Source organism: Camellia sinensis, chromosome 10 (assembly GCF_055761805.1).
Source record: "Camellia sinensis isolate YWXY chromosome 10, ASM5576180v1, whole genome shotgun sequence".
NCBI classification, from domain to species: domain Eukaryota; kingdom Viridiplantae; phylum Streptophyta; class Magnoliopsida; order Ericales; family Theaceae; genus Camellia; species Camellia sinensis.
The window spans coordinates 116,787,710-116,859,798 of record NC_138970.1 but is presented as its reverse complement, the minus strand read 5'-3'; the positions used below and the strand labels follow the sequence as shown (position 1 = coordinate 116,859,798).

Sequence of the window (72,089 nt, the reverse complement as noted above, 5' to 3'; positions counted from 1 at the left end):
CGCATGATTAGTTAGTGTGCATTCATTTTAATTAATTAGTTTGCTAATTAGTTTAGTGTTGTAATAATTAGTAATTTGTTTGCTAGTTATTCATTTGATTTATAATAATTGGTTTAATTAGATTAATTAGATTAGTTTAATTAGCTTAGCTTATTCATTTGGACCCTCCTTCGCGAGGGCATAATGTTGTAATAAGTGTGCATGCGTGTGTGTGTGTTTTCCAACCCTGCGTCTTTCTCCCTTTTATTTAATCACTTTCGCTGGTTAGATTAGGGATCATTTTCAATTAGCATACCTTATGCTCGTATGTTTGCATCCATTCATTTGTCTTGCATGCACCAAGGCCCGGTGCATCATTCAAACTGCATTGTCATTTCAATACTTCTTTGAATACGTGTTTCAAAGCATGCTATCAAAGTGTTGCAAATGCCATGATTAAGTAGCCGAGCCTATTTAATTACATATTGCATGTGTTGCATTAGTCATTTAGCATAGTTAGAAATCATGCATTTTTTCTAACTTTGTTTTGTTCCCTAGCTTGGAGTACTAGGTGAGTATTACGCTTTAGCATACTCGCATGCGTGTTGATGTTGCCATGATTTAACATGCTTGCCATGAGGCTATGTGCTTATTTGCTAAACTGCATGAATGCCTGTGGATGAAGGCTTGTTGTTTGAATTGGAATGATTCAACGATTGTAAGTTTTAAGCCCACTTTGTTGTGGCAAAAATCATGTTTTAAGCCCACTATGTTTGGTGGCAAATCCGCATCTTTAAGCCCACTTGAGGGTGGCAAATTCAAACCATTTTCGTAAACAAACATGACTTGAAATGTTCCAATTCTTGCAATTTTAGTCTATACTTGCTTGTGCGCGTCACATAGTAATGTTAGCTAATAATCGGAATAAAAACACATAATGTTTATAAAAATAACATATCATGATTAGTAAAGACCGATCTTTGATCGGGCAAGCGGGGGTGCTCAATTCATGACCTTTCCCCCTCGTACCCAAGTTCCCGAGCCGAGACAACTTTGGTGATGACGGACACATGGCCTTTGGCACGAGTCAGGGTTTTCTAAATTTTCCCAAAAATAAAATATTTAGCCGGCAACTCTGTATTTGGTAAAGCAGTCCAATTTTGGTATTATTTGATTTAAAATCGATTTTTCAAAAAGGTTTGCCAGATTTGGACTCTTTGGTGATTATCAGTTTCATATTGCACTTTGTGAGACTAGATTCAGAACCGTGAGAGTCCGAACTGTGAGGCCTTCATTTCAAACCCTTTCCGAAAGACGGGGCGCAGAAAAAGGCAAGTCCACACTAATCCAATAAAACAAATTTGTAGAATGCACCGAACTGTGTACCCTGATCGGGAATGATTTTGATCCACATCGATGTTTTGTTTTCATTTGCATCCTATTATTCACATTAGCTAGTGATTGTTCCTACACAATTGAAACACCAATGAAAACAAGAAAAGATAACATTAGTAAAAAGAAACTTAATTTTTGACAATTAACATATATAAAACATTTTACCTTGAATTTTTTACTATTCCACTTGTCAATTAGAGATGTCCACTAATTAAGAGGAACTCTTGCTGGTGGGTGGCTTCTCGCGTAATCCTCCCCTCTTGCATCCTTAAGTTGCTTGTATTGTTTGTGCAACTTATAGGTGAAACCACTCAATCGCCGACCAAACTATGTGTCTAAAGCCTTTGCTACATCAGTCTGATTTCCTTGTAGATCAAACTGATCCTGCAAAATAAAAATAAAAAAGAACCAGAGCCTAAACATGAAAACTATAACTAATTAAAGTATAAATCAAAACAATAGTCCAAAACAATATGTTCAAAATAAAGTATAAATCAAGAAATGAACAGTCATATCCTTTTATTTGAAGCCTTATCACAAACAATGCTACAACTTCAAAGACAAGAGTTTGTTAATAATTATCGCTAAGCGTTGGATCATCGGCTCCTTATCAGCAGCATTCACCTTCTTTCACCTACGAATGCTCAGGTCTGGCAATTGCGTTCGAACCTCTATACCAATCTTGGAGACCCGCTTAGAGGCGTTATCTCATACTGGTGCACAAAACTATTCAGGTATAGGAACTAACATCTTCTCATCCTTATCGACAATGCAATGGGCCTGTATGCCGCGTGTCGGGCCACGATCATGTATGTCATATGATACTGTAAGGACATAATATTAATTGAGTTAGTTAGTAAACAAATGCAAGTTAAACTTTAAAAACAACTTTGCAAACTTACCAACGCTGCTAGATGCAGTCACCTTGTGCTCAGGTTGCACATTATGAGGTCGTAAGGGTTGGGTACTGACCTCCTGACTTGGGAGATCCATCATTTCCTCTGGGGTGGGAGTTAATGGCCTTGAATGAGATTGTAAACGGAGTCCTGGTGCCATCTCTTGTTCCTGAAATAACATAATCAAATAGTAAAAACGATATTTAACATAATTAAAATATATTTTAAAAAAGACATGACGTGTAAGATATGTGAAGAAGAAATGTAAATAGTAAAAGACATGTTCACACACAAATATAAAATAATGTGTATAATACCTCACGGTCAAAGGAACCCAATGACTTATCATCATTGTCATCCTCACTCTCTGAAGGGTTATACTAAACTTCATTATCTACCCCAACCCTAATTCCTTTTTCCCTTGCATTTGCACATTTGGGTTGAACCGCACTCACTAAAGAATTTGTAATATTCTTCACTCCAAGATTGTTCATTATCTCACAGTTCTCCTTGATTCGCTTATTTCTTTGTTTCTCATATTCTGTTAGCTTCTTAGTTCTCAAATCACCTGGTTTCAACCATTATTTTTTGCCACTGACCATTTTCTACAACTACATAACATAATTCAACTTTAATTGAAAAATATAGACAACGTCATCATGCACCATTAAATAAAAGAAGAAAAAGAAAGTAACATAAGCATATAAAATAAAAATTACATTAATTAATAACATCTGTTCAAAAATAAAGTATAAAATAAAAATTACATATCATAATCTATATCAGGATCCATATCAGGAATGTTATGTTCTTCATCTCCTTCATCATCTATATTCTCTTCCATTATCTCATTTAATGACCCTACTTCCGAAATAACATTGAATTCAACATCATCCCTACAGTATCGAACAATTGGGTCAATGTCAATTGGAACAACATCAATAATGTTTTCTTGTTAGAACACATCATTATTTTCTGAAGGATCCAATAATTCTCCATCACTGGCGTCTAGAACATCAAAGACACCTCTATGTTGCACCCTTTGTAGGACATTCCAAGGTTCACCCAATTTGGTATCATTCAAATAAAAGACTTGTTTAGCTTGACTAGGTAGGATAAATGGGTCAGATTGGTACCACCGACTTTTCACATCAAAATGCTTGTGCAATATGTATCAAATCGTATTGTTTTGTTTCTACCAGTGTTACCGGTGTTGTACCATTCACACTGGAACAAAACAACCTTTTTATCACATATGTAGTCAAATTCCAAAACCTTGCACAAGTGACCGTAAAAGTCATGCAATTTTCCTTCATGATCCCCTTATGTAAGCACACCACTATTCTGACTCGTACGACAGTTGTCTAGATCTCGAGTATAGAACCGACTGTTATTGATTATGCAACCTAAGTACTGTTTCACTAGCAAATTAAGACCATTTGCTAATGACCACAATTCATCAATTGCCTCTGATCACTCTTCCACTCTCAATCTATTTATCTACAATTACATGTAACAAACAATAAGTAAATAATTTATAAATGACGACATTTTATAAAACTTTAATTTTGTTTAAGTTGTAAATGTCGAAAAATTATAAATGTTTTACCCTCTCTTTGAACCACTTGGGAAATTCTTGTCGTTGTATGTGGGTTATGTCATGTCCAGCTTGAGTTTGTAATAGATTTTTGTGTTCCCTACTCCAAAAAAAAAAAAAAAAAAGTGATTACTACGTAGTTCCGAAAATAAAAAAGCTAAACATAAACATAATACAATGAAACACATACTCCAAATACTTCTCTATCTCTGGGCTATTGTACAACACAAACCAATGAGCAATATCACGAATTTCTTGAGACATTTCAGCATCCCGTGTGATTAGGCCAATTGGACGTGCAGTTTCTGTGAATACTGTCAACCCTTGTTGACGTTCACCACAATCTTCATTCCGTTATGGTCGATTATGCACGGTTTCAATCCCATCAACATACATTGTACAAAAAGTAATGCACTCTTTGACAATGTAAGCCTCGACAATTGAACCTTCTGGTCGAGCTCGGTTGGTCACATATTTTTTAATGCATTATTATTGGTAATGAGGAAGACTTGGAGTCATGGAAATGAGATTATTTCATTAATTTTTACTTGTTGAATTCTTATGCAATTAAATGGAACCCTTAGGCAAATTAGAATATTTGCAAACTCATGCATTGCATTCTCATGGCTTTGGTCTAAGTGTCGAGTGATTTAAAGGGGTGTGTGTGTGTGTGTTTGTGTGTTTTGGAAACACATTGCGTGTGTTGAGGTGCCCGATTGCCCTTCCGCGCTCAGAGGCTAGAACATGTGGGAATGTTATCGGTATATTGTTAAGGTGTCCAACTGCCCTTTCGTACTAAAAGCTAGTAAATATGGGAGATATGGTTAAATAGATTGTTGGTGTCCAATTGTCCCTTTGTGCTCAGTGGCCGATAAATGTGGAGATGTTTTCAAAATGAAATGGGTGTCCAATTCATGCTCGATGGTTGGTAAATGTAAGGATATTTTAAAAATGTAATTGGGTGTCCAATTGCCCCTCCGTGCATAATGGCAGTGGAAATGGTTTCTCGAAAATGTGTTAGGTGCCTACTTGCCATTCCGTACTCGGTGACTGGTAAATGTGGCAGGAGATTAAAATATGTGTTATGGATTTTTAATACCAAATGAGAATTTCTCGGGTGTGATAATGGTTAAAGAGTTTGGGTCAAGCATGGGTTTTAAATGACACATTGAGCATTAGAGTTTCAAACCAAAGTCAAAGTATTAGGCATGGCATAGCATCACATGAACATAATCATATCAAACATTTATACATTGTGCTTAGTTTATTTCCTACTGGGCGTAAAAGATCACTCGCTTTTATGGGCTGGATATCCAAAGTTCCAGGTGATGAAGATGTGCCTCCAACCCATTGCCAAGCAAATGGAGTTCTAGATGGAGCACTGAAACTCCTTTTGATATTACTTTGTTTACATCTATTGAGCTTACTTGCCAGGATAGGACTTTATTTTGTTATAAACCCTTATGCCAATTTGATGTATATTCTATATTTCTGTGTATTGTAAACTAATGTAAGTACCTTAATGAAGAATTTGTTTGATGAGTTTTGGCTCATAAGATTGTTGTCTTTTATTTCTTGTTCACATTAATGTTATGGAATTGGGTAATAGTAACGGTTTGGTAATCTATAAAATGGTATACAAATATCGGGGCGTGACACTCCAGCTCATCTACCATCTCACCATCGCAACTACTATCTCACCATCGCAACCCGCAACCCACATCCCACCTCCTTTCTCCTCTTCTTCCTCCTACCAAACACATAGCCAACGCCACCTTCATGAGCCCCCTTTTCTCTCGTAATCTCGATCTTGATTTCGTCACCAACACCCAACCACCATTGTCAATCGTTGTGCCATAGCCGTCCAACTACTACCGCCGCAAGACTCTTCTCTCTCGATCCACTTTGCACAAGCAAACCCTAGATCTGCAACCACCGTCACTCCTCGATTGAAAGAAGAGGAAGAGGAATTGTGGAGGTGGAAAATAGAGAGGAGAGAGTGGTGGAGGAGAGTCGGAGAGGGGCGGTGACGAAGGTCATGGTGACTGCTGGCATTGGGAAGTGACAGGGAGGGGTGGGTAGCGATGGAGGTATGAAAATAAGGGCTGAGAGTGGTGAAAGGAAGTCAGAGAGGGGCAGTTGGAGGTGGGAAAAGGGGGATGGTGACAATCGGAGGTGGTAGTGACTGCCCAAGGTGATAAGGATGAGATTAGGATTAGGGTAAGGGTTAAGGTTTAGGAAATTAGGGTTTGAAGATTAAGGATAAGATTAAAAATGGAATTTCATGTTGGGACAAAATTGGAATTGAAAAAAAAAAATATAAGAGGTGGGGGGTTTCTAAGAAAAACGGTATGGATAAATAACAGACCTCTTACTAAATTAATCATAAGTGCCAAAATAAGTCGTTTACCCGTTATGCTCAAAATTACTATTTAAACCCCAACAAAAAAAAAGGAACTTATTTTAATATATTAAACATAATTTTAAGCATTTAGGGCATGAAATCTGATCAAAATACATCAAATTAGCCATAGTAAGTAAAACTAGTTTCAAATATCTATAGAAAATCAATAATACTTCAAAATCATGTCATCTTTTAAATATTATCATAAGTGACCATAATCTATCCAAAATCCTATTTTCCATTTTTCCTACACTATTTCAAATACTAATTTTTGAAGTTGACCAAAAATTACAACAACGATATCAAAATGATAAATATGCTTTAAAAATTACTCTTTTTAGGGTTTTAAGTCTATACATACATTTTCTAACATGAGCCATAAGTAACCAAATTACACTAAGCCTTTGGTCCTAATCAATGCGTTTGGATCCTCTAGAGTGATTGTGTGAAGTGATCCTCCAGAGTGATTGTTCATGGCGTGACACCTGTCTTACTTATGGAACCAAGGGCTGAGATGACTCCCTTATCAAAACGATGTCGTTTTGATGAGAGAGAACAAAAGATAAATAAATATTTTGAGTTTCGGTTGATTGAGAAGGATGAGAGAGAAAGATAAAGGAAAAAGAGATAAGGGGCTGAAGAAGGAAAAGCTCACTGCGTCGCCATCGTCGCCGCCAATGAATCATTCTCTCTATGAAATTCATAAATGGGAACTCAGAGAATCGTAGAATTTCCTCACAAAAACATGGATAAACGTGCCAGCTTATGTTCTTCCACCTTCCAAAGTCATACATATATGTATACATTTATGTGTATATCTTTACCGTTTTGCTTGAATTTGTTATACATGATTGAAATATGCTTAATTGTTTCTCTTAATTTACATCTCTATCTCTGTCTCTGTGTGTGTCTCTCTTGAATTTTGTGGAAATTTAACTCAGATTTGGCTGCAGTTTTGTGTATTTTTTGAAATGTGGATCTCTTCGTTTTGCAATTTGTTTTTATTTTTTCAAGCATGGTTTTTTAACCAATATTTTTCATTATTTTCCCCAGGTTGATCTCGTAAATCTTTGTAGAGGATGAGCTAAAGAAGGAGAAGCTCGGGTCATTGCTACCCCGTTGACACCGTCGCTCTCCTTTATCTTTTTCTCCCACTTTCTCTCAATCGACTGAAACTCTTTTTTTTTTTCTTTTCCCCACATCAAAACGAAATGTTTTGATGAGGAAGTCACCTCAGCCCTTGGTTCCATAAGTGGGATAGGTGTTGTGCCAACAACAATTACTTTAGAGGATCATTTCACACAATCACTCTAGAGGATCCAAATGCCCAATCAAGGGGAGAAATATTTTGAGAAAAGAAATCCTAATATATTCTCTGTAGGAATTTCAAGCCAAAAAAACGAGAGATTATGGATAAGATGAAAAATAATAACTTACTAATGAAATAGGCATGGATTCATCTACTATAGGCAAAAAATCCTAGTATAATCAAAAGGACATCCTAGCATGCTCTTATATACAAGTGAGTAGAAAGAATCCTTGCCAAGGAGAAGAAAAACCAAAGGATGAAGATCCTAGGAAGATGATTCACTCCAAGCTCCAACATTCCCAAGTAGCTCCACCAAGCACACTCAATCTCTTTTAATTACTCTAAGAAACTCCTTAACACTCTCACTGTAGACACCCTATTTTTGACCGCCCTTAAGACTTGGGTGCTACTGATCGCTTACTTGGTGATGAAAGGTGTGCAGTGTAAATGTTCGATTTCTTTGGCAAGGAGAGCGTCAAATCCCAACCTCACACCCCATTTTTGGACCAAAAAGATTTTTAGACCTTAAAACCCTCTCTTTCAAAATATTTTTGAAACAAAGAGTTCCTACGATGTTCCGAGGCTCGCATTTCGTTAAATGTTGCATTTTTCGGTAAACCAAGCAAGGACAAAGTGGAAAAGAATGAAAGAGAGGTGAAATCTTTAGAAAATATTTCAAAACACCTTATTTAGGGGTTTGGAGTTGAATAAAATGGGAGAGGAGAGAAGAAAACTAGTTTGGGAGAAGTTCGGTATGAATCCGGGTAGGATCGAAACTGAGCAGTCTTCACTCAAAGGAGCATAACTTTTTGCACAATTGGAATTTTGATGTGAGACTTCCACCATTGGAAATAAGTCTTCCAGGGCTTCAATTTAGGCTCAAGAATGACCTGCAAAGGAGTCCATATGAACGAGTTATGTCCGATTGAATTTGGGCCCAAAAAGTAGATTTTTCTGGCCAACCAAAGGTGGAGGATGCTGGCCATAAATGGGCTTTTTTGGCCATGTGCCGGCCATGAATGGCCTATGCCGACCCCCTGCCATCCAAGAGTGCCCCTTTCCGGCCATGGATGATGTAGTGCTGCCATCAATGATGGCATGCCGGCCGTTAATGCAGAAAGGCAGTTTTTGGCAGATATTTGTTCTCCAGCTGTTACAGCTGTCCCTTTTGGGATATTTTTGACCTGGAGCCTCATTCTTCTATATATAGAGAGGCTTCTCTATGGTTTTCAAGGTTAGAACATTTGAGGAAGATAATTTTGGGAGCCTCTCTCTCTACATTTCTCTCTCTCTTGAACCTTTGTGCATAAGTTTATACAAGTGTAGATACACTCCTCCTTTGCCTATACATCCTTGACCAAACTTGGTTATCTTTGAGCTGAGGTTCTACAAGGTCTTCTTGGAGCTCCTTAAGGTGGTTTTGACTTGGTTTTGTGGCCTAAAGTTGTGTTGTGCTTCAAGAGGTATAACTATCACCCTTTAAGCTTGTTTTCATACTTGTTTTTGCCATCTTTTTGTGCTCTTTTTTGGGGTGGTTTTGAACTGAAAAAATCTCTATTTTTCAGTCCTACAAATGGTGGTTTGAACCTATTTTGTATTAGGGGGTTGTCTCTCCCTTTTGTTCCTAGCTTGTATAGCTTTTTGTGCCATCTTTCAAGCCTTTCAAATCAAAATTTTTTGGCCCTTTTTACCACTGAAATCCAAGGGATTTTCAGTGACAAAAACCATGCTTTGAGGTCCAAAATAGGAGGGGTTGGCCTGCCCTCCTTCTGTCTTGTTTGCATATGTAGATAGCATTACAAAGTAGCATGCATTTCTACCTTTTTGTAGCTTAATTCAAGCATGCTTTTGGCCTTATTTTGACATGTTTCAACTCTGTTTTTGGCTGGTTGGGTCACTTCTTGTTTGCTTCTTACACTTATAGTGTAATTTTGCTCACTAGCCTAGCATGCCTAATGAGTTAGCCTATCATTCTAACTTGTGTTAGCTCAACTCCAGCACATTTTCACTACTGATTTAGCATCCTTTAACTCTATTTTGGATGGTCTTGATCATATGACTCATGCTTTGTATAGCTATAGTGCAAATGGTCTTCACTAGCTTTGAGTTTCAAGGCCTCTAGCATGCTTTGCTTGTGATGTTTACATGATATAGCATCATTTTGCATGTGATTTCAGAGCATATATTACTGTCACACTCTCACATATCCCACCCTTTCATTGCTTTTGAGAGTTGTGCTTTGTGTCTTGTTTGTGAGCTAACATGCGAGCATGTTTTTCTTGCCTTTTGTGCCTAAGTTTCAGCATGTTTAGGCCACTGATTTGGCATGATTAAGCTCTGTTTTGAGCTGGTTTGATCACTTGAGCTTTGCTTTATATGCTTGTAGTGCAATTGTGCTAAATTGTCTAGCATGTGCTATTGTTTTGGCCTCTTAATATAGCTATTCTTAGCTTATTTCAAGCATGTTTTAGAACTCTATTTAGGGTGTTTTAGGACTGTTGGTCCCTTTTGAGCATTGCCTTGCATGCCTCTAGTGTTGTGTCCTTCACTAGTTTCAATGCTTTTGGCCTTTAACATGTTGTACATGAGTTGTTTGCATGTTATAGTCTTGTGTTTCATGCCATTTCAGCACTGAAATTCTATAACCTCCCTCATTTCTTCATTTTTTTATTTGTTTTGAGGGTTGGTTAGTCTTAAAGTTGTGTTTAAGCTTGAGATTGAGGCTTGTGCTTAAATGGCTTTAACCCTCTTTTGAGGGTTCCTCCTAGTCAAAGGCATGGTTTCTCTCATGTCTTAAGTCATCTTTTGATTGACCTCCCTCTCATTAGAGGAATTTCACTTGGGACAAATTGGTTAATGAATGGCTTGGTAATCTTAAAATGTGTAAACAAGAATTAGACAAGTAAAACATGGCCAAGATAAGCATTGTTGTGTTGCATTGCATTGTGTTCAATCGAATGTTATATTGAACACAAGGTAGATTGGCCCATTTCATACTCAAAGTGATGAAAATAAGCCAATCCCCTTTGTCTCCATTGCCTTTGATCATCCATGATAAGGTAGTGGTCTAGAGTCTTGTATTTGTGCATTTATTGAATGTGTACAAGTTGGATCTTTGGCCATCATGCATTAAAATGCTTGATTGATGGTTTTGGATCCAATAGTGCAACTCTTTTGATGTTTTGAGATGATAAGGAGTGGCACAGTATAAACATACCCTTGGGAGCCCCTCAATTTTTCCTCTATCTGTGCTTTGTTGTAGTGTGGTGTTTTAGCACACCAGTGGCCGGCAGTGCTTCATCAGTGGCCGGCACTGCTTCATCCTTGGCTGGCAGTGCCTCTCTTTGGTCGGCAGGTGGCCGGCAGGCCACTGGTGCATTCCCCAGCATGGAATTGGTAAGGTGGAGCAAAAGTTCTTGGAGCAACCCTGCAAATAGAGCCTCTCAAAAGCAAACCGGAGGGCGTTTCGGGGCGACAACCGAGAGCATGCATCCTTTATTACCTAAGGCAGAGCAGAGGCAGTCTAGTTTACATTACATATCTTGCATGTTTTAGTTAGTATACATTGCTTTTGTAATTTAATTAATTAGTTTGCTAATTAGTTGAAATGTTGTAATAATTAGTCTAATTAGTTTAATTAGATTAGTTTGCGTAGCTTAGCTTAGATTAGCTTAGCTTATTCATTCGGACCCTCATTCGCGATGGCGCAATGTTGTAATAAGGGTGCGTGTGTGTGTGCATGTCTTTCAACCCCACGTCTTTCTCCCCCACGTCTTTCTCTCTTTTATTTACCCGCTTTCAATGGTTAGATTAGGGTCATATTTTGATTAGCATACCTTATGCTTGCATGTTTGCATCATTCATTTGTATTGCATGCACCGGGCTCGGCGCATCATTCAAACTGCATTGTATTTCAATACACTTATTTGAATACATGTTATCAAATTATTGCATTCATAGGCCATCTTAGATAGCCGAGCCTATTTAGTTGCATTATTGCATGTGTTACATTAGGCATCTAACATAGTTAGGATCATGCATATTTCTAACTAGCTTTTGTTTTAGCTTGGAGTACACTGTAAGTTTTACGCTTTAGCATATTTGCATCAGTGTGAGTGTTGCCATGTTTTCGCATGCTTACCATGAGGCTATTTGCTTAATTGTTAAACTGCATGAATACCTGTTAATGAAGGCTTTATTACTTGAATTGGGACAATTCGATAAATGTGAGTTTTAAACCCGCTTTGTGAAGTGGCAAAATCATGTTTTAAAGCCCACTTGAGAGTGGCAAATCCGCACTTTAGCCCACTTGCGAGTGGCACTTTCAAACCATTTTCGAAAACAAACATGAGTTATTTTGCTTCAATTCTTGCGATTTAGTCTATACTTGTATGCTGTGTGCATCACGTAGTAAAGTTAGCTAATAACCGGATAAAGACACATGAGGTTTATAAAACTACATATCATGTTAGTAAAGGCTGATCTTTTGATCGGGCGAGCGGGGGTGCTCATTGCATGACCTTTCCCTCTCGTACCCAAGTTCCTGAGCCAAGGCAACTTTGGTGATGACAGACACGTGACTTTTGGCACGAGTCAGGGTTTTTTAAATTTTCCAAAATAAAATATTTAGGTGGCGACTCTGTAATCTGGCAAAGCAGTCCAGTTTTGGCACTATTTGATTTAAAATCGATTTTTCAAAATGATTTGCCGGATTGAACTCTTTGGTGTTTATCAGTCTCGCATTGCACTTTGTGAGATTAGATTCAGAACCATGACAGGAGTCCGAACTGTAAGAGACCAATTCACGCCTCTCTGAAAGGGGGGCGGGCGAAGAAAGTCGAGTCTACACTCACACACAAAGAAATAACCAAGGATCTATGGGGAAGATCCAAGTCAAACCTTGAAGCTCCAAAAATGGAGGAATAAAGAGTAAAAGATTTGAAAGATAAGTGAGGAAATGCCACAGGTTGGGAAGGAAATGGGCATATACATATTTTTTATTGGTCTTCCAAATGTAGACTTCAAGATTTTAAAAGTCTTGATTCTTAAGATTTAAACAAGTTTCAATCCAATGGTCCAAAATGATCAAGACAAACTCCAAGTGATCACAATCATTCACATATGTCATATTTTATATAAACATCATTACTACACTCATTAGTGCATATCTTACACAATTAGTGTCATGGTCCAAATGCCTAGTAAATGTGTAAGAAAGATTAATAGTTTGTAGCCACAAAAATGGCAAAGAGAGACATGTGATGAGAAGAGAGAGGAGAACTTAAGGGAGCGTAGGTGGGCCTTTTGTCTTATTGCATAATGGCCTCAAAATTCAAATATTCAAAATATCTCAAACCTTTCATGCAATTGTGCAACCTTATAGTCCCTGATGTGCAATTAATTATTCTAAACCCTAGTTAACAACAAAATGATATTATTATCATTGAGAAAGTTGTCTATTGGTTTTAGAGTGTATATCCCTGTAATCTTAAGCTATAACAAAAAGCCATTCATGTGTATCGATTACGTAACTTGTATAATTAAATTAATCAAGAATGAGATTAAATAAGAGGTTTGGGTCTTAATTATAATTAATTAAAGTTCAACTTTTCCCTTGACATTACATATGTCTTGTGATCCATGACGATAATGCTCATACTGTAATATTACTCCATTGCTAGGAAGGTTTTGTTCATGGTTTAGAAATAAGTGATTCACTTAGGTGGTGTTTGATAAAGTTGAAAATTGAAGACTGAAAATTAAGAATTGAAAACTTAATGCTGAATCTTTAAGTTGAAAAACAGTTTGATAAATATTTAAGTGTTGAACTAAAAATAAATTGTTTAATATTACAAGATCAAATTTGAAATTTATTATTTTCAAATTGTATATTTTAGTTTTTATATTGTGGTGGTAGTGGTGGTGGTGGTAGCGACAGTAGTGGTAGTAAAATGATAGTAGTGTTTATGATAACAATAACAATGATGATGAAGGCGGCGGCGGCGGCGGTGGTGGTGGTGATGGTAGCGGTAGTGGTAGAGATGGTAGTGATAGTAAAATGATAGTGGTAATTATGGCAACAATGACAATGGTGATAAAAGTAGTAGTAGTGGTGGTGGTGGTGGTAGCTGTAGCGATGGTGGCAGTAGCGGTGGTGGCATTAATACATGGAGTGCAATTGTAGTAATGGTAACAATGGAAACAGAGGAGAAGTGAAGATTGAGAACCAAGAATTACCTACGAGTGAGCATTTTTGTTATTTAGGATCGATTATCACAACGGTTGGGGAGATTAGAGCAGATGTGGTCCATAGAATTAAAGCGAGGTAGCATAAGTGGAGGAGTGTGTCTGGGATGTTATGCGGTAAACGAGTTCCCACTAGATTAAAAGGAAAGTTCTATAGAACGGCTATTAGACCAGCAATGTTGTATTTGACAGAATGTTGGGCAACTAAGAAATAACATATAGATAAGATAAGTGTTGTTGAGATGATGATCTTAAGGTGGATGTATGGCAAAGACTAAAATGACAAAGTTAAGAATGAGTATATTCATGAATGATTAAAAGTAACACTAATAGAAAATAAGCTAAGAGATAATAAATTTAGATGATTTAGTCATATACAACATAAACCAATAAAGGCAATAGTGAAGAGATGCGATACAGTGACGATAGAGGGAAGTGTTAGGGGAAGGGGCAAACCTATATTTACGTGGGCTAGTGTAGTAAATAGAGATATGAATCTCCTTAATGTAACTAACCAAATGACTTTTGATAGAGTCGAGTGGAGAAGAAGAATTCATATAGCCGACTTCATTTGATCGGACTTAAGGTTGGACACAGAGAGAGAGAGAGAGAGAGAGAGAGAGAGCACAGATGATGAAGAAGAGATGAAGGGGACCAGTGAATGAAGGAAGCCAGACATCGATGACCATTGTCGGAATCCTTCGCTTCTCTATCTGTAGCCATTACCAGCAAACGAAGTTCTTCAGAGTCCTTAGCTTCTCTCTCCGCCTGTGACCAACAAACTAAGCAAATGGAGCTCTCACCTCTCCCTTTGACCGGAGCTCTCGCACCTTTCCTTCCCACTGCCCAATTTCAAGTACATGTCCAGATATTAGGGTTTTGAGTTTTGATTTAGTGCTTTTCAATTTCAATATTAGAGTTTATGGTTTTTCAATTTCAAAATTTGGGGATTTTCAAATTCTGGGTGTTGACATTAACAAAATCTAACTGGCTCAAACTGATTTGATCATAAACTTTTTTCCTTTTATTTTATGATATTTGTTATGTTAATGTAGTGGGCATTATAATGTGGTTTAGTTTATTACATATATTTTTTTCTTCTAATGTCTTAATTGCATATGTATAATCTTTCTTTTTTTTAGTTCTTTTTCATTTTTGGTTAAATTTTTTCTGGGTAGGGGGATTTGCTTTACAGTTGTTGGGTAACTATTAATTAAAATGTCACCATGACACTTTGATTTGATTAAGTAATTCTATGACTTAACTATGTTTCTAGTTAATTCATTTGAGTTATATATCATGGTTATTCATATGTTCTGTACCAATAGAACCTAACACTTTTAAGCCAATCAAGTATGTTCGTAGTTCATATGCTTCCATGGGTGCAATGTCATTAAAGGCGATAGGCACACCAACAAGGTCTCCTGAGGCCTAGGCGCAAGGCAAAGCACTGACTTTACCGAAGTGAGGCGCACATTGTACGTAAAAAATATATAATTTAATATAAACAAATAATTTAGGGTTCAATATATAAAGCAGCAACATCACAACCATGTGAAGAAGAAGATAGCAACGTAGAGAAAAGAAGTAAAGAAGAAGAAGAGAATGAGAGAGAAACATGAGGAGAAAAAGAAGAAGACAACAATGTGAAGAAAATTTTCAAAGCTGATAAACTAGATAACAAAGGCAGGCAGTAACAAAGTGTTCTTCAAAAATTAGGAATTAAGAATAATTTTTCTTTTATCATTGATTTGAGGCTGAATGCCCAATGTATTGGCATATGTAATTAAGAATAGTTATGTTTTGTAGCTGCACCATATTAAATCAATGGTCAGATTTCAAACAAAATCAATCAAAGCAAAGCAACCATTAAAAAAAGCCCTCGAAGTGCAAGCTTTGGGCTTTATTGTGCTTTTGCCTAGTTGCGCGCCTTAAGTGTGGCTTATAGAAGTTGCTTGGCCTGGAACATTACAAGGCACATTTGTAATACTTATGAATTTATATTTTATTTTTGTAACCCTTTTAAGAACTAAATAGGTTTGAATTAAATAATTTAGGAATTTATAAATTCAATCATAGTTTAGGGATTGAATATTAGTAAATTCAGTCAATAGTTTGGAGATTAAATAACCAATTTAACTTTAATTAAAGGATAGAAAGTGAAATAAACCCAAAATAAAAAAATTAGGGTAAACTACCAATAGGTCCTAATAAATGGACTTAATTCTCCCCAAGTCTTATTGAAAATAAGTCCTAGTATAATCGTTGCTAAAAATATTTTTTTATGATAATTTTTTACATATGTCACTAAAAATTAATAATTAATTACTTTTTTTTATCACGATTTTTATAAAATATCGCTGAAACTTATAATTAGCGACATTTTACTGTGATAAAATTTTTAAACTGTCCCTGAAAATTGAAAATTAATTTTTTTATGATGATTTTTTAAAGTATCTCTAAAACTTATAATTATTGGTATTTTTTATAACAAAAATTTTAAAAGTATCATTAAAATTAATATTTAATATTTTTTAAATAATATATAATAAAAAATATTATTAATTATCGTAGTGAATCCACCAAAAATGTTAAAGACCCCATAAATTTTACTAAAAATTCTACAAAATATTTCACATAGCCGTAAGACCTATATGAGCCGAGCGTAATCTGGTTTGACATAAACTATATAATTCATCTTTTTATCTTTTTTCCATTATATCACCTCTTTACTTTTCTGTACATCTTTTTATAAAAGACAAAAAATACACATTTTTTTAGAACGCCCAAACTAACCTTTTCGTAAAATATTTGAGGGGTTTAGCATTACTCTAAATCCACTTAATAACGTCCCCCAAAAAATTATGTCGATCTAGTTCTCACTCTTCCAAGTTGTCTGATTTTCCAACCAAGTTCTCAGTTCTCCACTCTTCCAAGGAAGAAAACGGCGTCTCTTGGTTGCTCCGTTGACGGCTGTGTGCAGAGGTAATCCGGCGGCTGTGTGAGTCCATTCTCTCTCTCCCTCCCTCCCTCTCTCTCTTCCCCCTCTCTCTCTATCAGATTCTAATGGAAGAGCCTTTGCCCTAATTTTTGTCCCTAAATTTTGTTTTCCAATGTGTTCCATAATTTCTGTGCCCTAATGGTATTGTCTCTGAAATTAAAAAAAAAGAAAGAAAGAAAAAAGAATAGTATCTAATCTATGTGCCCCAATGGAAATCTATAATTTCTATCATCTAATTTATTGAAACATATTATTATATGCAGATATCAGTGGATTTTGAGTAGGTGTGGATCTTTGATATATAGTCATGCTTCGTAGGAGATATATAGTTCTGGATGTGAAAAAAGAAAAAAAGAAGCAAAAAGTAGAAAATTTTATTCAATCTCAATTGGGAGCACTTGATAAGTTTTTGAGTAGCAAGAAACTAGTAGAGAGTTCAGGTTCAGTTGATGACGATCTGGTAATTAAAGAACCTAGTCAATGTTTAAATAAGAATGATAAAGAAAATTTGGTGAATGAAGAACCTAATGAAAGTGAACATGTCAATGTTGAATGTGCATCTTTAAACATTTATGACCCAAGTAATTGGGACAAGATTTGATGCAGTGGGAAACGCAAAATAGTAACAATATTAGAATCCGTTGATTCAAGCAAGAATATCGGAAGCAAGATTCTTCTCAAAGCTCGTTGATTCATGAAGAATACCGAGAATAAAAGCTCAACAATGGTTGATTCTCAAAAGAATAACCAAGGTTGGAACGAAGAGTATATCAATTCACAATTTCATTAATCATCAACTTCTTTTGCCCTAAGGCTTACCATCATTATTTATAATAAACCTAATTCTTGTAAAATAAGAGGCTAATTAAACAGGAAATAAAATCAAAACTAATAAAATAGGAAAATTAAACGATCACAAAGCAAGAAACTAAATAATTCTAATATTATTCTATACTAAATTAGAATATTCTGAATCAAATGTTAAATATTAAATAATATAACAAAAATATAGATATCTTAAAATCTCTTCAGCATCAAGATTGGTCAGAAATTCTAAGATTTATTAGTTGAAAGAAGTCCTATAAGAGGTAATGGTGTCAATTTTCCTAAAGATGACAAAAATAGACATTCTCCTCTACATGTTACATTCAAGATTTATCAAATGAAGAGAAGTAGGATAGGAAATAGCTAGTACATTCAGATGCTTTAGACAAATTATTTTGCTTTTGTTGTAAGTAGAAATATCAAATATGTAAACGAGATGTAAACGAAAGACGAGAGAATTCTAAGGAATGTACACACTTCATTTCTTAGGCTTCAATGCCATTTTACATAGTTCAAAACTCATAAAAAATAAAATTAAAAAAGCGTAATCTAAAAGGGCTAGTCTTAGGTCATAAGCCATTATTTACAAAAACTATTCTAAATCAATGCCTACAAAAGACTAGTCTATCTATTATACGTTTTTGTACATATTACATATTTTTACTTTCTGCAATTAGTTAGTTAAATATGTCTACTATGAATTTTGTGTCAGAGCCTAAGTAACGAACTTGGTGAAGAGTTTCATAGTAAGATCAAGTTCTATGTAAGTATACCCTTTTAGATTTTATTTTTTGTTTGGATAGTTATATAACTAATAAATTATTGTGGTATTTTTGTTTCACTGTTTGCTATAAAAAACTCATTCTTGATAATCTTCAAAGCCCATATGCCCACAAGCTATTAACCCATAATCGCCAGTCAAAGGCTCCTACGAGATTAGTCATTTTGGGACACGGTTTTAGGCATATGAAGAAAAACATGAAGGTTTAAGTACCATTGATAGACTAATATGGCAAAAAATACACAAGAAAATATTAGATGTATAGCTACAAATAAGAACATTATAGAATCTGAATTTGAAACTAGTATGCACATAGATAAATGTAATAGTAATAGTTTACTTGCTAGAGCTTCTACCATTAATGGTATGTGTGATTTATTTTCTTCTTGGTTTGAAACCACAGAAAAACACAAAAACAGAATCGTATATATAGATAAGAAATTAGATGTTTTGCATCAAGCTCTAGTAAATGTAGAACAAGATGTTAGAAATCTTGGTAATAAAATTAATATAGATTTAAATGAAAAAATAAAAAAAATAAATGGAAAATCTAATGACAAAATTAGATTTATTAAATGAATAGAACGAAGGTTGAGATCTTCTTGAGGATACCTCAATACCTCGTTTATTTTATTGAATTGACGAAATAAACGTCATTCAAGTTCAATTTCTTCTTACAAAAAAGAAGAATACGAAATCTTGTTTAAGTCATTGAGTATTGGAAAAAAAACTTTATGTAGATCCAACATTAACTGTTGAAGAATGCAACAAGTTGATTACTGAAATTCAAAAATTATATTTGGAGAATGGAAATTTGTTTACTCATTTTGGGTATCAAGTTTTTACTCTTGATGATGACTCCTCGTCTCACTTCATTAACGCAACTAGTGTGGTGATCAAGGACGAACAAACCTCAGAATCTAAAATCTCCTCAAACTCTGAAACCACTGATGAGGAAACCAAACCTGCAACCACAGGTAAAGGTAAAAGAAAAATAGATGAACCATTAATTTGAAGCAAAACCAGAATTTAATTTGTTCATAAAAACTACCGAACAAATGGCACTAGCCACAGTGTCACATTGCTAATTTTCAGTCTCAAGTTTTTCCTGCAATGACACTAAGGCGGTGTTTGGGAACTTGGGTTTTGGATTTTTTTTTTGTTTTTTTTTCACTACACGACAAATGTTTTACAAAACCAAAAAAAATAAATCCAAACAAAATATCACATCAAACTCCATAATCATTTTACTTTTTTTCTCACAAACATCACATCTAACCACAAAAAAACTCAACTATCTTCCCAAACACAATTTTTTTTCTTCAATAATATCATACAGGCTACAACTAAAAAAGCCTACAAAAAAACCCACTTCCCAAACACACACTAAGTCCCAACACTTGGTCTCAGCCAATGCGCACACATTCAATAATGTTTGTCAAGCACTTAAGATAAAGCAACACAACAATTATGGAAAGCCCATCCTTTATTATTGCTCCAACAATTACAAAGGAAAGCCAAATGCCAAACTCTCAAACATTTGCTAATTTTCGAGTTTGCATGGCCATGCCCATACATAGGCTACAATCGGAATATTTGAAATTCAAACAGGCAACTAAACATAAGGGACATATGTCACATGGCATGGCAGTTGACACCCCAACTGCCAAAGGGTTTAGGACAGATCTGAAAACAGACAAGTGTAACTGTCACCAACTTCTCCTACATTTCGGCCTTCCTTTGTCCCTCGCCAACATGCCTTGTTCTGCCTATAACCGCCCCTATATTTAAGGATGCCTTTGTCTTGCCTTAGACAGTTCGAATTGCTCATGCCACCAGCCAAACAAAGCCCCAAGTGCCATTTGTTGGTCTTGGCCAAGCCCATGTGCCTTGCTAACCAACCAAGTGCCAACCATGCCTTGTTATATAGCCAAGTCAAATAATTTGATTATGTTAAACCCCCAAGCGTGCTGCAACCCAGCATTCAGGTCATGTTAATGCCTTGCATCTACCATGTTGCCCACACTTGTCCAAGGGTTGAGTGTCGCCGCTGAGCGACACAATTGATTAGGTCCCAAATTGTTACATTGGCATGCCTTCCTTATGCCTTGGTCCAGGTTTGACATAGGTGTATAGTGCCACCAAATGTCAAACCCTATGTTACCAAAAACGCTAATACCTTAGCGAATTTCGTATTGGTATGCACATTCTGAAACATGGTGTACTTCTGTTCGAAAACAGTAAATTTAGTGATCCAAGGTGTTCCCAAAAGTATTTTTTTCCCAATATTTCCTTAAATGTTACTTTAAGAGGAAAAAAAAAATTTAAATATAATGAACTAAAATTTAAGATGAGTTAACCAAAGGGCTCTAGCCTAGTTGGCTAGCCCTTTAGCCGCCAAGTCTCTCCTAAGGAAGGGAGGTCTTGGGTTCCACTCTTAAGAGTGGAATGGGAGGGCAAGATTTTCTTGCAAGGTGTATGGGTGTGAGTTTCAACTCTTTGAGGTGCTAATCTAATAACTAACCACTAACTTTCGCCGATCAAAAAACATCTAAGATGAGTTAAGTTTTGACAAGACAAAAACATGAACCATGAAAGAATTTTTTTTTTTAATTTTTATTGGATGCCTAAGAGTTAAAAGAAAATTAATCCACGTTCCAAGTAACATAGGTCAGACCACAAGCTCCCAAATGTCAAGGTGCTAACACACATCCGCTAGTGAAACTAAACCTAGTGATCCAAAACCATCTTACCAAAGAAAAGATAATTTAAACAAAAATCTAGTAACCCAACATGGTACTTACTTGGATTTAACACGTTGCTTTCAAAGATTAGTTAAAAACAATTGATGATTGGGCACAATCCATGACTATTTTAATAACAAATTATAAGTCAACATGGAGTAAAGAAAGGTTCTTAAATTATATTGTAGCAACCCTACAAGAAAATTGTTTGTAATGGCTAGGACAATGGGATAAATCTGATTATGGGAAATACTAGAAGACAACTCTTTTATCAAACTTTTTAAGTTTTGATAAAATGTTGAGTGATTTTGTCACCATAATTAAAGAAAATCTGTGGCTATTCAAGAGAAATTAATTTGCAAGAAGATGCCAATTATGCTCTAGCCAAATTAGAACTATGTAATATTTGTCAATATGAAGAATATGTGACATTATTTGAAAAATATTACTATGTTCTAGATCCTCCACAAAATACCTATTGGTTAGATCAGTTTTTCATAAACTCCCGAACCCATGGGATGATTTAAGTTTAAAAAATTATCCTAAATTTTAGAAAAATTGGAAAAAAGAAATACTCTTGGATTTAGGATAAACTTTGTTTTGAGACTGATAGCAAATTAGTGCTTAACAGTACAAGCAAATTGGAAAATTAACAGCACAAGCAAATTAGTGCTTAAAAAATCAAATCACCAGTTCTACAAGAGGGAAAAATTGTTGTGACCAAATTTTACGAGAAAATTGGAAAATTGGTTGCACACCTTATAATAGAAAAGATAAAATTAAGAAAAAGAAATTTAAATGGAAACCTTGGAAAACTATTTTTTTTTTCTAAATATAAACAATATGTTAAAGAAAAGAAAAACAACTTCAAAAATATCCAGGGCCGGCCCTAAGCTTCCAGGGACTGAAGGTGCAATAATTTTCTGGGGGTCTTTTAGATATTCATAAATAAAACAAATCATCCTGTTTGGTTTAGAGTTTTCAAAAATAATTTTATGAGCTTGCAATTCGTATTTTTTTTCAATATTTTTTCTATTTGGTAATATATATATATTTTTTAAAAAATCACAAATATTACATTTTTTAAGTGTATCTAGATTAGGTATATCTACAATTTTTTTTTTTTTGGCATGAAATATTAAAAAATTCACTAAAAAAACACACAATTGGGCCATAAAGTGAGTTAAAAAAAAAAAAACCCAAAAAGAATTAGGCTAACGACTAATGCTTCTACATATATTTTATATTTTATTTTTTCAATTGGGCTAACAACTAACTGGGCCTTTTATCAATTGGGTCAAACAGAATTTTTGGGGCCCTTTAAACTGGCTCAAATTAATAAAACATAATTGAGCTATTTTGAGTTTTTAATATAGTACAAGACTAATGAATTTGGGGGCCTTTTTTTGGGCATAATTTGTGGGGCACCTGGCGTAGTCCCTACTAGCCTTGGCCCAGGGCCGGCCTTGAAAACATCTATAAGACGAAAAAAATCTTGTAAATGTTATATTTGTTATGAAGGACATTATGCACCTCAGTGTCCTTAGAAAGGAACAAGTGCTAAAAAGATGACAAAAGTTATTGAAGAACAAGAATTTGAAATTTGTTTTGGTGAAGAAATTTCAGATATTGAAGAAATATTGTACGAAATTTCAAGCGAAGAATATTCATTGTATGAGGATGAAGAACACATTCTTATGATGAATACAATTCTAGATTATCCTAAGGAGGAATCAGAAAATTTCGACTAGGAGATTATATCACTGGAGAAATTATCTTTTACTGAAGAACAATTGGCCAAGTATGAAATATTTTAAGAAATCTGAAAAGAAGAGATTTATAAAATTTCAAAATAGCCTTGGTCAGTAAGAATATTTGAGCAACATGCTGGAAATACAAGAGCTCAATTTACAGATGAAGGGAATGTCGATATAACCTTATTTGACAAAAAGAAAATTGCAAGATGGAAAAAAATAATTCTGAATTAAGATATATTCATATAGGATTAATTCAGATAAAAATCACTGCTTTGGTTAGACAAGGTACTGATACGCCCATCTTAGCAGTCTTACTAGATAAAAGATTTTAGGATCCAATAAGAGCAATTATTGGAGGAGTACATTCTAATCTAGTAAATGGAATAGTATGGTTTAACATAAAACCAAATTTCTTTGTGGTTATAAATGATCCTGCTATAGAAGATGCTGTTAGGATTTGTTTAAAAACACAAAATATAGGAATGAAACATCAATTAAGTCAATTGATACAAAAATAGTTGACATGTGGGAACCAAAGCCATATGAAGCAACAATTCAACCAAAACTTATGAATTAGTCAGATTTAGAAATTCCAAGAAATTTGTCAATTTCTGAACTAACAAAAGATGAGGCGAGAAAATTTGTTAATAATGTAGAAATATAGGTGTTTGGCAGTTATTTGTGTTATCAACTGACTAGAAAAAGTTCAATAAATTAAAAATTGTACAAGATATTAATAACATTAGTTCTCAAACAGAACCTATTGGTATTAAGACAGTGCAAATCCCTCTTATGCCAAGAACACATTATAGATTTGAAGAACAAAAAATGTTTCAAATCTATCATTATCAATCAAAACATGATGAAGTAATTTTTGCCTCTAGCCAAGGAAAGTGAAAATATACTTATGTTTTGGGAACCTTTAATTTTAAAGGCTACAAACAATATAGTCTCAGTGTTCTACTTGATACTGGAGCCACTGCACATGTAGAAATGAAGGGTAAACTACCAATAGGCCCTAATAGTTGGATTTAATTCCCATCAAGTCCTATTGAAAATAAGTCTTGGTAAAATTGTCGCTAAAAATAATTTTTTTGTGACAATTTTTATGTATGTCACTAAAAATTGACAATTAGTGACTTTTTGTCATGATTTTTATAAATTATCGCTAAAACTTACAATTAGTGACTTTTTTTTATGACAAAATTTTCCCATAGGTCCTATTAAACAATAAGTCCACTTATTAGGACCTACACGTAAATATTCCCAGAATGAATGCTATACCTGAGCATAAATGGATTTTAATGAAATATCTTTTCTCAGTTAAAGGAGTTAGTGGAGAAGACACCTCCATTAATTCTTACAGCAAAAAACATAACTGTTTGGTTTGACAACAAATTTGTTATTTCAAAAGTTTTGTGCTTCCCAAATATGCATGGAGATTTCATTCTAGGAAATAAATTTTTATTTGCATATTTACCAATAATGCTTGCTGATAAACAATCAGTTTAACTCTTAACTAGCAATTGGTAACAATTCCTTTGTTGGAACAACATCATTACATATGTGATCGAGAGTTCTTGCCAACCAAGAGTGGTGACTTAGCACCGTACATAAAATTTTATGGTGACTTAACACCATACACTCTTGATGAATCTCATTGGATTTATAAATTTTTTGATGAAAAATTTAGTGACAATCCTTTGAAACTATGGTAACGTAGTCCAAGATATTGTAGTTTCAAGTTAAAAGATCCTAATATGATAATTAGGGTAAAACCGATGATCTATACCTGCCAGGGCCGGCCTTGGGCTAAGGCTAGTGAGACCTGTGCCTAGGGCCCCGAATATTAGGCCCAAAAAAGGTCTCCAAATTCATTAGTCTTGTACTATATTAAAAACTCAAAATGACCCAACTTTGTTTAATTAATTTAGGCCATTTTAAAGGGCCTCAAAAATTCTATTTGGCCCAATTGATAAAAGGCCCAATTAAAAAATATTTACAAGTGTTAGTTGTTAGCCCAATTTAAAAAATAAAATGTAAAATATATGTATATGTATTAATCGTTAGCCTAATTCTGTGTGGCCTATTTTTTCTCTCTTTATGGCCAGTTATGTGTTTTTTAGTTTTTTTTTTTAAATATTTCGCGCAATTTTTATTTATTTATTTTGTAAATACACCTAATTTAGATACGCTTAAAAATTATAATATTTGTGTTTTTTTTTTTATAAAAAAAAAGTTGCCAAATACAAAACATAAAAAAAAAAAAATACGAATTGCAAACTCAAATAATTATTTTTGAAAACTCTAAACCAAATAGGGTAATTTTTATTTTTTATGAAAAATTATTGGTGAAAAATTATTTCGCCTTAGGCCCTCGAAAACTCAGGGCCGACCATGATACTCACTAGGATATAGATGAGTTCGAAACTCAAATTGGTGAACTTCTTGAGAAAAAACTTATTGAAGTAATCCTAGCCCTCATTCATGTCCTGCATTTATGGTTAGAAATCATGCGGAAATTAAAAGGGGAAAAGGCAGGATGGTAATCAACTATAAGAGGCTTAATGAACATGTAGAATTCGATGGGTACTATATCCCACGAAAAGATATTTTGATAAACTTGACCCTAGGATCAAAAGTCTTTAGTAAATTTGATTGTAAGTTAGGGTGCTGGCAATTACAATTAACAGAAGAGTCAAAAACCATTGACTGCTTTCAGTACTCCAAGAGGACATTACCATTGGAATGTAATGCCTATTAGATTAAATACCGCACTACAAATCTTTCAAAGATGGATAGATTCTATTTTTAATGACCTTAAAGATTTTTGTGTGGTATATATAGATGACATTCTTGTTTTTTTCAAATCTGGGGAAGAATACAAGAATCATCTTTAGGCAGTTATGTAATAAATTCCAAATACATAGAATTATTCTCTCCCCTAAAAAGATTGAAGTAGAGAAAGAAGAAATCTAGTGTTTAGGTAATCTTAACTTCAACAAGATTAATGCTTCATGAACATATTATTTCAAAAGTAAAAGAATTTTCAGATGAATTAACTGAAGTAAAACAGCTTCAAAGTTTTTTTAGGAATTCTTAATTATGGACGAAATTATGTTAAAGATCTAGCATAATTTCGTCCAAGTGAGAAGAAATAAAATTATCCTTGAAACTGATGCCTCAAATTTATGTTGGGGATGTGTATTAAAAACAATACCTTCTCAATTCTGGACCAAGTGAGAAGAAATAGATAGTTATGGAATTAAAAGCAAGAAAAGACATATCTCCATAAAAACTCAGAAACATGAATTAATTTGTGGATGCAACTCTGGTAAATTTAAACTTGTTGAAACAAGATATATTATTTTTTGAAAAAGAACTTTTAGCAATAAAACTTGCTTTAAAAAGATTCCGCATAAATCTTGCTCTTGAATGCTTTATTGTTAGAACAAACAATCAAGCAATAAAAGATTTTGTAGTTAACAAGAAAAATATTGAAGAAGGTAGACAACTTCGATGGTATAATGAAATTGCTACATATAATTTTGATGTTGAACATTTGAAAGGAACTAATAATTTTCTTGCAAAAATCACTATACTAGTGTTTTGTCTTTTCAGCCATGAACAAGGGTAAACAGCCCGCTGAGTCAGACACAATTGCTAAAAAAGCAACCCTCAAACCAGAAAACGTTTATGTTGTTTTTTTAGGTAGGCAACCTAGTATTTACGCAGAATGGAAGGCTTGTCATAAGCAAGTTTGGAAATTCTCTGGAGCTAACTATCAAGCGTATGACAATCTGGCGAAAGCTAAAAAGGCTTTCTATAGTGCTCCAGCATTGCCTATTTTTCAGCAACAGCGAACTAATGAAATTCCTTTTGAATTTCAGAAATCAAAACCAGATGAATATGAAATTAAAGACTTTTTTAATCCTGGTATTCCCAGAAAAGTTTATGATGAATTAAATGGTGCATGGAAAACTCACATTTCAAAAAATAAAAAAGGTTTTCGATCACACATGTCTAATTTATCATTTCAATTAGTGGAACAAACCACTAAGATAAATGAGTAACAAAATCTTTGTTTTTAGCTCATTAAACATATGAATTGGGATCAAGATTTTAGATTTGAAAAGATAAATACTTTTCTTCAAAGCTCTGAAATCATAAACCATGAATATTCAGATCCTTCTTTTAATATAATTGGAAGAATTTGTCTTTTTGAAAAAGCATCAACAATTCTTCCTCATGAAAATTTTGAAATCATTAAAAATAAAGTGGAAGATCATTATGAAAGAATTAAACAAATTCTTCTTAAATCAGTTAATAAAATCAATTTACAAGAAGACATTCCAAAGAACACATTATTTCTAGATACCCAAGAATGGTTCTATGAAGATAATGATTGGAAGATCTCTGAAGAAATTGATTGGGGAATAACTAATCAAGTTATTCTTCAAAGTTCTCATCATGTACAATGGAGAGATTTTCCTGGAAGAGAATTACAAATGGAGCAAATATTTCACTTTTTGGATTGCTAACACCATTGGATGGCATGAAAGAGAAAAATTTTATCAACTATATTAGATTTGGTATTTGAAAAAGATTAAAGAATCAGAGTTAGCTCATGAAGGACCTTTAATAAATTCTAAAGGTCATATTGTTAATCCTCATGGACTAATTGAATCTTTAAGTCTTGCACAATATTGAATGGAAAGTCTAATATTGTTGTCCCAAGTTGCACGAAGCATAAAAAGTTGCAGTGTATTGCCTTTCATGGTAGCTGATTGCAGAAGACTGTTTGTTACTATGGAACCAATTTCATATACAAGAACTGCTGAACAATAATGTGAAGCAGAAGAATTCCTCAACAATGTAGCAAAAAGAAATTTGCTAGATCTTCCTTTATATTTGGCTGCGGAAGTCGATGAAGTGGAACCTTACAGAACATAGGAATGGAGTGAAGCACAAGATTCTCCATTATCTGAAGATAGAGTCTTCATGCACAATCTAGACAACATGATGGAGGCATAGTGGGCCTATGAAGACTTGTTGCAGATGTACTTGATCGACTGCAAATTTATGTCGCACATGTTGTAGCATATGCGATAACAAGAAAAAGATAAGATTAACCAAATCTTATATGATACAGTTTCTCTTTTTCAAAAAGGAGGAAGGGAGATTGAACTCGTATAATATAATATGTAATATGTACAAAAAAGATGTACTAGATAGACTAGCCTTTTGTAGGCATTGCCTTTGAATAGTTTTTGTAAATAATGGCTTATGGCTTAAGACTAGACTTTTCAGATTAGGCTTTTTTAGGCCTAGTTTGGGAAGACTAAATAAGTGCACTTTTTGACTTTTTATGAAATATGGGTTGGGTTTGGGTTGAGTTTGAAGTGATGTGTTAGAGAGGTGATGTGACTTAAATAAGATGATGTGACTTAAATAGGATAGTGACTTTTTGACTTTTTATCTTTTTTCAATCATGCCAAACTTGGCCATTTAGTTTTTATTTTATTTATTTAATTATTTTTATTATTATTATTATTATTATTATTATTATTATTTTATTATTATAAGTTTTGTACTCTATAAAATGGCATTGAAGCCTAAGAAATGAAGTGTGTACATTCCTCAGAATTCTCTCATCTTTCGTTTATATCTCGTTACATATTTGCTACTGATGGATTTAAAGCTTGGAAGAATCTAGAGCACGTGCTTAGAAGTCATGAACCTAGCAATGAACACATTACTTGCCTGGACAAATGGATTGAATTGGAAATTACATTGCCAAAGAATGAAACAATTCATAGAAGTGTTCAAGAACAAATCAATAAAGAGAGAACATTGGAAACAACTGTTATTAAGGATAATTGTTGTTGTGAAAACTGTTGCTAAAAATAATTTAGCGTTTTATGGAGACAATGATGAGATTTATGAAGAAAGTAATGGAATCTTTTTAAGCTTAATTGAAATGGTCGCTGAATTTGATCCAGTAATGCAAGAGCACATTTAATGTATCAAAAGGAGTGAAATTCATTACTATTATCTTGGTCACAAAATCCAAAATGAATTGATATTACAGATATTAGCGGGTGAGATCAAAAGTACAATTGTGAAAAGAATCAAAGATGCAAAATATTTTTTAGTTGTACTTGATTGTACTCCTGATATTATTCATGAAGAACAAATGTCTCTTGTGGTCAGATCTATGGATGTTTCAACTAGTCCAGTAAAGATAGAAGAGTTATTTTGAGAATTTTTAAAGGTGGATGATACATTGGGGTTGGTATTTTTTAGTGTACTTCAAGAGGTATTGCACACACTCCAACTTGATATTGGTGATATAAGAGGGCAAGCATATGATAATGTCTCTATTTTGAAGGGGAAACACAAGGTGTATAGAAAAGACTACTTGAAATAAGACCATGTGGTTGTCATAGTCTTAACCTTACACCTTGTGATATGGCTAATTTTTGTTCCAAAGTTGTCTCCATTTTTTTGAGTGGTACAACATATATTTTAATTGTTTTCATCCTCTCCAAACCAGCGGAAAGTCTTAAAAGTTAATGTGGAAGGTCTTACACTTAAGTTGTTGTCACAAACACGGTGGGAGAGTCGTGTCAAAAGTGTTAAAGCAATAAGATACCAAGCTCCGCAAATGAGAGATGCTATACTTTATTTTGCAAATATTAGTGACGAACCCGAAACAATAGTGAAGCTGAGTCCTTGGCATCATATGAACTTGAAAATTTTGAATTTTTGCTTGGTATGGTTATTTGGCACAATCTTTTGTTTGTAGTCAACTCAGTTAGCAGAACCTTTCAAAGTAAAGACATGCATATTGATATTGCTATAGACCAATTAAAAGGACTCAATACCTTCCTTAAAAAGTATGGAGAAACAAAATTTTTGGTGACTATGATTGAAGCTGCAACTCTAATGGAAATTGATCTAGTATTCATGAAAAACGTGTCATTCATAGAAAGAAGCAATTTGATGAGAATGATAGTGAAGAGGAGACACACATAGCTGAAGAATCCTTTAGAAGAATCCTTTAGAGTTAATTACTTCATATTTATAATAGATCAAGCTCTTTTTTCATTTAAGAGTAGGTTTCAACAATTTCAAATATATGAAGAAACTTTTGGGGATTTGTTTGATTTGAAGAAGTTAAGTTCTATCAGTGATGAATGTTTGATGACTTATCGTGCTAATCTTGAGGATTTTCTTTAACATGATGAACTTTCTGATATTGATGGAAGAGATCTATTTTCAAAGTTGAAAGTCTTGAAAGAAGTTTTGCGGAAAGAAACCAAGAGGCCAATTGAAGTGGTAAATTATTTTAAAGTAATGGATTGTTGTTTCCCAAATGCATGGATTATTTATAGAATTTTGTTGACCATACTGGTTACAGTTGCCTCGAGAGAACGAAGCTTTTCAAAGTTGAAGTTAATCAAATATTACCTTTGGTCAGCCGTGTCGCAAGAAAGATTGAATGGATTAGCTTTGTTATCCATTGAAAAGAATATGGTAGCTGAATTAGATTATACAAGCTTAATTAGTAAGTTTGCAGCTAAAAATGCAAGAAGAGTAATGTTTAAGTGATATTTTATTGTAAACTGGATTTTGCTAAACTATATAGCAACATGACTAGATTTTTGTCATTTTGATTTCTTGTAATGATTTCTTCCTATCTTAATATATGTAAGTAAATTTTAGTTTTATATATACAAGTAAGCTATTTGTGGATACTAGCATTATATATTTTTAGTTTTTTTATTTACCATATTACATGAACCTTTTTTTTTTTTGTGTGTGGTAAATATGTAGAAGGGCCCCCTCATAAGAGTTCGCCTTGAGCCTTGTAAAACTCAGGCCGACCTTGCACCCAGTGGGAGAGATGAAGGTTGTGGGATTGGTCAGCAGGGGCAAGGACAGCTGCTATGCCATGATGAAATGCATTGAATATGGCCACGAGGTCTCTCACTCTCTCACTTCATTTATATATATATATATATATTTTCTACACTTCACAATCTCTCTCCCTCTCTCTCTCTCTATGTATATATATATATCTAGCAATCTAACTTTTGTGTTATTTGCAATTCAGATTGTCGCATTGGCGAATTTGTTACCCATCGATGATTCTGTGGATGAGCTTGATAGCTACATGTACCAAACGGTGAGCAGCGAGTGTAAACTCTGTTGATTTAATTGTGCGGATTCACGTTTATATAAGGCTTGTCTATAGATATAATCGAACAAATACATCATCAACTAACTACCAGGAATTAGGGATTTCTTCTTGTCTTTTGTTGATTATATATCATGATTCTGGTTAATTGTAACATTAACTAACAGCTGATGCCAGGTATTGGGTGACTTGAATTTGCAAATTCAACATTAGGTAATACTTTATTTTTATTTTTATTTTTTTGAGACACAGTTATGTATTTGTCTATATAAACATCTGGATATTGTTTTAGTGTTTTTAGACCAGAGATGTCCATGGCCATTCGAGTTAGAATTCATATTATGAGTGTTGATTTGAACATTGGCAACTATTGGCTGTAAAAAAGTTCAAAGAAATTGGGTTAATAAACAAAAAAATAATTTGGCTTTAATTATGTTAGCATCATAAATATGAATGTGAAAGTCAAGAAGGATCCAATTTTCTTTTCTTTTTTTACATACTATTAGTAAACTTGATTGATAGCTAAACATAAATGGTTGGGTTCAGCTGAGGGGGGTCATGGAGGTGCTTTGAAGTTGGAGGGGGGCTCGGGTTGGGAAATGACGGTAGAAAGTTTGGGCTTTGGCACCGCTGTTATGTTTAATGTTGTTGGTTTGGTTGGAGTAGAATCGCTGAACGTTTCAAGGGGTGCATCATCTTGCCTCTTGGTTAGAGAATCGGTTGTTAACAGTTTTGTATAGTTGGGTTGAAGGGAAAGTGGATCCGGATGTGTTTGTGTCACAACCCAAACCCGCCCCTAAAAGTTTGGTTCATGACCGGCTAGTAACCTCTTGATTACTTACGGCCTCAGACAAATTACAAAGAATTTATCATAATGGCGCCTGAGCGGAAGCGAATAAAATGACAGAACGTCCATTGAGCAGTGCTTAAATGGCAGGATTTTAAAACATCATATCATATATAGAGAGTTCACATACATAGTCCATACATACAAGTATGAGTCATGTAGGTATATACAAAAAGTTAGCAGCCCAAAAATTACGGGTTTGTTTGGTTTACTTTTGGGAGAGTTGTTTTTGAAATTTTTTTTCCAAAATTTTGTTTGGTTTGTGGTTTTTCTCAAAAAAATTTCAAAATCACTTTCTCTCTCTTACACATCAATCACTCAATCATTTTTTCTCTTTCTTCTCTCATTCTCAATCACTTTTTCTCTCACACACATCTATTCAATTACAACAAAAGATCAAATCATCCCAAACTCCAAAACTACTTTCAAAATATACAACTAAACAAACCAAAAAAATTTCTAAACTCTCTCCTCAATTTTTTTTTTTTTGAAAATCACTCTCTCAAAAGCAAACCAAACACACGTTACATATTGACAATGTATCCAACAAAAGTCACCAAAAGACTTAACAAAATGTAACATCAAAGGGACTCCTCAAAAGACAAAAGGCTCCAACTTTGGAGGCTTAACAAAACAGGTCCATCAAAGGTTTCCTGAAGCTGGCCTAGGGCTGGCCTCCGAGCTAATCACCTACAAATATATATATAAATACGGAGTGAGTAAGGCTCAATGAGTAATAATAATATAAAGAGGTTCATATGAATGAGCATATGTCTTGAAGAATAAATATACAACATATACATGTCTTATCCATGCCCACATAAGACGGAACGGCCTTGGGCCTAACATAATACGGAACAGCCTTAGGCCCAACATATCAACAGCTGTTCCGAATATTATAGGGTAGATGGAACATCGGCATGTCTCCATCTCCCTCGGCCTTAGGGCCATTAGTCATAAACAATCCATATCAGACATAACGGCCTCGGGCCCATCATACATAACAGAAATAGAATGACCTCGAGTCCATTTCGTATGCCATTGTAATCCAATGCTCAATCATTCCAATCAAAACACAAGTTATATAATGTATGCCAGTCACGATCAGAAATACATAAATCATAGCATATCGTTACACTACTATTACTCACAGTGATTTGGTCGTGCAACGGTCCCTTCCGGCGAGTGACCTACACATGGCACACACACAACTTGATCAGCAATTCATCTTTTCTTAGCTACTTCTCTTTAATCATTCTTCCGTTTCATTCAATTTCTATTTATCTTGAAGCATTTCAGAGGGCTTAAACATACACATTAATAGATTCAGAGGGTTGAAAAGATTTACAAAACGATGCAGTTTTTCTCCTTGTTCCCCACATGTGCGGAAGAATCCCACCGCACGTGCGGAAAGATGTGCTACACGTGCGGCCCACACGTGCTTTTATTTCAGAATGTTCGAGTTGCTTCCCTTGTTTTCTGCACGTGCGGCTGTGAGCCTCACACGTGTGGTTCTGGGCTCTATTTGTGTAGTCCAAAAATCCAACAAATTCAAGCTTTCCAAATGCATTTCTAAGGCTCTGAGCTCCTATGTTGAATTTCCCTTTCTCTCTTTTCTCTTCTTTCTCCCTCTAGAAACTCTCCAGGAGATATTTTTATGTTTTTGTTGAGTCAAGTCTCATATAAGGCTCATCTCTATCTATACTAAACCAAGAGTTAAACTTATTTGAGCCTAAGCCAAGCCTAACCAAGGGTTTAGTCTAATTAAATCGAATTAATTTATTACGAATCAAATTTTTACAAAATTTCATATTATGTTCTAAAAATCATGCTAATCATAACGGTAAAGTCAATTTCGGTTTTAAAGCTTTCAATTTTCAGTCCAAAGGTCGTAATTTCAACAAATTTTCTCATAACCGACAGATACATGTATATAAACATGTAATTCACATATTTAAACATAGAATTTCACATCAAGCATATAGTCACACATGTAATCACACATATATCGAGGGAATTAAAGCATATGAGAGGGTCGGGTTATTACACTTTGGCTTTTTACATTTTTTGGATGATTTAATTGGTTGGATGGTTAGGGGGTTTCCCCAAATTGGGGTTTTCCTTTCGTGTTCTTTTGCATCAGCTTGATGATGCTCTTATGAAGTTGCTTTTATTTATCAAAAAAAGAAGCCAATGATCTTCAAAAATTTTAATCTGCTTCCGATTTTCACTACTTAGTACTTGCTATAAGAAGCAAAAGTAAATTCTTATTGACAGTTTGCTTGTTGGAATTGCTGCTGCTGAGGGGAACTAAACTGCAGATGAAATAGCTTTGACGACGATTACTTCCAAATGATTTTTGTTTCTTTAGATGTTAAATTTGATTGCGCCAAGTAGGTGTCTGAATGTGTTATGTGCGTGGGTATGCTTGTGTATGTGCATGTTTGTGCAAATATAATTGTTGTTTGGTTGCTGCAAGTGAGTGTTTGGCATTCAAAGAAAGCAATTTTTATTTCAAGGGAGAACCTGTAATTATCTATTTTTCACTTATTTTTCTGCTTATTATTTGCTTCGCAATTTTGAACTTTTTGTTCAGGTTGGGCACCAGATTGTTGTCAGCTATGCAAGATGCATGGGAGTGCCATTATTCCGAAGGCGAATACAAGGATCCACAAGGCAAGTCCTTTAGTGGGAAGCTTTGATTAAACCAATTATCTTATTTAGGGGAAACTACAATCTTTGCTCTTTACATGACCGATAAAGTTATCATACTTCTAGTATCATGGATGGTAACTTTCTGTTGTATATTGGCCCATAGAAGTTCTTTGCTTTTGCTACTTTGTCAACCAGCATATGTTGGATAAGTATTGTATTAACTTTGAAACTTCTTCTTAAAGCTTGGTAATTTAAACTCTGAAACTTAGTTGTTGCTTTGGACAACTACACCATTTGGAAAAAAGGAAAATGTTATTGAACATAATTTCTTCCTTGTAATTCCTTTGTATAAAAATGTGGTAGAGTACTGTCCCGGCTGGGTTTTTTAAAACATTATGCAAAAGATGTATTTGTTTGATAATGTCATGTGAGCGGTTTGAAGGAAGTTGAACAATCAAAGTAATTTGCCTTGTGTACAATTTAAGAGTATATAGAAGTCAAATGATCCTCTATGTTAAGGAATTGTGTAGAAAATGGGTCATTCTTTTAAAAAAAGTAACTTTTGTTTGAAGGTTTACTCTTTGGTCAAAACTAGATCCAATGTTTAAAGAAAATTTTCAATGGCATGCCTGCTGCAAGTTGGGCCAACAAACATATAGGCCTTAGCAAAACCACCCTGTTGACATACAAGCAATTTTAAATCCATGCATTTCATAATACTCCCCCTCTACTGCATGTGCTGGCCTTGATCCTGGCTGTGGCGGAAGATCGGATACTGCTGTGAGCTGTGAAACTCCATCATCTGGTGCAACTGTATCAGGATCTGCAGCTGGAGCTCGACCTCTGCCTCTGCCCGCACCCTGACCTCTGCCGCGACGTCCGCCACGACCAAAACCTCGGCCTCTCCCGCGCGCTCTGGGGGGGGGCTCAATATGGCCCTCAGCGTCAACGTGGAAGATGTCAGTGAGAACTGCATCATGTGTACTCATGGTCGCGGTCGAACTGTCTGGTGGTGGTAACTGGGTGGGTGGGGTAACAACGTCATGCATGTATCAGGGCGGTGTCCAATCAGGGTCAGGCACATAAGGTGTGCTAGTATGCTGCGTGAGAAGTACGTCGAGGGATCTGTAGATATGTATGGGGTAGTATGTGGTGGGGTCGAAGGCAGTGTCGAAGGAGCTGATGTGGCAGGCGTTGAAGTGGAAGGCGCTGACGTGGATGGCGCTGATGTGTCTGGAGCAGCTGCTGAAGTGTGTACACCGTAGTGGCCGAAATGCAAACGATCTCCCCGATGGGCAAGCTGGAATGCCTGGTACAATAACTCCCGGATCTCTGCAACGGCCTCCAAGGCATGCTATGCATCACGTCTCAAATGGGCGTCCTCAGCCAAGTGAAACAACCTCCCAGCTCCAGCCACCTGAACAAACATTCAGACGTATTATTAGGCTACAGTTCACTGAAAGTAAATCAAGTATGATTTTAATAATTATCTGACACATAATATGATACTCACCAATGCCTCAAGATAAGGGCCAACTCCTTGATATCCAGACTCAGACACGTGGCTCGGATTCCCGACTAGTAGGTGTGTATGTTGCCGATACCACAACATGTAAGGATCGGAAGAGGGGATCACCTCATCGCTGTAGTCAGCCTATACACTACTGTCCCGGCGGGCATCCCACAACTGTATATATCGCATATAAAACAGACGCTAGTCAGTGCCAGCTCGGCCACGCCTATCAGTGACGTGCAACTGCCACTCAGTGTCGAACCGATCCGGCACGGACTGCACTCGACCAAACTGTAGGAGGACACGATGGGGGAAATGCCACTCAACCACGTCAAAACAAATAAGTGGCATTCTCGCCATCCATATCTCCTGACCCAGTCGGCAGTAGTCTGGGAGCGTATCGAGGACCCCAGCGTAAGGCTGCCAGATAAACTACAATGACGACAAATAATTTAAATTTTGCTCGTGAACTCAAAACATATACAATGAAGAAGACAACTAAAACGCAATCAAAAAAGTTCATACCTCGCCCTCGATCATCCGGTCCAGCTGGTCTCTATAAACTACCACTACGCGGGTCGAGATGACCTCGTGGCCCATGTCAACCCTCCACCGGCTACCTCGCGGTCCGGTGGGCAACTGCATGTCCCCCTCACCCATAGGAAGCTCAGCAGGACCAACCGGTTGCCGCCTAGACGGGGCAATACGAATCAATCTCTCCCATGCCCAAATCTGCAATAGTTTGAACACAATTACAATACTGATAAATGGCTATAAATATGAATTGACATGTAATAAAATTGTTACTAACCTGTAGCAACACAAGTGGTCCTCCAATCTCCCTCGTACCCACCTGAGCTGCTCGACATAGCATCCTATACAACCATGCCAGAGCCGCGCTACCCCAGCTGTACTGCCCAATCTCCTCAATGTCTCTCAGCAATGGCAAGTACATCAGCTTGACCAGGTTCTGTGACTTATCAGGGAGAAGTACCCCCCCAATAAGCCACAGAATATATGCTCGGGTATGCTGCTGTACCGACTCATCTGGAGCATGATCTGGAAGATGAGCAAAGTGCTCGGCCAGCCACCTCAGCCTTACTCTACCTGGCTGTAAATCTGCTGGTGTAGGTGCTACTCCCAATAGCTCAGCACATAGGGCTATCCACTGCCCCGTCGCGAGAGAAGAGTCAACTCCAGTAACTGCTCGGCCATCAATCCGAAGACCATATAGGACGGATACGTCCTGTAACGTGACGGTGGCCTCCCCGATCGGGAAATGGAATGTATGAGTCTCTGTGCGCCACCTCTCAACGAGAGCGGTGATGAGTGCGTGGTCCAGTCGAATGTGCCCGATACGATACACACCATAGAATCCCACGCGTAATAGATACTGCAAGACTCTATGGTCCAACGGATGCTCCCACAATCCAGAATCTGCCCGACGGCATGTCAACACGGTGCGTGCCTCATCCTGCACAACAGAATTACCAGTTCAAATAATAACATTATCCCGAAATATACAACAAAATGCAATGTATTTTAATTGTAGCCGTAAAGTGCAACAAACGTTATTGCATACCGGACGGTCCCACATACTGTCAGCCCGATGTGCCTGTCTGAACAATGGAACCTCCTCAGGTACATGTGTCATGAAGCCTGTACAACTGAAATTATTGATCCATATCAAAAGCTCATTTAATCGTAACATAATAACAGAGAAAACTGTAATTATTGATTTTGTACTGAACGATATAAAATACAATGAAGTAAATGTTATGTGTTCGAGAAAAAGACAAATTTATGTGCCACTTACACGGAAGCAATTCGAAATTAATGATTACATTTATGGCATATTTGACAAAATTGAAATATTTATTTTGTAATGCTAAAAGTTTGAATAAATTATAAATTTTGCAAAATACATATAAAATTTTGTAATTGTGTGAACAATGATTGCAGCATTCGATATTTAATTTATTCAAAAATATGAAATTTTGAAATGGTAGAAGAATTACGTGATTAAGTATAGAATATTGTAATACACATTTCGAATCAAGTACTCCGTGAAAAACTAGTACACATTTTCAATAAATTATGAAAGTTTGAATAAATTGTACACATTTTCAATTTTGCATTACACATTTTTGACTCAAGTACACATTTTGTAATACACTTCAAATGTATGACCCCGTTTACAAATAAAGAATTTAAAAATACATAATTAAATGATCTATTACAAGTGAAGAATTTCAAAATGATATATTACAACATGTAAGTATTACATAGTCTTCATCGACCAAGTCGCGCCGGACATGTTCGCCTATCATCACCTGTCTGGTGGCACTCACTGCAACGAGCTGTCAAACGCCTGTCTGATATATCCATCTCATTCGGAATACGAGCCATAGATGTACGACCCGTTTTACTTCTCGCAGACGAAGGTCATTAGGCATTAAGGTCCACTGCGGATCATCCCAATAATCTTCATGCGGTATTGGGTTGAATTTAGTTTCCCAAACCCTCATGTATACAGGAAGCCTATATACTGGATCAACGCACTGGAATGGATTGTCACCGCATTCAGACATTACAGCGAGCATATGAGAATATGGATAGTGTCTTATCTCATATTTCCCACAACTGCACGTGGGTTGATTCATCCGCACAATCTGTCTATTGCGACCACGTCCACGGCGAAAAGATGTTTGCACCTCAAATACACGGCGGGGCCTATAAGATAATATTGAAACAAACTAATCAAGTTCATGTTTTAGATGTAATTAACTTAACAACATAATAATAACAATTTTTTCACATTACAAACTAACCTGTCATACGATATCAACTTGAAAGTATTTCCCCTTGCGATACCCTCCTCCATAGTTCTTTGCATCTCTCTAGGGTATTGGAAGTCATTGCGTACATCTGTTTCAGCTTGGGCTCCCATCTCGTCAAAATATTTGACGAGTCGTCGAAATGTGAATTCAACCATAGCTGAAATAGGTAAGTTCCTTGCACCTTTCAAGACGCTGTTGAAGCACTCTGCATCATTACTGGTCAATACCCCCCAGCGATATCCACCGTCATATGCAAGGGCCCAGTCCTCAGGATTCATCTTGTGGACCCAATCGATGGCTTCTTGGTTAATAGCCTGTATCTGATCTAAGTAACCATTACACTTTCGTCGTTGATTAGCACTCCCTGCTTTCCACAGAAGTTGTTTGTGAGTGTCTGTGACAAACAAGAATGAGTGCTGATTTTGAATTCTTTGTTGAATTTTTACATTTTGCTTAGAAGTGATTATTATCCACGGGTCAACAGTAAAACCGTGGTTTGCAACCACGTTTTCTGAAGATAGAAAGAATTACTTAACCACAGCATGGTTATGTATAAATCAAATTTTCTTAATCAGATTTACTTTAAAAAAATAATTACTTCAAAATTTTTGTATAAATAAAATTTCCTTAAAAGCGTGATTTGTAACCTAGACAGATATATCAATAATTTTGAATATGAAGACATTACGAAGATTCTTCTTTTATTTTTCTATTCATATAATTTTATACTATAATTTGTATGAAGTATTATATTTATTCAGAGCGATTGGACAAAATTGGACAAGTCATACAAAAATCTTAAATCATAGTGTAACTTTTTCTATGAAATTATTATTTTTTTCATTGAGTTCAAATAACTCGACTGATTTTGTATGACTTGTAATTAATTTTAATTTCAAACATTGTTTACGTCATTTTTTATAACTGGTGGTCAAATTAGTGAGATTTGTGGACAATTAAAGAGAAGTTACTTTTATTGACATTATTCCCTCTGCCAATAGGGACCTTCATGACAAAGTTATTTGATAGGTTATTTCCTATGACATTATTCCCTAACTTAGGGAAATAACCTCATCCGAAATAACGTAGGAAATAACTTAGGGAAATAACATAACAAAAAAATTATCGACCTGAAGCGAGTCAAACTTGAGTTTCATTAATATTAAAGAGCTCTCATTATGTGTTAGAAATTAGGTATGCTCCTTTCAGATCTCAAGTTGAACTCTCAGTATGTTTCATTAATTGAGATTTGTCGGATCTACGTGGAATGGACGTTTGGTGTGAATTGTAAGATTAGTTGATAAATACGTAAACTGATTCAGACATCCGACTATCATAAAAAGTTATAACTTAATTGAATAAACATAATGCAGGCGCATAGAGAATAAGTCAATTGGATAATTCAAGTGGGTAAAAATTATCGAGAATGACTCATTTTATAAATCAAATATTTTAATTTTTTCAAACATAATTCCTAAACAAATTTGTTTTTTTTTTTTTTTTTATATCAAATGTTTTCATAATAGCATTTTCCATGACGACTTGGAAGGCCTCTTTTGGCAAAGAGGTAAAAAGTAATGTTTTGACTTCTAATTTTTTGTGGATCAAATTATTCGACCTCTAATGTTTATATCAATTTTTTGTAGATCACTTCTAAAAAGTCAATTATTTATATCAAATTTATAAAAGGGAATGTCATGAATTTTAAGGAGGAAAAACTCGAAAATGAAATTCAACCGTAAATGGGGCAAGAAATTCAAGTAAACTATATTTTTTTTATATTTAACCACGATTACATTTGAATTTAGTGTATAAATTTAGCCAAACCAATTTTTCTTATCGTAGGGGCATGTGGCATCAATGGCATATTTTAAAGTTTTCTTTCATTTTTTATTTTTGGGTCAACATTCTAAGTAGTTAGATTTTTAATTTGTTAATAAAATTTTAGTGTACTACTTAAAGGGTCACCCATAGAAAATATTAAGCAGGCCTACACCGACATAAAATTCAATTATCTGACTTTTCTATTTTGCCATATCCCTATCTCCAAAATATATATATATATATATTTTGTTCCTGGCCAAAATGATGAGAAAACTTCCATAGCAATTTCTTATCACAAATTTTGTTCCTTACTTTTCAATTTCTTATTCTTACTTAAAAAATTGAAAGTTAGAACAAAATTATTTTTGTTACTTTATTAATTTTAAGTTATTACTACTCCACATCACCTAATTAATAATAATTTTTACAGCCAAATTAACGTTTCTCTTTCTTATGTAATTATTATTATTATAGATAATTATCTATTCATTACGTAAAAATTATTTGTTCCTAAAAAAAATTATATAACATTATTTAAAAATTTTAACTTATCATAAATTTCTTAACCCCTAATTTCTGAAACCATAACCCTCATTTCTGATTTCACAATTTAAAACCGTTAATTGAAAAATGATTTCACATTCATCAATTCAAAACCCTAATTCAAAACCAAAACCCTCATTTCTGATTTCACATTCAATAGAAAACCATAACCCTCATTTTCTTATTTCAAACATAATATTTAAATTTTGCTAAACAGATGCAACATTCAACAGATTTCACATTCAACAGAAATCTGATTTCACATTCAATACAAATCTGATTTCACATTCAACAGATTTCACAATCATAAACAGATTTAAGATAAATATAAACCATTCAACATTCACATTCAACAGATTTCTAAACAGATTTCACAAATATAAACCCTAACCCTAAACCTAATTTAAAATTTAAGATTTCACATTGAACAGATTATCTATAATTAAAATTCAACAAATTATCTATAATTAAACACATTCAACAAATTCAACAACAAATTATCTATAGCAAAAGATTTCACATTCAACAGGTTATCTATAATTAAAATTCAACAAATTATCTATAATTAAACAAATTCAACAAATTATCTATAATTAAAATTCAACACATTCAACATTCACATTCAACAAATTATCTATACTTAAAATTTCACAAATATAAACCGTAACCCTAATTTATTATTTCTAATTTCACAACATTTTATTCACGAATATAAACTCTAACCCTAACCCCACATTCATGAACCCTAACCCTAATTTATTCACAAATATAAACCCTAACCCTAACCCCACATTCGTGAACCCTAACCCTAATTTATTCACATTTTCACAAACACAAATATATTCACAAATATAAACTCTAATCCTAATTTATTCACAGTAAAGTAGATGATAGAAGCCATACCAACGAGAGAGAGAGACAGTACTGAATCAATCAGAGGGAGCTCGAGAGAGAGAGAGAGAGCAGGGAGCTCCAGAGAGAGAGAGAGCAGGTAGCTCGAGAGAGAGAGAACAGAGTGAGAGGAGTAAAGAGCGAGAGAGAGACAGCAGAGGGAGAGAGGAGAAAGCGTGAATGCAAAACATGGGGCTGGGGGGGTTAAATATAAGTTCTAAAATCGTGGTTGTGAACCACGATTTCACTTAAAGAAAAAAAATTTGCCCTAAAATCGTTGTTACAAATAGCGAGTTCATAATTTTTGATAAACTCGTGGTTATGAACAGCGAGTTCAGAAGAAATCTATTTTTTGATGAACTCGTGGTTTCAAAAAGCGAGTTCAGCACAAAAATTTTTTGGGATGAAATCGTGCTTGTAAAAAGCGAGTTCAAAGGAAAAAAAATTTAATTAAACTCGCGTTTCGTAACCGCGAGTTCTTAATCAAACTTGCTTTTCGTAACAGCGAGTTTCAAATTTGGCAGGTTTCGCGCGACAGGGGTGGAAAAGTGTTGAACTTGCGATTGTGAACCGCGAGTTAGCTCATTTTGGGAATTCTTTCAAAACTAGGCTTAATTTGGGAATTCCTTTATTATTTTGGCTTATTTAGGGAAATGCCCCCAGTTTCCACTGCTGCACTGTTTTTTATTTCTGCTTTTAATAGCTTATGGATTATGATGTGTGAAGATGCCTTTTCAATTGCCATAGGTTGCGGCCATTGGGTTGGACCCTAGAAAACACTTGGGCAAAGAAATAGCGCACTTGGAGTCCTTCTTGCACAAGTTACAAGAGTATGTATGGCTGGTAAAAGGAATGTCTTTTAGTATTTGGAAGTCTATTCTTCATCTTTTTGCTCTTTTGGCAGATTGTACGGAATAAATGTATGGGGCGAAGGTGGAGAATATGAAACATTAACGCTTAATTGTCCCCTCTTTAAAGTACGTGTACCTTTCTTCATTTACATGGACAAGTTTCCTCCTTGCATATTTGGCTTTTCTTTTGTTTTTCTTCCATGAGTTAACTGCATGCTTCAATTTGTTTGATTCTAGGTAATAATATATTATAGTTTGTGAAGTCTTCACTTTGTTGAGATACTAGCTATGACCCATGCCTAAAGGCACTTGCCACATTGGCATGCTTCAAAACATGGCACATTACATTGAAATTTTATTGGGTACAACTTTTGGCTAAAAATGCGTTGGGTGAACTTTAAAAGGATTTCCTGATTTCCAAAGAATAAACACAAATACCATACCTTAAGCAAAAATAAAAATAAAAAATAAAAAATAAGAAAAAATTAAAAAAAGAGTAAAATATATATGAAACCAATTTGTGCGAGAGGCAAAGGGCTTAAATGTCATATAAAGACAAACATGATGGTTAAAGGCAACATTAATCATTTGTTTAACAAAAAGAAAAAAAGAAAAAAAACTTGTAAGATGTAGAAAATGCATTTCATAGTCAATTTGATTACACCACAGAAAGATGCACCACTTGTAGGATGCAAAATAATGCATAATAAAGTTCCAATTCTTCACCCAGGAATTACCACTAAGAGTTCTAGCATCACCACATCAGTATATACATATCTACTATAATCATATTAATTTACAAAAACAAGTAGCAAATATAAACAGTTTAGGGAAGGACTCACAATTTCAAGAAATCCAATAGAAAATAAGGCATTAACCATAAACAATAAAGCTTGTCTTATTAGTTTTTGTATAGTGACACAAATGTTGCTACCCCTACTATAATAACTATTTAAAAAGATGTTGCCAATCTGTCATCTGGATTCACAACCATTGAAGCCACTAATAATTCAATTTGACTCCAAGCAATTTTAATTAAAAATTTAAAAAATCTGTATCTAAGCGCAAAGAAAATTTAGTGTGCCACTATTCAATACTATTAGTAAAAATTTATTGGTAACAAAATTTATATAACTCTATTCAATTAAAAATTGAACAGCAAATAATGAAATACTGAGTTTAATATTCAAAATTGAAATGCTTGGTCCATCAGGCACTAGTCAAGAGTCCAGGAATGCTACAGATCAAGTATTCAAACACAAAATTACCAAAAAAAGAAATTTGTTGTCCAGATTCAGTAGTTGTATTGTAAAATTCACCTAAAATGAATGTGAACCACAAATTTCTTTTCTTGGTATTTTTCTGTGATTAAATTCTTGGTCTATAGCATTATTGAGGAGCCATATGCACCACACCAAATAGCATTCTCAATGCATTACAACATCAAGGAAAATACACCATGTTTATACAACAATATGCATGACATGGGCCCCATCATTTTAAAAATACACAACCTCAAATAAGCCCAATTGAAAAGCAGTATAAGTCTTCAAAAAGAAAGGAGGAAAAGCAGTATAAACCAAAGTGACACCACTAGGTACCCAAATATAACATGATAAATAATTTACGTAAAATATATATATGTATTTTTATATGAAACTTGTACGAAATATTTGGTAGTATAAATGTTTAATTTGACACATTATTGCATATAAAATTTTTGTACAGAAATTATATACTTGGAAAAGAGGTAACCGAGGCCGGCAATGATGTGAGTGTTAGGGTTTGGTTGTAGATATTCAAGATTGTTATATTGACGGTTTCACCAAAGTGGGTGGCCGATGAAGCTTTGAAGAAGAAGAAGAAGAAAAAGAGTTTTTGTGCCGGAGATGACGAAGGGGGAGGAGGGAGAGTAATGGATCTAGGATGGAGAGAGACAAGTAAAGAGAGAATGAGAATGTGATTGAAAGAGAAGAGAAACAAAGATTGAAAAAGAAATCCTATGTACAAAAAAGTTTCAAATTTGAAATCAGCCATGTCAGAGAAAGGATTTTGGCAGGATAATCTGAGCAAAATTTCAAAATCTCACTTTTCTTTTCAAGTTCAAACTAACCGTCAAATAATTGCAGCTGGAGGATTTTGAGTTGGGCTGATCTCAACCCATGAATCCAATTATATCTCTATGCCAGCTAGGACATTTTCAACCATATATTGGTTAATCATAATCATTATATTGAGTTAATCATAACCACTCACAGTGACAAGTTGGACATTTTTTTTTTCAAAAACTGTCTTATTTTGTTATATAGATACATATCTATTTGCTCTATCTCTGTGATTTTTTGTGTCAGAAAAAAAGTTGTCTTTCCTATGAAGCCCATGCATGCTGTATTATGATCTTTTAGAACTTTGGGCCACCCTCTAGTTTTTCACAAGCTTATGATCTTCATTTCTTCCCACTTTTTCTACCATATTACCTTACGTTTTTTCTTCCCCCAGAATGCTCAAATTGTGCTAGATGAATTCAACATTGTATTGCACTCCTCAGATTCTATCGCTCCTGTTGGGATCCTTCATACCATGGCATTCCATTTAGAAAGTAAGCTGGGGACTGAATCTTTATGTGATGGTGGAAGCAATGGCATATTTCTTGAGAAGATGGATGCAGTATGCGAAGTGCTGGGGGACTGCCTACAAAGATGTGAGGTGGAGTGCCAATCTGTTGATGACTTGGCTAAAGTTACTGAGCACAAACTTCACATTTCAAAAACAAAAAAGGATGATATATTTTCCATATCTTGCTGGTTGCAAGATGCATGCAAAACTTCATCAGGTAGAAGCTCAATGGTTTAATGAATTTACTCCATTCAAGATTGAAATTTATTTTATTTTATTTATTCGTTTTGTCTATGTATTCATTCCCCTTTTACCTTTTCTGCCTCTGCTAGTTCTTTTATCTATTGGCCTTTGGATTGTATTTTTTTTTCTGTTTCAAATTTCTAGTATTTTACTTTTGTTTGATTCGGAAATTTGTGGGAGGGATTTGAGGATTATTCTAAGGTAGATTGAATTACAAATTTGTCTCTGTATTTCGCTTTTGTGCCAGCTCTAGTTCTCCTCTCTATTGGTCTTTGGTTTGTATTTTTTTTATTAAAAAAGATCAGGTAATTTAGTTTTTGTTTTATTGCCAGATTTGCAAGAGGATTTGAGGGTTGTTCTAATGAAGATTGAATTACAACTTTCAGAATATAGATTCTCTTGGGAGAACGTTATCTATATTCATTTATATATAGCTGATAAATGAGTGAGTTTGCAGTGGCAAATGAAACATATGTGAGATTTATTACACAGGAGAAGTGCCAGTTTGGGGTTCCATCCCGCAGTACAATTGAACTTCCCCTATTGCAAGTTGGTTTAGGGAGGGCATATATTGAAGTCCTGGTGGCAAATGATCAAAGCAAAAGAGTTTTGCATGTACAAAGTATCTCCTGCTGGGCTCCTAGTTGCATCGGACCGTATAGCCAGGTATTTATTTTTCGAGCTTTTACTGTAATTAATTCGATTTTGTCTCCCCACAATGGAACACTGCATCAACACTGTATTTCTGCTACTTGTGGGCTATCACATTATTCCTCGTGCAGCTCCATCTTGTTCCATTGCTTTCATTTTTGTTTGTGTGAATTCTAGCATATCTGAAGTGCTTTTTTATTTTTATTTTTTAATAAAGATTCCTTCATTAATGTTTTCAATTATGGGTCCAATTTTTTTTTTTTTGGTAATTCAGTATCCGGCCCAATGGACTGACTAATCCGGGAGACCAATCCCACCGTCTACTAGCGGGGTGCCCATTTAAGGCCAGGGGCAAAGCTCCATATGGATTGGTCTCAAGAAGTTGTTTGCACCTAGGAGGTTTTGAACTTGAGATATTGGAGGGAGCACTCACAGGCCCAAAGCCTTCACCACCCGACCAACCCCACTTAAGGCTCCATTTGATTTGACGTAAAATATTTTACGCCAAAAAATATTTTTCATGTAAACTAATTTTGCACAAAGAAAATATATATGTATATATATATTATTTTTTTGGCATTTGGTTGACAAAACAAAATTCTTCTAGTCTCCATTATACCTTTTTAAAAATTTTGTTAGCTTGAGGTTGAAAAGGTAAAATCTACTAAAAGGGTCAAAGAGTTGAGCTTGCTGAGAGCTTCCTCAAAATTGACTTTTGGGATTTTCATTGGTAAATCATTTTTAGGACTATGATGGAAAATATATTTCTTAAAAAATGTTTTACTTCCTCTTTGTTTGACCAAACAACGGAAAATGCATAGAATATTTTCGAGGAAAACATTTTACATGGAAACATACGGAGCGTAACTCTCTTATAGACATATTACAAATTTTGAATATTTTCAGAGGTTTTTGCTCAGCATTTGTTTTTGGGCATCACTCAAATGATCTGCACAGTACATCTACAAGCCCACTATTCCAATTCAGCCTAAGCAGCAGGTTACTTGAAATAGGCAACACTTTCATCTCTAACTTTCATCTGTGATAACAACCAAAAGCTCCAGATGGTCAGCTGACAATCAGAAAATTTGAATGGTCTTCTCATCTTAGTGGGGGCGTGCAACACTTTAATCAAAATGGGGCTATGGTCAGAGATACCTGGCAGGAGTAATTTTGCCTCAGCCATTAACAAGAGATCTGTCAATTTTCCGAAACACCCTGCCATTTGTCCAAGTGAATTGCACACCACAGTAATTGAGATCATCAGGATCAGCCCTCAAAAAGCAATTATTTCAGTCATCCATGAACCTAGGCCATTTAACAGACCTGCCATTCCTTTCATGCATATATCTTATAGGATTAAAATCCCCACACAGAAGTCATGGAGTTTGGTGGAAGAGAGCAGCCGAAAATTCAATATCCCTCCACAGCCTCAATCTATTTTTAGGGGCATTATCTCCATAGATAACAGAAACACTACACTCTAATATCCCTTTGTCAACAACATGACAATAGATAACTTGGTTATTCATACTAATGCACCTCACATCTTGGTCCCAGACCGCCCATATCCTACTCACAGTAGACCAACTGTAATGAAATCATGCCCCAGTTTCTATTTATTGAATTGAAAACCATATCTTTATTTACACTTTAGACTCTGGTGTCCATGAGGCCAAAGAAAGAAACATTATTGTGAATGAGCTCCATTCCTTCCGGGGTATAGGGCAATTTAAGCCCGTACATTCTAGCACTAAAAAAATCATTAACAAAAAGAATGGAAAGATATATATCGTATCTGGGTTCACCCTGAGATTTCCCGTTAGAGCCGGATGCCTTCATCTTCTTCCTACTCCTTGCCTTGGTTGCTAGAGAAAGACCCTCCCCTACCAACCCCCTTAAATGCAGTTTGTCGAGGAGTCTGGGAGTTTCAATGTTTGAGTCCTCTGCCTTTAGGCCCTCAAAACCATTAATTGATTCCAAAGCCACCTGAGAATTCCCAAACAGTAGATGACATTGCCTATATTGTATAGACAGGTTGATCCTGCCCTAGGTCTACATCATCATGCTCTCCATTTGGTAGCTGTCCGCCACCTGGTCTGATGATTTCCCTTGCTCCATTTGTTGCTCTTCATGTTCCTTTTTTTTTTTCCCCACAGGCTTCACTTTCTCGAGGCTTCTGAGCAAGGCCTCCATTTCTTTTTGGGTGTCTTAACACAATCATGCCCAATCACACCACATGTCAAACACCTGGTGAGCACCCACTGGTACTCTGCTCTAATCTCTGCATATGCCCATCTCCCATATCCAGGTCAAACTTGTCCACGAGCTCATTGGCCACATCAGTTTTGATTCAAATTCTCGCAAAGCTAATCCTGTTCTTTGTCACAGTCAGGGAGTTATAAAGGCTTGCCAATAATACTCACAATATAACTCAGAGTTGTTTTTGGAGCTAGCTATTTTAGTTAGCTTTTTGACTTTTTATGAAAAAAACGTGCAGAAAAGTAGAGGGAAGAGTTGATTTTTTGGTAGTGACTTTTTAGCTTTTAAGCTATTTTAGCTAGTTCCCAAACTTGCCTTCAGTCCTTGTGCATTTCTGTAGTCAAAAGTGAAGTTAAAGAACTTAACCCATATCAGGATGTTTTTCAGACTCTCAACAAAAAATCGGTTTACAATGCCATGACATCCGTCGGACCACTCTTCCTCAGCGGTTTTTGTGCTATAGAATTGACAGCAAAGGACATCTCCTTATCAAAAGTAGCCTACCAGGCAATAGTTCTAGTCATCTTCCTGAATACAAGAATTGAGTTACCTTGATTTGGTCATCCTCCTTGTGTTCAAAATAATCTAGATTCATTTTTGTGTTTGCTCAAGGATTCTGAAGCATCTAAGCTCAATGTACCTGTCTTTTTTAGCAAGACTAGGGTTGTCTTCCTTCACAACATGGTATTCTCCTTGCTGGTCTGGAGCACAACAGCCATCTCTCATGGCCGTTAATGAACACGCTTCTATTCTAAAAGTGTGTATTATGAACATAGTTATAATTAATGCCTAAACTAACTAAAAGCACAGTTAGAAAACATGCTTCAATGCCTTTTTTTAGTGTTATTTCATTCAGTCATTTATTATATCATTAAGGCATAAGAGCTTAAAAGTGTGTTTTTCATGAAAACGTGATTTGAAAATGTGCTTTACCGTAGTTTGGAAAATAAGTTGATTTGTACATTAGTTGTTTAATTGGAATAAAAATAAACATATATAGGTCAAAGAGCTCAAGGATTTGTCTAGTAACTCCTTCCAAAATTAGGTGAGATAAATAAGCACGAATGTATTCTTCTTTCAAAATGAGGGTTTTTCTTACTGAAACTTGTCAGATTTGAGGATTACGAGGGCTGGTCGTGTTTATAACAATTTAAAAAAGAGTGCTGCTCCATGTTGTCAGATGAAATTTTGATATAAACCAATGTGTTAGTGTTGAACACTTTAAAGTTACTTATGAAGGCACCTTTATATTTGTGTATGCACATGGTTTTCATATTATTTAAATTGTTAATCATTGATATTCAGTGATCCCACTATTTCTCATTTTGTTTCCTTCCAGGCAACTTTGCACCAGGAGGTACTTCATATGGCTGGGCAGTTGGGGCTTGACCCTCCAACAATGTTGCTCTGTAGTGGAGGTCCTACTGCTGAGCTTGAACTAGCACTACAAAACAGTGAAGCTGTGGCAAAATGCTTTCACTGTTCAATATCTACCTCTGCTACTCTCTTCACCATTTACTGTTCGGCATATATTCCTTCTTCAGACAGAATCACTATTCAGGACAAGCTGGACTCATTCCTGAAAGAAATGAAGTTACTAAATTTACGTGGTGAAAACAAGACTGAAGTGCTTGATTCTATTGTTTTATACGTCCTTGTGCCCGATTTTCCAAAGAGGTAACCAGTCCAACTTGTTTGTTAGTGGGTGTGCTACTACCATATGTCATCAGAATGAAACCTTTCTCCACTTTATTTCTATTTTGTGCACCTTTTTTTATGCCTTTGTGTTTTCATCTTTATGGTGAACGCAAGATTCATGTCATCTGCTCAATACCAGTATACATGACAAAAAAATTTTAAAAAAAAAAAAAAAAATTCCACAAAAAATGTACTCCTTTGTTACTTTTATTTTGTGCACCTTCCTTTTTTTTTTTTTAATTTGTGTCTTAATATATATTCTCTGTTGTGGTATTGTAGAGCTTCTGTAGAAGTAAAGCCTGTGCTTTATGCAGCGGATGATACTGAAACCAAGACTGATTTTGTTACCCAAGATCTATCTATTGAAACAGCACAAAGTTATTGGGGTTTTGGTCATGAAGACTGGCATGATTCTTGCTTTCAGAAATGTATTATTCATGGAAAAATATGTGCAGCCATCCTATCTATTACGGATGAACTTGCTGCGAAAATCTGTTCTGAGTGTGCAGGTGAAAATCAGGAAGTTTGTCCAAATTCCCGCACAGAGAGACAAATGGACAGATTAGCAAGGTTTTGCATTTTTCTTATTGATGGATTCCTTTCAGAGAACAACTTCTCTTGGAATGATGTAACGGTTAGTTTCTTTCTATCTAGGAGAGACCTTCATTTTAAGTTAACTTATGATGAACTAGGCTTCTGTTCAGTATTTGTTTCAAGATTACATTTATGTTTTACATAGTTTATAGGTAAGACGCCAATGCTACTCCACTAGGATTTCTTTTTCATGCTAGGGCTAATCACATTATCACTCTTTCCAGTTTTCGAAAGTTTCGTAGTTTGCCTATAGTTTGAGTAGAACCAAGTTCTAATTTATTTATTTTTTTTGATAATGTAAGAAGGCTTCATCAATCCAAGTCTTTGCATCTGCTAATAAATTCTAGCATTTGTGTTTTGAGTCTACAAAATGCATTTGGATTTTCATTTAGATGCAAATACCAGGCAAATGGTCTGTGAACCTTTTGGTTCATCTGTCAACCTGAAATTACATCTAATTGCTTGAATGGATTATATAATTGTGAACTGTAATGCTCCGGGTTTTCAAACCGTATTTTAAATGAATGTTACCCGATTTGAGGTTATTTGGTTCCAAATCTTTGTTGTCAGGACTTGTGGAGTCAGTTGTGTATGAGGTTGGAAGGATTTCATTGAACCTCGTTTTATCTTATTGTTGTTGTTTTGTATCTTATTTTTGTAGTCGGGAGTGTGGAATTGGGACTCAGAACAAAAATCTGGAAGTTTTGAGTTTTCTCAGGAGCTCTGCATGTGCAATGGGGAGGTCCTGCGCGGGCAGAATTGGTCAGAAGGCTGGGTATGTTGCTGCAGCAGGTCTGCTCGTGCGGCCATGAATTCTACATATGACGTCTGGGTTCTGCATATGCGGCAAGAGAGGTTCACACGAGTGAATATAGGGCAGTCTTTTCTGGAGTTGTTCCGCACATGTGGCTAGTATTTCCGCACGAACGGCCAGGCTGAGACAACTTTTGTTGGGGTGACATGGCAGGCTCTCCACCTGTTTTTCTTCATTTTTTGGCGTTGAAGCACGAAATATCATCAGAAATTCACTATTTCTTTCATTCTCTGTCTCTATAACTCTCTTTTCTCTCTTCTATCTCCTCTCTCTCTCTCCACCATCATTGAATAGTTTGAGCTTGAGTTTGACCTAGCTAGAATGAAACTTGATCTTTGGTCCAAGGCTTACAGTTGTAGAACACACCGAGGGCTACAATTTTACTATTCCAAATTTTCGTTTCAGGTTTCGCGTCTGGGGTTTCCTCCCATCTCCTCTCTTTGGTTGAGGTAGGGATTCTCTTCGCATTTCTACATGTTATGTATTTTCTTTGTTTTTCTTTCATATTATTGTGGTCCATCATGTTAGAGTTAGATTTGTAGATTTAATATGCATGTATTCATCTTGTATAGCTTAAAGTTGTGATTGGTGGTATATTTGAGCATTAGATGTGAAGAAGTCAAGATGAATTATGGGGTTGGACGTAGGGGCAGGCGCCGTGTCGTGTCAGGTTGTGTTCGTGTCGTGTCATCTCGGGTTCGTGTCATGTCGTGTCATTTTTTGTCATTTTTTGTCCGTGTCCAGTTTGTGTCGTATTAACGTGTGATGTCAAAAAATTTCACTATTAAGCAAAAATATCAAATATATGAAAAAAATTTGAAAATTTCTTCATAAGTTAAATTTAATAAAATTAACCTTTATTAAATGAAATTATTTATAAAAATATTTGATTTCAACTTAATTTGACTTTCTTGATTTATAAATATTATATTTTATTATTATATTTTTTTTCTTAAATTAACTCAAATAATAGACAAAAAAAAAATACATTAAGTTCAATTAAAAGCAAAAACAAAACCTATATTAAACTTAAAATCGTATTTTACATACTTTTTAATAAATTAGACGTAATTATGTAAGAGATTAAAAAATGTCATGATACTCTTTAGTGGAAATAATTTTAAAATGTGTAACTAAGTCTTAATTATATGTGTTATCCATGTCATTTTCGTGTTATACATATTTGACACTAACCCGACCTATTTAATATTCGTTTTATCGGATCGTGTCATATACGCGCTCATGTCAGGAAATGGTTAACCCTAACCCCCTAACTTCGTTTACGGTTCAAGTTGTGTTATCTTGTCGTGTCACGTCGCAAATTCCTGCCCTTAGTTGGACAGAACAATGGGAATCCAAAAAACAAAAAAGTTGATGATGAGATGAGATTGATGAGTTGAGGAGGAAAATTGCTGCACTGACGGAGATGGTGCAACATTTGCAAGCTCCAACCAATGGTAGTGATGATTCCAAGGATATTCAACCTTCTTTTGAGATCATTTTGGTACACCGCAAGGCCGTCGAGCAAATCCGGAATGTTTTAGTCCAAGTGGGAGAACAACATCAGCTTCCCAACTTCATGGAAGTCTCAATCCAGATAATTCATTGATTAGTTAAACACCATTGAGCAGATGTTTGAATTGTGATGTTTTTGAACAGAAAAATGAGAAATTAATGGCGATTCGTCTCAAGTGAGAGCTTTCACTTGGTGGTTGCAATTGCAAGTGTGTAGGCAACATTGAGGCAAGGTCAAGATATGTGGTTGGGAGAAGATGAAGAAGATACTTAAGGAGCAAATCTTTCCAGTCAACTACTTGCAAACCTTGTACAGGAACTTACATAACCTCAAGCAATATGGGAGTTTTGACGAGTAAACGGAAGCATTCTATCAGCTTATTGCTCAAGTTGATCTCAAGACGTACTTGTCTTACACACTTTATTGTTTGTCTCTGAGGTTACAATAGGGCTTTGGCATTTGAGAAGCAACATAGCCGAGGTGTTTATATTGGACAAGATTGCACTCTCAGGGAGTTTTCATAGGTGGTTTTAGGCTGGGCCAATCCACTCCTAGCTTTGCCAAGGCTAGTCTTTCAACAAAGATGTGGATAAGGTTGTGCCCCGGTGCAAACTCAACGCACTAGTGGTGCTTGCAAAAGCCAAAATCAGCCCGAAAGTCATGGTTTTATTATAAGTGCTTTAAGTGTGAAGAACAGGGTCATAGGTCTTTAGATTGTCCTAAGGCTTTGGGCTACAATCAAAGCAAAGCTCTTGTTATTGAAGTTACAGTAGAGTTAAGGAAGAGGAAGACGAATGAGGAATGACTTGAGGGGATGTTGAGGAAGAGGATTGACCTGCTCTCATAGTCAAGGAGACTCGTTTTACACCCAAACAAGAAAGTGGAGAGGATTGGTTACCTACCAACATCATCTTTACCGTTTGCAACATTGGCGGCGACATTTGCAGTATGATCATTGATAATAGTAGTTGCAAGGATGTAGTTCTGAAGAAGTGGTTAGCAAAATTAGGAAGTTGAAGATCATCCTCATACTTATTCCCTCTTGGTTCAAGAAAGGTAATGAGATCAAAATTACTAAGCAATGTTTGATATCTTTTTTCATTTGAAAGTACTTTGATGAGGTGCTTATGGATGCTTGTTATGTCTTAATTAGCATCTATGACAATATGATTGACAACCTTGCATGATGGCAAGTGTAACACCTATACCGTTCTCAAAGGATGAAAGGCATTTTACATTGATTTCCATGAAGGAAAAGGTTACACCGAAGTCATCTTCCAACATTTTGCTTGCCCCTAAGGGGTTTTTGGAAAAGAGTAGAGATCTGTGGTTATTTTGGTGTTGGTCCTGGTATTACATACAGTTGCCATTGAGGAAGATACCGTAGTTAGCTCTCTTCTAAGGCAATACTTTGATGTGATTCCAAAATTGCTTCCTTCCGAATTGCCTCCTATATAGGATACCTAACATTTTATTGATTTGGTGTTTGGTTTGGCACTACCAAGCAAACTGGTCTATCGAATGTCTCCAAAAGAGAGGGAAGAGTTTCAAAAGCAAAGGTAAAGGGGGTACATAAGGGCAAGTGTTACAGGGTCAATTTTTGTTTCAAATTCCCAGCCTGTAATGGCACTAAGTTGGACATTTAGTCTCAGCCAATTATGAGTACACACACACAAAGCGTTATAACAAGTAAGAGAGTAGGCAACAAGAGATTACAGGAAAATTTCCAACCTTTATTAATTGCACCAACAATACAAAGGAGGCCTATGGAAACTCTTACAAACACTTCGTTTCTTTTTGAGTTCCATGGCTATGCCTTTCATAAGCTTACAATCAGTTACAAACTTACAACCAGCATTACAAGGAAAGCATGCCAAGTGGCATGGCAGTTGACACTCCCAACTGCCTAGGGACTTAGGAACATTTCTGGGACATAACTGCTATTAACTGCTGCTATCTTCCAGCCTTGGTTGCTGATTTCCAGCCTTGCCTTGTCTCTGCTCAACATGGGTAACCGCTGCCAATAGACAAGCATAACTGCCGATAACTGCTGTGTTGTTTGCCTCATCAAGTCAGCCACGAATTTGGTTGTCTTGGCCCCCAGACCAAGTTTTGCCTACTGATTGCTTTGAACCCCCAAGTATGCTGCAGCCCACATTCGGGTCATGTTAATGCCTTGCATTTGCGTAACTGATGCCCATGCTTTGGCCAAGGGTTGTGTGCTGCTACCTCAGCACTTAGCCAACTTTTCACCTTGCTGTTTTGGCATGCCACCATCATGCCATTGCCTTGGCTGGACATTGGCACAAGGTGTTGCCAATGCCAAGCTTGCAGCCTTCAAGTTGAAGGTGCTAACAAACCACCCCCACCAGAAGAAGCCGACGTCCTCGTCGATAAAGCCTCTAAGTAGTCTGTAATTTGCTTTTCAAACTGCCATAGAGTCACATCCTTTTCTCAACTCGCATCCGCTTCAAGAGAACCCTTCCACTTAACCAAGTAATGAGTTCTTCGATTTTTCTTGCTTTGCCCCTCTGTCTTGTGGTCCAGAATCTGTTCCACTTCTTTGTCAAACTGTTTTCTGATCACCGGAGGGGCACGTCGAGCTTGCGTCCGTGTTATGTTAGCCTGATCCTCATGATGAGGTTTCAGGAAACTAACATGGATTGTTGGGTGTATCTTCAACCGGTCAGGCAATTTCAGCCTGTAAGCAACATTTCCCACACGTTTTAGAATTTCAAAGGGTCCATTATACTTTGGAACTAGGCCTCGGTGCGTTGTCTTACTACTAATCTTTTTCCAAATCTGTTGAGTAAGCTTCAGCAGCACTTTGTCTCCCACTTTGAATTCCAAGGGTCTTCGCCCTTTGTCAGCATACTTTTTCATCCGCTTGCTTGCCTTAGCCAAACTGTCTTGTGCTTCATCCAGCATGTCTTGTTTAGCTCTTGCAAACCGGTATGTTGCGGGACATCTACCCCCTGAGCCAGTCCGTGCCACTTCATGCGGAGTGAGGGGCTTTTGCCCTGTGGCTAATTCAAATGGACTCATGCCTGTGGCAGATGACCGATGCAGATTATAACAAAACTGGGCGCTATCCAACAGGTCAATCCAATTCCTCTGACTTGCAGTCATATAATGTCGGAGGTATTTTGCTAGCAAAGCATTCATTCTCTCAGTCTGTCCATCCGTCTGAGGATGGTTTGTTGTAGAAAACTTTAATTCAGATCCCATCAAGTTAAATAGCACAGTCTAAAACCGTCCCGTAAAATGGGTATCCCTGTCACTAACAATATCCTCGGGCAAACCAAAGTATTTCACCACATACTTGTAAAATAGGTCTGCCACAACATCTGCGGGATAATCATGAGGGGCAGGGATAAACACAGCATACTTAGAGAAACGATCAACAACAACCATAACAGTACGCATACCGTTCACCTTTGCAACCCGAATATGAAGTCCATGGAAACAGACACCCATGGCTTCGTTGGAATAGGCAATGGTTGCAGCAGTCCAGCTGCCTTCTTTCTCTCTGTCTTGTCCAGTTGGCACACTAGGCAAGTTTTGGCATAGGCTTCTACATCTTCCTCCATTTTTGGCCAACAATAGGAACGAGACAGTAGCCATCATGCGTTGTTGTCTGGGGTGACCCGTCCATTGCGGATCATGAGTTTCTCTAAGCAACTCCAATCTTAGCCCACCAACACTAGGGACATATAATTTGTCTCCTTTGCCGTGGAGTAGATCGTTTTCCAACCAATAGCGACGCACAGTGCCATCTTTCACTTGTTGAACCAGCCTTTAATATTCAGAATCTATTGCAGCACTTACCCGAAATCTTTCCAACAATTGAGTTTCAATGTTTGATATCGTAGCAACGTAGTCCACAATTTCCTTCCGACTCAAAGCATCAGCAACCTGGTTGTGGCGCCCAGGTTTGTGTCGCCATTCGAAGTCATACTTCTCAATGAATTCTTGCCATCTGGCCTGCCTTGGAGACAACTTCTTTTGTGTTTTGAAGAAAGTATTTGCCACATTGTCCGTCAATACCATGAATTTGGTTCCCAGCAGGTAAACCCTCCAAATCTGGAGACAATGCACAACCGCTGCCATTTCCTTTTCATGGGCAGAATACTTCTTCTCCGCATCATTCAGCTTCTGACTTTCGAACGCAACTGGGTGCCCCTCTTGCACCAAAACACCACCAATAGCCTTATCAGAGGCATCAGTATGTAATTCGAATGGAAGTTCAAAATCAGGTAACCACAAAACCGGTTCACTTGCAACAGCCACTTTCAATTTGTCAAAGGCTGCTTGACAATTTTCATCCCACTTCCAGGGTCTGTCTCTCTTGAGCAAATCTGTGAGAGGTGCTGCCTTCTTTGAGTATCCCTCAATGAATTTTCTATAATAGTTGGCTAAACCCAAAAAGGAGCGCACTCTGTCACTTTGCATGGTGCTTGCCAATCCATGATTGCTTGCACTTTTCTATTGTCCATCTTTACGTGGCCTTTGCAAATTACATGCCCCAAGAATTTAATTTCCCACTGGGCAAACTCACATTTTTCCTTCTTGACATACAACTGGTGTTCCCTTAACCGAGTGAACACCATCCGAAGGTGGGACAAGTGATCCTCTAGGGACTCACTATATATTACAATATCATCCAAATAAACAACAACAAACTGATCGACATAATCATTGAACACATTATTCATAAGATTACAGAATGTAGCCAGGGCATTAGTTAACCCAAACGGCATTACTAGGAACTCAAAAGACCCATACATCGTAACACGTGGTCTTTGACTCATCCCCTTCAGCCACTCGGACTTGCCAATAGCCAGCACGTAAATCCAACTTTATGAAGTAAGTGGCCTTGCACAGTCGATCGAATAGGTCTGCCACCAAAGGGACCGGATACTTGTTCTTTATAGTCACTTTGTTGAGAGCCCGATAATCCACACACATGCGCAAACTTCCATCTTGCTTCTTTTGAAAAAGCACTGGGGCACTGTAAGGGGCTTTGGATGGCTGAACCAGTCCAGCTTCCAATAAGTCCGTCAATTGCCTTCGCAACTCCGTAAGTTCCATTGGGGACATTCTATAGGGTGCTTTTGCTGGAGGCTTAGCACCCGGAATCAACTCTATTTTATGATCAGTGGCACGCCGAGGAGGAAGGGACTTTGGCAACTTCGGAGGCATCACATCTTCAAATTCCCTTAACACTTCTGCCACTTCATCTGGCACTTCTACTGATAGATCGGGTTTGATTTCCACCAAGGCAGCAAGATAAGTCTCTGCGCCCTTTTTCAAACCGTTGTGCACTTGAATGGTTGAGAAGGTCTCCGTCTTCCTCTTTGTGCCCTTGCCTTTGTCTGATTTACTGCAACCAGCGACAAAGCAAGGCTTGTCTTCATCCGAAATAAGTATCCCACCCAAATATGGCATTAAAGCCACTTTTGTAGTCACAAAGAAATCATTTCCTAAGATGGCATCGAAATCATCCAATGGAACCACCATCAAGTTAGCCCGTCCAGTCCAATCTCCGACTGTGATCGATACTTTGGAAGCCATTCCTTGTACTGATTGAGCCACTGAGTTTACTGCCTTGATTCGACTAGTGCTTTGGGTAACTTGCAATCCAAGGGTTTGTACAACTTTTTCTGATAGAAAGTTATGCGTGGCACCGGTGTCTACCATTGTCGCAATGTCAGTATCCGCCAACTTCACTTTAATGTACATCAGACCAGTAGTAGGGGCTTTGTCTACATGAATTGCATTGAGCAATTGTAAGGGGTTTACCCTAGTCGGCCCCTTAGAATCCGACTCCCCTTTGCCATCTTCCGCGACCATAGCGTTAAGTTTCTCACGCTTGGGACAATCTTTCGCTCTATGGGGCCCATCACAGGTGAAACACCCTTTGTTAGATTTCCCACCATTAGTCTGAGAAGAATCCCCTTTTTGCTTGTACTTGGAACCCTCTTTTCCCTTCTTGAAACCAAACTTCTCTCCCGTCTTCTCTTTTCCTTTCTTCTTGGATTTGCTGGTTTCAGTCGTGGGTTCCTTACTTAACTTGTAGTCAAGCAACCCATCTGCCGCGGCCATGGCAGAGGGCAATTCTTTGACACCGAGTCTTCGAAGTTCTAACTGGGCCCAATTCTGCAACCCAAGCATAAAGTTGAAGAGTTTATCTTCTTCCGACATGTTCTTGATGTCGAGAATCAAAGAATTGAATTCTCACATATTCCCTCACCAATCCGGAATGCTTCAACCGTTTCAAGGCGTCTCTTGCAACCCAAGATGTGTTGCAAGGAAGGAATTGTTCCTTCATTTCCTTCTTAAGAGTCTCCCAAGTTGAGATCTCTGGCCGAGCATCATCCCCGACACGTATACGCCACTAAAGTTTAGCATCACCAGTAAGGTACATGCTTGTGATTGTAACCTTCTCTCCTTCTGGCACATGAGCAGCCTTGAAGTACTGCTCCATGTCCCACAGAAAATTCTCAAGTTCCTTGGCACTTCAATTTCCACCGAAGGCTTTAGGGTCTGGAACTTTGATTTTCGAAGGGGTCTTTTCCGAATTCATATGCCCACAGATGACCTTCTTCAGAAGGAACAGTTCATCCACAACTTCTTGAAACTTGTCTTTCCAAGAATCCGAAATGGCTAGCACATCCGTCAGCATGTCTTTGAACCGATCTACTGTCGAGGTCTCAAGGGCAAGAAACCCTGAGGCCACAACATCCAATTGATCCGTCAGCGAGCGATTCTCATTAGTAAGGTAACCCACAAGATTTTCCAACCGCGTTACTCTTTCTTTCAAGGCATACATGCCAGAAACCATTATAGCATAACCGTGCTCTGATACCAATTGTTACAGGGTCAATTTTTGTTTCAATTCCCAGCCTGTAATGGCACTAAGTTGGACACTTAGTCTCAGCCAATTATGAGTACACACACACACACACAAAGCATTATAACAAGTAAGAGAGTAGGCAACAAGAGATTACAGGAAAATTCTCAACCTTTATTAATTGTACCAACAATACAAAGGAGGCCTATGGAAACTCTTACAAACACTCGTTTCTTTTCGAGTTCCATGGCTATGCCTTTCATAGGCTTACAATCAGTTACAAACTTACAATCAGCATTACACGGAAAGCATGCCAAGTGGCATGGCAGTTGACACCCCCAACTGCCTAGGGACTTAGGAACATTTCTGGGACATAACTGCTATTAACTGCTGCTATCTTCCAGTCTTGGTTCTTGATTTCCAGCCTGCCTCGTCTCTGCCCAACATGGGTAACCGCTGCCAACAGACAAGCATAACTGTCGATAATTGCTGTGTTGTTTGCCTCATCAAGTCAGCCACGAATTTGGCTGTCTTGGCCCCCAGACCAAGTTTTGCCTACTGACTGCTTTGAATCCCCAAGTATGCTGCAGCCCACATTCGGGTCATGTTAATGCCTTGCATTTGCGTAGCTGATGCCCATGCTTTGGCCAAGGGTTGTGTGCTGCTATCTCAGCACTTAGCCAACTTTTCACCTTGCTATTTTGGCATGCCACCATCATGCCATTGCCTTGGCTGGACATTGGCGCAAGGTGTTGCCAATGCCAAGCTTGCAGCCTTCAAGTTGAAGGTGCTAACAGCAACTCACTATGGTGTGCAGGCTCTTTTGATGCCAAATTGAGCAATCCAATGCTAAGTACAAAGTTGTAACTAACCCCAAGGGGTTGGCCTGGTGGCAAGGCCTTGGGTCTTGGGGGTCTACTCCCGCCAATGTTCAGGTATCGAAAGCTCTCAAGTGTTAACGATTCCTTAGGGCCATTGGACTGTGGGAATAACCTTTGAATTAACCGTGGTGCACTTCCGAGAAACTCTTGGCCTGTGCATCCCGGGGATTAGTTGGGCTTTGATCTGGACGCTCCAGTGCCAATCAAAAAGTACAAAGCTGCAACTGACTTATACAAATGGAAGGTTGTCTTCAAAGAGCGAGATTTTGTTTGAGTAGTTTTGACCAGGGAAAAGCAGCCCCATGGTTCTTATATGAAGTTGAACGATTAGGGAGATCTTAGTTTTGACCAAGGAAAGGCAGCCCCATGGTTCTTATATGAAGTTGAACAATTAGCTATGTTACATGGACTCGGGTATGATTGGGTACGGGTGGGTGTCTAAGCATCATACCTTCATAACCTTAGATCTTAAGATATTGGAATATGTATCCAAAGTAGGATATGGGTATGGAGATTCTTTATGGACACATATATATTACCTATTATATAATATAGTTACATAAAATGTTGTAAAGTATATAGAAATGTACTTGAAATTGAAGAAAATTTAGAAAAAAAAATATGGAAATTTTCTCTCATCTATGTTAGAAGTTGTAAATGTTTCTTTTCTAGCAAATGTGAGATTCTTATTCTTCAACTATTGTAAAAAGTTGGAGGATCCAAGTATCTAAATTGGGTATGGGTGTCAGACACATTCCACACCCTTATCCTTGTCATATCCAATGGACATGATACTTTGGGGACATAGAAGAGTTCATGTAACATAGACGATTGGAAAGTGGGTCCTTGTGAAGTTTTAAGCAAGATTAATGATAATGCCTGTCGAGTTTGTTAGCCTCGTCATTTGAACATTTCTATACCTTTAATGTCAAACACTTGGTTCTTTATGTGGCAGATTAGTTTGTGATTGTGATTGTGATTGCTTCTGTTGTATTGTCTTAACTTGAGGACAAGTCATATTTTTGAGGTGGGAGTGCTAATGTAAGTAGTTGATAGGTCGTTGTGTTAGCTAGTAGTTGAGTTAGTTGCCTATAAATAGGTGTACATAGACTTCATAACTAATTTTGATAATTTGAAATTGTCTTTTTCAGAGCTTGAGCTCTTGTATACCTCACTGGGAATTTCTCTCTTCAATTCTTGTATTCATCACCTACGCAAAAGTGGCAAAATAACCCGACATTTTTCTCCAAATTATCTTAGAAGAATATGTGATTTTTTGAGTATCAAACCTGTAATTTGCAATTGGCCCAGTTGAGTTATAAGATTGTTGAGAATGTCTGCCAAAAAAGATAATCTGATTTGGCTGGCTTCCAGGTTGTGTTCTGTAGTCATGTGGGGCAGCCTCAACTTGTCCGAGTACTTGACATGATACTAGGCCCTTACATGATTAGATTTTTTTTTTGGGATGCCTTCTGAAGCCTTCTCTTTTTGATGAGATGTCATTTGTACTTCATTTTTCGCCTCTTTTTTGTTTTCATAACTTTCGGTTTTAATAATGAATTTAGCATTTTATGTAATAGAAAAAGAAATGGAAAAGAGACAGCTAGGGAACAAAAGCTTAATGTGGATGAAGTGTGGCATTTACCAAGAGAAAAAGGCATCTTGAAATAAATACATGAAATTAGATTTTATTTATTTATTATTTGTTTAATGTCTTTTGGAGGACTTGGGACGATTGGTATTCTCAGTTGTCAGCTCATTGATTTGGTCTCTGGTAGGGTTGTGCATAGAACCGATCACCCAGTGAACTTGACCGAACCTGGCGCACTAACCATCATAATGGACGGTTTCTCACAATGCGGCAGTTGGCTGCAGTTCCAAATAAATAGTTTACTAATTTGGATTATCGGTCGGAGTTCAGATTGACGACACACAGAACCAAACAACCTGAACCGGCCAAGTATTATACTAAATTATATGTATCTTTACATGTGTCATGCTTCCATTCGACCCCCAGATTACACTTTCTCACATTTTGGTTAGATCACTACTCCCTCTCCACTAAGCGATTCTCAATCCCTAGCCCATTACCAGTAGGCTTCAGTTCTGGTCTATGAAGCACCGACACGTTCCAAGGCTCTGCGTACGAGTGTCGGACACGTGTCAGACACGGACACGCGTCGGACACGTGTCCGACACTCTCTCTAACGTGTCTCCTTTTTTTTTTGAAAACTTCCAGTCGGACATGCCATGGACACGGCCTTAGTTACAAGATTCGTGCAAACAGGCCACGATTCTTACTCAGAATTGCGATTCAAATGAAGATGGGATCGTAAAGGGGAGAGAGAAAGAGAGAAACCTGGTGCGATCTGCTCGATCTCTGTCTCGCCTTCGATCTCGATCTGAACTCATCGATGTCCACGGCTCAGCTCTTGTCGCAGTCGAACTCGTCAAAGATGGAGTCATAGAGACTCGTCAGCTCCTCCGGCGGCGTCGCCATGTCCTCGCCATCGATCTGACTTCCTCTCTCTCTCTCTCTCTCTCTCTCTCTTGTCGCGCCTGTCTGTCCCTCCCGTTTTCAACCTATAACAATATAATTTGTTATATATAAAATATATATATATCTAATCTGTTATATAAAATATATATCTAATAAATTATATTAACATATTTGTTATTATATTATTATATTAAATTATAAATTATATTATATTAACATATAAAATATATATCTTATTTAAAAAAACACATTTTTTATTAATTTTTTAAAAATATATTTATTAATTTTATTATTATTTTGATTGTATAAGAATTAATGATTTTATTTTTATTTTAGACATATAATAAATAAATAAAATTATATATATTAAACGTGCCCCCAGCGTGTCGTGTCTTCTATTTTTTGAAAAATTGCATTTTCGCGTGTCCGTGTCGTGTCAGTGTCGTGCCCCGTGTCCGTGCAACATAGGTTCTGGTCTTAGGTTTACTAGTTCATCTTCACACTTTACAAACCCTATGCCCCCATCTGTTTTTTTGCAAATTGAAAAGGCAAATAAAAACCAGAGAAATGGTGAAGCTTTGCTGCCAGAGATTGCTCAAGTCTTTGGTGACTAGATCTAATACTTGAGGCTTTGAGCAACCCCTCACAGATATCTTATTAAAGTTCAACCAAAACCCCAAGTAGAATATTATATTACTGGATTTTTAAAATTTTCTAAGATTTTATTTACCAAATTGATAGACCTATGATGAAAGACAGTGAAAGTTAAACAGTCAATCTGAGATTCTCAGCCACTTTTGAGTTAAGTTTCAACCCGTTATCAAACCGATACTGACCGGGAAACCGAATAATACGAGTGGATGGTTTCAAAAGGGGGTTTGAGTCGAAATCGGTTAATATTTTTCCAGCCTGAATGTTGATGACCCAAACCGATCCGCCCATGTGCAGCTCTAGACTCTGGTATTCTGTTCAACAATGGATATCTCCTCAAGAAGTAGTCAACGATAGTGTGATGCTCAAGATGTTATTATTAAATCTCTCAACCCTGGTCCAGCTTTATATTTCATGCTTTACTTTTTTATTGAACTTTTTTCTCAACTATTTGTCTTGCCATTTACTTGCTTATATATAATGTTAATCTCTAATCTTTTTTTCCTCTCTCTCTCTCTCTCTCTCTCTCTCTCTCTCTCTCTCTCTCTCTCTCTTGTAGAATTTGAGGCTCTATTACCCAACAAGTCTACAAGTGTCTCATGAATCATTGTTGCTGATTTTCACGTCTGCATTCAATAAATTTGTTGAAATGTTTCAGAGAATTCAGATAAGTGAGGAGGAGAAACCAATTTTCAACCTTGTTCCTGTCTTAGGGGCTGGGAGGTCTGCAACATCTCCTGATGACATAATTACATGCGAATTATTTGCCCAGAAGATATCCGCACCCCTGCCCTCTCCTCATTAGCTTTTTATGCAAAAATCAGAAACTACCAGCAATGGAAAATATTTCTAGAGAAAACCACTCTGCAGATATATATGTATCTGTGATATTTTCTTTTTGTTACTTTTGTTTTCAAATTGTTTTTCCCCGCCTTACTTCGGTTGTTTCATGCTAGTTTGCATTTTGTTACAATTTTATTCTTACACTCTGTTCACCTTATCATCATTTCTTTCCCTACCGATGATATTCATCTTACTCTTTCTCTGAAAGTGCACAGATACAATTATCTTCTCGTTATTTTTTATTTGAAATTAATTTGAAAGTGGACAAATATATATGTATGTTCTCATTTTTTAATTTGGAAGTGTCTAATTTTATGACTATTCCTTGTGGAGCTGTTGTTGAGTGGTATTGGCATTGTACTTGTAACTAAGGTTTTATTTGATTATTGAGTGAGAATGAGCGTATTTGATGGGGGGTTTGAACAGATGATGGTAATGAATCCTCTGAATTGTTGGGTTAGGTTGGGTTGATAAAGAAGAGTGTCTGTCACTTTGTTGTGGGATCACAACTTTTGTACACCTCAAAGCCTTGGGGTTCAGATTGCAGCTGCTGGTGGCGGCGGTCATGGTGGTGGTGGTGTTGAGATGACTTTTCTTCCTGTAGAGGAGTGACACCAAACTTTAGGAATGATTGTTATAGCTTTTGGTAGTGATTATAGCTTATTTTGATTTGGAAGTCTGTGCTAAACTGTTTGGTGCAGCTTTTGTTTATAACTTATTAGGCCGAAATAGTTTAAATAAACTAAAAAAAAAATGATTATTTGAAAGTTGGGGTAGGAGTGTTTTTACCTTCTGTTTTCTGATTATCAATTTTTAACTTAAAAAACTCCACCAAACAGTGTGTTTCTTTCCCCCAAAGTAATGTTTCAGCAGTTACTAATTTCATTTATATCTATTTATTAAAGATGTTGGATACCATTTCATAGGTCAACGGGTTACAAAATTATATTTAAAAAATAAAAATAAGAAGTGCTTTACCATCTACACAAACTTAAGTCGGCATGTGAATACAGTTATAGCTGTCTTATTTTTTTTCCTTATATTATCATATAATAACATAGATATTGTTTGAAATATCTAAAAAGAGAATTGAAAATTATGAATATTATTATTAAAAAATAAATAAAATTGTACAACTGGAGATTTTGAAGTTTTCAATACCAAATAAATATACGGACAAAGCTATCTGACAAATAAGGAGGATTGGTGCATGTCTTTTTGGTTCGAAAAAGAAAAATGAGATTAAGAGAAATAAGAGGTTGTTTGGGATATTTTAAATAAGTTTTTTTTTTTTTTATCTTTTTAGACTAAAAAATTGAGAAAAAAAATATGGATGTTTGGGTTAATTTTTTGACTTTTTATAAAAAAAATGTGTATTAAAAAATTGTATAAATTAGTGTGTAGGAGAAAATTAGGATTGTGAGTTGTGTAGCCGTAATTTTTGACTTTTAGTGAATAATGATAACTTTTTAATTTTTTGAGTAACTTTTGACTTTTTGACTTTTTTTCAACTTGTCAAACTTGGCCTAAGATTTACGGAGCTTTTCCCATATTAAGCCAATTTACTATCTTAATTCTCAAATTATGTGTAGTTTGGACGGAATTCCCAAACTAGGCTAAAGCGCTATTATAAATCACGTTTTCACTGTTTGGAGCCGAAAATGTGATGAATAGTGAAAGCGCTATTACAAACAATGCTTTTAATTAAGAAAACGTGGTTACAAACCACGCTTTTAACATAAGTTTGTTTTCTGAAAAAAACGTAGTTCCAAACTACGCTTTCACTGTGCATATTGTTTAATGTTTTTTGTTCTGAAGAAAATGTGGTTTGGAACCACGTTTTCACTGTTGAGATGTAAAAGCGTGTTTCAAATTAACGTTTTCAACACAAAACTCTGCCTTCATTCTCACATACGCGCGCGCGCGCACACTCTCTCTCTCTCTCTCTCTCTCTCATTCTCACGCGCGCGCGCACACACACACTCTCTCTCTCTCTCATACACATATAATTTTTAATAAAATTGAGACTAATATTATTTTAATATATAATTTATAATATATATAAATTTTATTTTATAAAACTGAGATTACTATTAAATATATATAATAATAATTTATAATAGCAAATAATAATCAATTATATAATTTTTGTAAATATAAATCATTTTTATATAATTTTAGAAATAATTTTTTACAAATTAAATTGAAACAACCATACATACGTATGTATATAACCTGTCCAAAAGTTAAAATGATAATTATTTTTTACACTTAAATGATAATTATTTTTTATTTCTTAACCAAATTAATTTTTAATTTTTTTTAAAAAAAATTCTAAAAATCAAACCATATATAGCCTAAAAATCTTTTGATAATTCATTTTTTACGTTGGTAACTTATTTAATTATTTGTTAATTTTACGACATTTTTACCATCTGAGCCACATTTGGTAACCATTTCGTTTTCAGTTTTCAATTTATATTTACAAAAATTAAAAAAACTATCATAAAAACTTGTTTGATAATTTTTTTAGTTTATAAATGGTTGTCTCAATTTGTAAATTTGAGGAAAAAACGTAAATTCAAAGATTGAGACATTAATTATCAAAAGATTAATTATCAGATTTTGTTATATACATTAATAAAAAAAAATTGAATTTACATTTTTTCCTCAAATTTACAAATTGAGACAACCATTTATAAACTAAAAAAATTATCAAATAAGTTTTTATGATAGTTTTTTTAATTTTTGTAAATATAAATTGAAAACTGAAAACGAAATGGTTACTAAACATGCCTCAGATGGTAAAAATGTCGTAAAATTAACAAATAATTAAATAAGTTACCAACGTAAAAAATGACTTATCAAAAGATTTTTAGGCTATATATGGTTTGATTTTTAGTTTTTTTTTTTTAAATTAAAAATTAATTTGGTTAAGAAATAAAAAATAATTATCATTTAAGTGTAAAAAATAATTATCATTTTAACTTTTGGACAGGTTATATACATACGTATGTATGGTTGTTTTAATTTAATTTGTAAAAAATTATTTCTAAAATTATATAAAAATGATTTATATTTACAAAAATTATATAATTGATTATTATTTACTATTATAAATTATTATTATATATATTTAATATTAGTCTCAGTTTTATAAAATAAATTATATATATATATATATATATTATAAATTATATATTAAAATAATATTAGTCTCAATTTTATTAAAAATTATATATGAGAGAGAGAGGGAGAGAGAATGAAGGCAGAGTTTTGTGTTGAAAACGTTAATTCGAAACACGCTTTTACATCTCAACAGTGAAAACGTGATTTCAAACCACGTTTTCTTCAGAAAAAAAAAATTAAACAATATGCACAGTGAAAGCGTGGTTTGGAACCACGTTTTTTTTCAGAAAACAAACTTATGTTAAAAGCGTAGTTTGTAACCACGCTTTCTTAATTAAAAGCGTGGTTTGTAATAGCGCTTTAGCCTAATTTGAGAATTCCGTCCAAACTAAACCTAATTTGATAATTAAGATAGGAAATTGACTTAATATCGGAAAAGCCCCAAGATTTACTAGTTTGTAATAAAAGATGCTCAAATAAGAGAAAGAAATTGCAAGAAACCAATGATTAATTCGATTAAGTTCAACCACCATCTGAGAGTACGTAGCAAACATACAAATTGCTTAATTATTTTTTTCTCAAATGATTTCTTCAATATTCAAATAAAAATATCATGTGATTAAGACGTAGTAACAAAGTTATAATTTTTTATTCGTATTTAAATTTTTGGATTTCATCAAAGGCCAAGTGTAAAGAAGAGTGAAGAGTTGAAATGAATTTATAGAGTTTTGAAGGTAAAAAGACGAAATTGCCCGACTTTGCTTTCGGATGAAGAGTTGAAATGAATTTATAGGGTTTTGAAGTTTAAAAAACGAAATTGCCCGACTTTACCTTCGGATGTGCGGTTGGCCCTAAAAAGGGTGGGGTTGGTTCCCGAAGTCTGTGGGTGGATTGTCAGAGGCCTAGGTATGTCACTAATTCAAACTGCAGGATAGGCTTGCTTTTTCGTAGTCTTGTAATTCTTTTTTGAAAAAACTTTTGTGGTTCATGCCCAAAAGCAAGCTTGAAGGAATTTTGATGAAATTTGCTACATTGTTACAAGGTCTCACCTTACTTAGCCATCTTTAATTATATTTATATGCCCTGATTGTCGTATCTTGATGCATTCATTTTATGAGGCCCACCCCACGAGTTGTTCTGTGAGTTGTGTACCACACGCCGATTCATACAACATCGCTTCATACTCGTTTTATGAGTCCTGCTCTACATAATGATTTGTAAGGTGTCTCCCAAGCACTGCTTCATACTCATTTTGTGAGGCTTTTTATGGAAGCCGCTTTATGCAGTGTGTCCCACATACCACTGCATACTCATTTTGTGAGACATGCTCTGCATGCCGCTTTGTGAGATGTGTCCCACAAATTTTAAATACATTTATGATCTCGTGTCTATGTAAGAAAATAAAGAAATGATTTTGTTTTTTTTTTACGATCATGCTTGGATGGTAACCATCCAACCAAGTGATAGAGTTTTCTTTTTTCATCATTTGTTTCCTTTTCTCACCGGAGTTATGCATCCAAACGAACTAGAGTTTGTACTTTCGCCTTTTAAAAAAAATAACAAAATATAAAAAAAGCTTAACATCTTTAAATCTCTCCCCTAAATTTATCCCCAATAACATGAACTCATACGTATCAATTGTTGATTGGTTAATAAATCAATCACCTAAAACTCAAACCCCCCTGCCACTGAGTAAATTTAGAGAATGTGTTAATGAAGATTTGAAGGTTGAACACTCAAAATGTAGTAGTGATGATTGAAAAACAAGATAAACTTTTCGAGGAGAAGTAATGTATAAAAAGAGAAATGCCTGGTAGCTCGAAAAGGAAGGGGTTCGAATGCCCGGTATCTCTCTTTCTCTTTTTCTCTCCCCTCTATCTCTCTCCTTCTCCAGAAGCATCCCTCTTATCCCTCTTTGCAAATTTGCCTCCCTCTCATCCCTCTCTGCAAATTTACCTTTCATCTTCTCTCTCTATATCTATATATATAGCTATTTATCTGGAGGTTTGGTTTTGGGTTTGGTTTTAATTTTGGGTTCAGAAAAGAAGAACGGAGAAGAGGAAAGAGATTTGTGGCTGTGGGTTTATTTTGGGTTTGGTTTTGATTTTGGGTATTGATTTTGAATTTGATTCTGAGTTTAGATTCAAAAAAGAACAGAGGAAGAAAAGGAAAGAGAAGGGTTTGAGATTTGCTTGACAGAAGAGGCTTTGTTCTTAGTGGATTTTGGGTTTATATGATCTCTCTTTCTCTTTCTCTTTCTCTCTCTGTGTGATGGGTTGTAGAAATTATGTTAGTGAAAGAACAATGAAAGGTGAAGATAGCTTTGAAGGTTGGGATTAATTGTGGATTTTAGGGCAAACAAACCCAACCCCACCTTCTCTCTCTCTCTCTGTCCTCTCCTCTGGATTAATTGTGGCTTGAATTTTAGAGAGAGAAAGTGAATTTGCTTCAAATTTGATACTCGCTCTCTTTAAAAACTACCAAACCCACTCCGACAACTTCCCATTTGGCCGATAAAGCCATTTTCAACGTCTTCTCTTCCTCTTCCTCTTGTGTTCTTCATTCTCTTTTTTTCTCACCGTCACCTAGGTCTGGTTCTCAAACAGTTTGAGAGAGAGAGAGAGAGAGAGAGAAAGGGGGGAAGAAGTACCAAAATGACTCGTTTTGGTATTTCAAGCCATTTGGGGCAGCCAATTTCGAGCTACCCAACAGAACTGGTATAAAAATCTATCATATCATATTATGCAATGTCGTTTGGGTAAGACACCTTTTTAGATATATGAGTTTAAAATTGTGTTTGGTTCAAGAATTTTAGTATAAATTTAAAAATAAAAAGAGGACCTATTAGATTAAAAGGAAAGTTTTATAGAACGGCTATTAGACCAGTAATGTTGTATGAGACAAAATATTAAGTAACTAAAAAATAACATGTAGATGAAATGAGTGTTATTGAGATGAGAATGTTAAGGTAGATGTGTGGCAAAACTAGAAAATACAAAGTTAGGAATGAGTATATTCGTAAATGAGTAGGAATAGTACCAATAGAAGATAGGTTAAGAGAGAATAGATTGAGATATTTTAGTCATATATAACGAAGACCAATAAAAATAGTAGTGAAGAGATGCGATACAATGATGGTAGATAGAAGTACTAGGGGAAGGGGAAGACTTAGATTGACGTGAACTACTGTAGTAAATAGAGATATGAATCTGTTTAATTTGACTAACTACATGACTGTTGATAGAGTCTAGTAAAAAAGAAGAATTCATATAATCGATCTCATTTTTTAAGATTTAAGGCTTGAATTAGTTTGATTTATTTATTTGGTAGATAAACTAATATAGGTGCAACTCCTGCTCTGAGTGTCAGAAAGAAATTAAGCACATGTAATTAGAAGCTCCCTATGGCGGCTCATTTCCTGCACGTGGTAAATAAATGAGACAGTTAATTCCTCAAATAAGGTAATTTTTTAGTTTAATACTACAGAAAACGTGATTGGTGACAGTTTTTTAAAAAATTGTGATTCTCAATCACGTTTATCAACCTTTTTCTTACATAAAAATAATATTATTTTATTTTTAAAAAAAATTATTAGTAATTACGTTTTTGATTTAATTATAAGGAGGAGTTGGTAATCTATACTATATATTAGTAAAAGGGTGTTTTTAACCCCAAGTTTTGTAAGAGTTCTAATCTCTCAATCTAAATTTTTTGATTTTAAAAAAATAAAAATTTAG

General features: G+C 35.7%; 1 pseudogene across 1 annotated transcript; it reads left to right on the top strand.

The window, feature by feature from the left end:
• Positions 1–30,822: 30,822 nt before the first annotated feature.
• Positions 30,823–65,423, top strand: LOC145789002 (diphthine--ammonia ligase-like; annotated as a pseudogene). The gene is made up of 12 exons (XR_014341493.1): positions 30,823–30,921; positions 31,054–31,125; positions 34,581–34,660; positions 34,763–34,773; positions 35,696–35,889; positions 42,998–43,080; positions 43,155–43,227; positions 45,601–45,934; positions 46,293–46,626; positions 50,213–50,550; positions 50,851–51,205; positions 64,940–65,423. The product of XR_014341493.1 is annotated as a diphthine--ammonia ligase-like (transcript).
• Positions 65,424–72,089: the final 6,666 nt, after the last annotated feature.